This window comes from Melospiza melodia, chromosome 2 (assembly GCF_035770615.1).
Source record: "Melospiza melodia melodia isolate bMelMel2 chromosome 2, bMelMel2.pri, whole genome shotgun sequence".
NCBI lineage: Eukaryota > Metazoa > Chordata > Aves > Passeriformes > Passerellidae > Melospiza > Melospiza melodia.
This window is the reverse complement of record NC_086195.1, coordinates 117,979,229-118,051,317: the sequence shown is the minus strand read 5'-3', so window position 1 is coordinate 118,051,317 and position 72,089 is coordinate 117,979,229. Positions and strand designations below refer to the sequence as shown.

Below are 72,089 nucleotides of genomic sequence, written 5' to 3'. Positions count from 1 at the left end.
ACCATAATTGCACCACATAGGTTTCTTGTATGGGGGCCCTTATTATTTGAGAACAAAGTATTTTTGTTTGTCTATGTCTCAAGTATGTGCCTCCCTGTTCTACAATAGACTCTATGAAAGGCATTTGCAACTTGCAACTCCTAACCAATGCTTTGAGAAATCAGCATAACAAGGATTGAGTTATAGATGCATTTTCTAAAGTAAAATAGAAATCCAAAAAAGAATACCGATGTTAAAAGAGGCTTTTTAGACTCTTTAAAAAATGTGTCTGTTTCATCGTTAGGAATGCTATCTTCCTTGGGGGATGAATGATCTTTCGGGTAACAGAAAGAAGAAATATCCACATTTTCTTTAGTAAACAAAAATATTTAATTTATTAGAATAAGAAATCAACTTCTTCACTCCTTTAGGCCAAAAACTGAACAGCACTAAAACCATATGTTATTACTCTGTCCTCTTCATCATACAAAGGCACAATTATTTGTCTTTTAGGATTCTGCAGATTTGTAAAAATCTGACAGTGCAAGCTATAGTACAACTAGGAGCTCTAGTACAACTATTCTGATATCAATAATCAAGATTTACCTTCATGAATTTTTGTTACCTGCAAGGGTATTAATGTTTTAAAATGAAAAAAATGAAGAATATATATCACATATTTTCATTCCCCAGAGAGATTTCAGGCAATCAGAAGAAGTATTAGAGTTGCCTGGATATTTTGGAAAGCTGTACTTACACAGCCAAACCCTGGCTGACACTTTTCATGATTATAATTAGAATGTAATAAAAAAATCCCATACTACATAGTTGAAAATAATCTTAACAGCTCTTACATATTTCTTGAAATTTAAAAACTTTCAAATTTTGTTTTAATTTATTTGAGAATGCAGACAAATATGGAAACCCAACAAACATACAATTCTACTTTCCTCAGAGTACCTTCATCTTTCTCTGTTTCTCCACATGTTCCCTGAGAGAATAATGAGCCCCAGTGATTTGCTGAGGCACCACTTCTGTCTATTCATGTTAGGTCATCCAGTTGGGGAAAAGAAACAATATCTTCCTAATTATCATTGTGGCATATGAGTGCCTAAGTAGGTGAGTGATTATAAACATCAAAACATGATTTGTGAATAATGAATTCCCTAAATGAGCATTTGCATCAAACTACTTGAAAAAAAAAAGACCTGCTATTTGTTTGCACAACTGTGTAAAACAACTCTGATCTGCAAACATATTCATAAGAATATTTTGGCTTTAGGACAATTTTTAAGGGAAAAAAGTAGACTAGATTAGAACATATCTGTTGGGGGGACCTGCAAAGAACACCTCATCTAACTGCCTGACTATTGCAGGGCTGACACAAAGTTATTAAGGGCATTGTCCAAATGCCTGTTAAACACTGATGGGCTTAGGGCACCAATAACTTCTCTAGGAGGCCTGTTCTAGTGTTTGACCACTGTCTCAGTAATGAAATACTTCCTAATATCTAAGGGAGTCTAAGCTCCCCTGGTACAGTTTTGAACCATTCCCACATGTCCTGCTATTGCATTCTTAGGAGTAGAGGTCAGCTACTCACCTTCTACTTCTATTCTCAGGAAGCTGTAGACAAACTGAGGTCTTCCCTCAGCCTCCATTTCTCTAAATTGGACAAAGCCAGAGTCAGCTGGTGCCTGGTCACCAGTCAGCTGTAACCCTACACACTGCAGCCCTCTGGGCCCTGCCGTTCAGCCAGGGGTTCACCCAGTGCACCGTGAACCTGCTCATCCCACAGCTGGACAGCTTGTCCATGCTGTGAGGAACAAAAGCCTTCCTAGTATCCAGAAAAACTACATCCACTACCTTCCCTTCATCCATGAGGAGGGTGACTTTATCATAGAAGGATATCAAATTAGTTAAACTGGACTTTCCCACTGTGAGTCCCCATTGGCTGTGCCTGATGATTGTATTGCTCTTTAAATGCCTTTCAACAGTATCCAGGATGACCTTTTCTATATTTTTTCCATAATCTGAGATTAGACTAACAGGTCTGTATTTCTCTGGGTCTTTCCTCATGCTCTTTCCCTAAACTGGAATAACATTGACAAGCTGCCAGCCAGCAGGGAACTTCCCAGGTTCCCAAGACCTTGACGTTGATCAAGAAGGGTTCTGCCATAACCTCTACTGGCTTCTTCAGTACTCTAGGATGATTCTCATTAAGCCACATGGACTCCTGAACATTCAGCTGATATAATTTGCAATTTCAGTGTCCAAAAAGGGAAAATCACTCTTAGACTCATGGACTTCTGACTCAGGGGATCGAGCAGCCCAGTGTCTATCAGTGCTATTGAAGACTGAGGCAAAAAATGCATGCCTGTTGAACGCCTCTGCTTTTTCTTCATGGTTATTAGCCAGATGGCCATCTTCAACAAGTACTTGTCTGCTGTTTTATTTAGACCTCAGATTTCACAGCTCTTGTCCACCCCCAACCTTCTTCTGGGAGAAGCAGTGTATGAGGAAAACTCCTGTACTAAGCAAGCACACTCCTTAATAGTATATTATAAACAATGCTCTAGTCACAAATCTAAAACATAGCACCTACAGGCTGCTATGAATAAGAATAAATCCATCACAGCTAGATCCAGCACATTTATTTAGAAGCATCATACTAAGTAGTCTTTTTTGTTTTTCCTTTTTCAGACTATTATGTGACAGTGACTGTTACACTGGGTCTGTCTCCTCTTCTTTTACCAAGAAAATCCAACATAGGATTTGGGTTTAAGGGTTTTTTTAATTATTATTTTTAATGGGGGTGCTTGGACTTCCAGACTTGATGAAATAGCTTACCATTGGAATTCAAAGGGATGTGGGTGTGGCAATTCTCTTCTCTTGGCAGTGATAGCTAATAGAATTAGATTGGCAGCATCCATGAAACTCCATGAAAATGTTTAATATTGCACTATGAGGTGGGTCTTGACACTAAGGGAGAGAGCCCCAGAGACATTGGGCAGGTGTCCTAAGTCTGCATCTCTACAGCCTTCCTTTAGACACTTCCCAAAGAAAGTCTGAAAATGAGGTGATTGCCTGGCACAATGTCAGCATAAAGGAAAAGCTAAGCAAGGAGGTAATGTCCTTCCCTCCTCCTGCTCCTGCACAGAGTCTGGCATCTTTGCCCTCCCTTAGGGAGCCATTGGCAATCAGTTCCAATAATGAAGAAAGCATTGGCAATCAGTTCCAATAATGGCTCCATTATTAATGAGAATGTTTTCTTCCTACGATATGTTTCTTCCTTGATTCTGTCTGTAGGAGTCTTATTCTCCTTACCCCTTCGGCTAGCATTAATTTGTTCAGCTTTTTTTCTTTTTTCCCTGCCCTTTCTTTTCCCTTCAAACCTTAATTAATTCTGTATATTCTAGTTTAATAATACTTACCTACCTCAGAGGGACATTTTGAAGCTTAATTAATTATTGTGCAGGTATTTTTTTTAGTGGCATCTTTGAGCAATCCCTCTTTGCAACTATTCTGGCAACTTCTTACTTTTTCCCTTCTTCTTTTGTAGGCCTTGTAAACTCTTGTGTACAGTGAAGATTATTAAAGTTTCTTTTATATTATTCCACATTGAGTAATCCTTGCTTGCAGTAAGGTCTACTTGCTCTGGGGTTCATTTGAAAGGGAACCTACATTAATCCTGCTTGCTTGCTTTTCCACATACTGAGTCTCAGAGCCATGGTCCCTGTCCTAAGCTGCTGAAGAAGTGCCACCTTCAGCTGGGATAAGGCTCCTCAAGGCTCAGCTGCCCTGGTGGATAGTACCTGAGTTGTGAAGAAACACACAAACCAGAGGAGGCACCATTTTAGATTTCTTCATCCCTTGTGACATGGTGATTTTAACCAGATGAAACAGACCTAACAGACCTGTCCATTCTCATGGACAGCAAAGAGCTGTGCATCATCCTCAGTCTTCACGTCCACACCTCTCTTTACCCCTCAGCAGCCACTGAAACCACTTCATTCATGGTCCTGTAAGCTTTTCAGATATATATTCATGTGGCATTTTTGCCTTCAAAGATATTATTTTGTCACATCTGCATATGCCACCACCTCACCACCCTCAAGATGAACCTTTAGGCAGTTTGATAGCAGAATAACTTTTTTCCTGTCACTATAGAGAAAAAGGACGGCTGAAACATTTCACAATATCCCCAAAAACATCCTCCAATCATCCAATTGCCTTAGCAGGAGCTTAACAGTGAGATTGTTTGAGCCTTGAAATTAATAGACATGGGGGGGGGGACTGTGACACAGAAAGGAAAAGATCACTAGTCTAAGACTTTATAATAAATTCTAAGTGAAACAACTTCTTATAATAATTAAAAAGTTCTACTGATATTTATTTTTAAAATATTAGCTAATTCTACACCTCCAGTTTCCTTTGATCTAAGACATCAAACTTCCACAGAACCACCCCAGCAGAAGAGGACATAATTCCACTAGCTGATTATATTCAAGAAAAAGAGAAAGAAGGAGGGAATCTTGTCTAGATGCTTTGAGTGACTTCACTAAAATCAGAGGGGATTTTTTGTACAGAGCTTTGCTTTCCCATTTTTTTTTCCTGTGATGCCTTGAGTTTGTCACTTGATTCATGTCAGGTGGTTTAAGGACAGTGACTCAGACAAGAGTTAGAAACAAACTACATTATGACTTGAAAAAAAATTCCTGGTGCTTGCATTGGCCTAGTGATTATACCAAGTCTGGAACATGTAGCACAAGCCACATTTCTGAAGTCATGACAGATTGTAAAAGCAATAAATTCGACCCAACGTTTTAAATTATTTTTTGGCCTAGAGTGTGTTCTGTATATTCTGTACAATTTCCATCACAAGAAATCAAAAAGAGAACTACTATGTGAATCCAAAGACTGAATGTTGCATCTAGAGTTTTGATACCAAAATAACTAGTTTTTTTCTTAGAAAGTGTGGGTTTCAGATTCGCAAAAGAGTCTTTATAACACGGAGATGAGACACCTTAAATCTCATTTTGGTTTCCTGTGGGTATCTACTCCCCTTTCCCAAGCCCAGAACTAGAGGCAAGAGGGGGAGGTACAAAAGCACCTTTGTGGTTTCATTGAAACCTGTGGCCAAACACTGTCTGATTTGAGTTCCCACATCAGTTGGTATGTAAATTCCCTGTCACAAGAGAGTCAATTTTATTTGCAACAGCTCTTCAGTGAAGTTACTAAATGTTTATAGCTACAAATAATTTTAATAAGAAAGAATGAACACTTATTTGTATGTGTTAAATTTACTAATATCCCCTTTCCCATTCCTCCCAGTGTTGTGAGAAGCATGTTTTGTCAGGTCTACTGCTACTTGAAAGATGTCTACTAAAACAACAATTAAATAATAACACTAGTTGACTTGCTTAAAATTTCCTAAGAGTTGTTGCAGAGTGCTCCAAAATCTGAAGTGGCCATGAAGAAAAATTTTTATTGTGCTCCACACAGCATGAGCACCTGTATAGGGTTTGCATGGCCTGGTTTTTGGTAGTGGGGCACCCTGAGGGAGGAAGGCTACAGGGGTGGCTTCTGTGAGAAGCTGCCAGAAGCTTCCTCCATGTCCTGCAGACCCAATCCCTCACGGCTCTAAAGATGGACATGCCACTGGCCAAGGCTGGCCAATAAGAAATGATGGTAACATATTTAAGAAGAAAGAAAAACAAAAATATGGTACTCAGTATTAATTGTGTCCAGAGAGCAGCAGGGTGAGAACATGTGAGGAGAACAACTCTGCAGACACCCAGGTCAGTGAAGGACGAGGAGGAGGTGCTCCAGGCACTGGAGCCAGGATTCCTCTGCAGGCTGTGGTGAAGACCACGGTGCAGCCCATGGTGCAGCAGCTGAGCCCCTGCAGCCCATGGAGGTCCATGGGGATGCAGAGATCCATCTGCAGCTCATGGAGGAGCCCCACAGCGGAGCAGGAGGATGCCTGAGAGGAGGCTGTAAACCCGTGGGAGACCCAAGGAGAGGGGCCCTGCTGCCGTGCTGGAGCAGCCTGTCCTTGCAGGACGGCACCCTGTGGAAGCGGGACCCACGTGCAGCAGTTTTGGGGGCACTGTTTGCCCGTGGGATGGACTCACACTGCAGCAGTTCACCGGGAGCTGCTGCTCCTGAGGCTGGAGCCGCGTTGGAGAGGTCACAGAGAGCTGTGTCCTGTGGGAGGGACCCCACGGTGCAGCAGGGGAACAGCTCCTGTCCCTGAGCAGAGGGAGAAGCCGCAGGTGATGAACTGACCATAACCCCCTTCCCTCCCTCCTTGCACTGCTGGTGTAGAGCTGGAAGGAAGGAGGGATAGGGGGAATGTCTTTTTAAGGGCTTATTTTAATTCTCATTATCCTGCTCTGATTTTGTTAGTAATAAATTCACTTTGTATCTCGAAGTTGAGCCTGTTTTGCCTTTGATGGTATTTGATGAGTGATCTCTCCTGGTCCTATCTTAGCTCATGAACCCTTTGTTTTATTTTCTCTCCCCTCTCTGAATATGGGGGTTAGTGAGAGAGCACCTTGGGTGGGTGCATGGCATCTGGCCAGAGTCAACCTACTACAGCTTCAAGACAGCATTTTTTTCTTCACTTCTGTCCTGCAGCATTCTAGATATGTCCTTCAACTCTTGCCCAGAGCTTGGCTAAGTCATCAATCCAGCAATCACCACCATGGCTCAATAAATGTACTGCTTGGGATAAAGTGATTAAAAAAAAATAAAGATACTGACAGAAAATAATGTCTCCTATAGGCAGCATATTTTAATCACAGATTTACTGTTAATCAGCCTACTTATTTCTCCTCTGTTTGATATTTTTACAATTTTTCATCATAGTTTTTCTTCAGTTCTCCATTCATGCTGCTTTGTTGAGGGGAAAAAAAATCAATGATTGTAATGCAATGTTGCCTACAATATTTCCATTGTGTTACTATTCACCTGCTTTCACATGTAAAGCAATTTTTAAAATGAATAAAAGTAGTGACTTTTGCTTGCTTAATTTAGAATGTAACAAAATTACATAAAAAGATGAAACCATGTGGGGTACTTATTAAACTCCCCCACATTTGTATAATTTAGACATTACATAATGTATGAAGGAGCACATCTCATATATACATATTTCAACAATAAACATTAATAACATGTTAATATATTTATGTCTATGCTTTTCCTTTAATCTACCAAAGGAAGCTGGAAGCAAAGTTCATATCACAGTTATTTTCATTAAAACTACCCTATTTTAAGAAAGGCCTCAGCTTTTTTCAGTGGGTTATGAATATTTTACCTTTCAGCATACACATAAATATACAAATATATATATTTCATATACCTGCTTCTTAACAAATGTTCCCCATCTGGACAAGAAGATATTTCCAGAACATTTGGACTCATTATGATGAATGGAGCCATTGCAGAAGATCAGGTGCAGGGTCATGGAAAACAATGGACAAAGTTGGTAGGAAACTGATTTGAATTCTGTGGAGATGGATATAATAGCTGCTTCCTCAGTTACGCTTATATTTATTGCTTATACATTCTATATTTCCACAGTTATTAGTGCAGCTATAGTCTATATTTTATAATGCAAAACCATGCTGAGACTGCTGATAATAGAATTTGATGTTTATATTGCAATGAAGCCTAGAGACTATTTCACTTTGCCCTTGCAATAAGCACCAGGCAAGTGCAAAAATGTCTGCAGACTAGAATTTGAAGATACCTGTGATGCACCCAGCCTTTTATCTGAACCCCACTCAAATCACATCTGATTTTCCTGAATGCAAAATGTAATTTAAAAAGGAAAAGAGAAAAAAAAGAGTCCAAAACCTGTGAGCCAGGGTAAGGAGAGTAGAGAGTGTATATCCCTGGTGCCACAGAGTAGGACCGGGTTGCCCCAGATTGTCCTCTACATGAGGAGAGTCCCACAGCTGCTGACTGAACTAACACTGCTGGCAGAGGTTTACTCCCAACAGAGATAAAATTATAACTAGGGAGGGTCAGAGCAATGTTTCTTGTGCCATACCTGGAACAACCTGGAGTCCTTTAATACAGAGTGCACAGACAGTGTGAAAGCACAAGCTCTTCCCCAAGACCTCTGGAGCAACCAGGGAGCAGATGGGGAAAGAGGCTGGTGAAAGTTACTGGTTCAGTAGGACACAGGCCAAGGCAACTTCTGCCACTGGATACTTTTGAGAAATAGCAAAGTATCTATTAAGTGTATTTTGTATTTATCAACGTATCATTGATCTTATTTTGGAGTAGAGGAATGGATTATGTTCTTCTAACTCTCTTAATAGAGTATTACTTTGACAGTGTATTTAAAGTGTATTTGACAGTATATTTAAAGGGTGACTCATAGTCCTTGGGCCAACTTGTGCATGGCAAGATCACAATAATCAACATTCAATAGTTTAAATAACAGAAAATACACTTGCAGCACAAACAGGATGTGAGGCATGAGATTCGGCTGTTAGTCTGGGACTGACTGATGGACAAGGTGGCTGTTTGGGTTCATGGCAGGGTAATGCAACACAATTAGTCACTTGGTTAAAGTAATCAGCTCTGGGACAGGATTTGCCTATGGAAGGTGGGAGCTCTCCACTGACTTTGGGGAAGATCCCTTCCAACCTCAGCTATTCTGTGAGATTATGCCTCCTTCACTCTAGGAGAGCAGTGCACTGAGGGGCAGTGACCGTGAGGGCAGTGACCATGAGGGTACCTGTTGGGTGTCAGGTACCAACACTGGGATGAACGACCCCTGAAAAGAACTCTTTCACTGCTGCAATCCTCAGCAGAACAACTGGACGCAGAAGCTGTCTATGACCTCAGTCAGCTGTTCTGAACCAGTCACACCAGCTCACCTCTCCATGGGGGTCAGCCCTGCCCCAGAAGGATGCCTGTCCCCCTGGGGCTGTCATATTTCAGGCCTGGTCCTACTTTCTTGGGTGTGTGGCTGGAAAATACCCATCATTAGAAAGAGTAGGAGCAAGCAAATGATGACACAACACGCAATTAAAATCAGTGTCAAAGTTATCAGAAAACCAGCTTGCTTAGGGAACAGATCATACCAGCTGGAAGACAGCAACAGTTGTTCCCTCATGAAAGAGTTAGAAGAAAATGCTGTATAAATGGGTAATAAATATTTGAAAGAAATCATCAAGATATGCTTCCATGACTGAAAGTATCCCAGATCCACAGAGAGAGGAAAGAACACATTAAAGTTTATTTATCTTAAAAATGGATTAATGAAGACAAGAATCTCTATGAAGATCAATCAATAAATCCAGAAACAGACATTTTTTTTAATCAGTCAATCATCATAGATAGTAGCAGCAGAATCTGACTCATACCACATCTAACTCCTGTGGTGTGATATTCCTCAGCAATTGTACCATAACAAAATCATCAAGGTGAAGTATGAAACCACAACAATTAAGTCAATTCAGTTAGATAAGATCAATCATTCTAGACATCACTACAAGTCAAAGACTAGGAATAAAGGAGAATATTGTTTACAAATTAAAGGTCACATTCACATTTTCTAAGGAAGTTGTTTTCCCACACAGACCTGTATTAATATGGCAACCAGATCAGGGCTTGCTTTAAAGATAAATATAGCTATGCTTATAATTTGGTTAACTAATGCAAAAAAGGGATTTTATTTTATTTTATTTTATTTTGCTAAAGAGTCTCACTGAAATAACTATAGGTTTTTGCAATCAGAAGCTTAACCTTAGCTGTTCTAGATAGTTTCTCTGAATTATTCACTTGTTGAACTGTTTGTATAGAAATTATACTTACACTGAAATAGCAATGTATATTGCTATATATAACAAAATGTTTGCAAATAATTTGAAAACCACCAAATGTTGCAGTAGAGATTTTGAGGTAAAAAATCAGCATGATTCATGAAAGCATCCAAAACAATTAAGGTTTGGGGTAAAGCACTCATAAAGCACCCAACAGAGAAAATAAGAGAAATTTGAAAATTGAGGGTATAAACATATTTTCTAGAATTCACTCAAGTTTATTCACAGCTCTGTCTTAAGCACATAGTTTTTTAGGATAGTCTTTTGTAGCAGGCACTGAGAAACTTTCTGAGAGTCCTTTTGTTCTTTGAGGACCCTCCATCTTCTCCAATAACCATAACACATATAAAAGCAGAAAAACACATGTTCCAAGATGTTAATAGTGCATTTCCTTGTAAATTTTAAATTGATGAGAATCATTCTTTTCAAAGTTGGACCATTATCGTATTTTTTAAAATTTTGAACTGCCAAAGATTTTGCAATCAAAACTCCTTAATAATATTGAACTTAATTGAATTTAACCTCAAATTCTGCAAAAAGCAAGCCCCGCTGTTGCCCTAGTGTCCTGCTTTTGAGGATGGCACAAGGGGATGGAGGGTAACCATCAGTCCAAATGTGGCCAAGCTGTACTGAGGCAGCACAGACCTGCTTGAGGTGCTGTCTCCAACTCCCAATTACTTGGCAGTATCACCCAAAATCTCAAAGTCCTCCTGAGCGTTTGTGTTTGAACAACAAAGAAGTACCAGCTCCCAAGAACACATCTCCCCATCTCCTTCCACAGGGAGCTCTGACCTTTCCTTTCAGACAATGAGTTGGCTGCAGTGTGTGAGCAGGTCATGGCTTGTCGGTGTGCCCATAGCTGTACCACTCACTTGAATGTAAAACTGAAGAAAAAGACTATGACTGATAAAGTGTGTGCCATTTCTCCATGCCTGATGCCTCTGTTCAAATTTTTTACTCACCAGTCACCTTTAGATGCCACTTCTTCATTCTAATCACAGTCTTAATTTTCACAAGAATTTATGGTTTACTAGCTGCAACTGAAATCAAGTGTTAATTCCTGGAATAGTGCACAAAACTGAGGGTAGAGCATTTGATGAACAGGGACAGCATGTTCCCTATTCTAAGCTGTTATAAGAGAGGAAGCCAGATAGATCCACAGCCCTTTTGTCTTAAGACATGTTGTGAAACTTCCATATTTAAGTGAGACTTTTCCACAGAAAGCAGTTGTAGAGCTCCAATATTGATCCCCATCAGCCTTGCCTGATCCATAAACAAATACTCTTTACGCTGACTTGAATCAAGGTCAGAAGTCCATGAGGAAAGAAGCTCAAGGCTACTGTTCTTGATTTTATGTGAAAAACACAGATATTCCAGGAATAAATGACAAGGCAAATTACAAGATGGCAAGATTAGACAAAAACAAAAACAAAACCAAAAAACCAAAAAACCAAAAAACCAAAAACCAAAAAACCAAACCAAACCAAAACAAGACATTTGAAATAACGCTTGATTCGTATTTGTTTGGAATGCACTATAGACAGTGAGTTTTTGACAAAAGTAGTCAAAATTCAGAACTTGATCATAAATGAAAACTCTCTTTACATTTCCATGAAGAAGTCTGGTAGTATTTGAAGTTTTGGAGAACGCTAAAAATTTTCTGCCAGAACGGAAAGCAGTTTAATCTTACCCAGGCCCAAAGCCTGGATGTTATGTAAGCTAATATTAATAGCTTAAACATTACTAGGGCACTAGAATCAAAGCTGCAAGAAATTCAGACCTGTATAGCTGATGTTGAAATTCAATCCATGGATTCCATATTTACCCAGTGTCAACAACAGCTACTCACATGTTTTCAATGCTTTCAGTCTATGCATGAGGGGAGTGCATAAAAGATAGGAACCATGTGGCAAACCATCTACTTGCAATCTGTGCTGTATAATGGACAGAAAAAATGCATTATACACCCTTGATTATCCTGTGAATGCACATAAAGATCTTACATATAAGACAACTATCAAATCTACAGCAAAAGAAAGATAGATATTTAGCCATAACCACCAGGTCTTTTGGAGTGTATTGCTTTTAGTACAAATAACAGTTTCAGTTTTCTGTTGCAGAAAAGCAGTTCAATATTATTGTCTGAGTTCAAACAAACATTTACTGCTGCAATTAGGTAGAAAAACAGGTACTTATTAAGGTAGATCCATGCTATATACAGAGAGATGGCTACACACTTACATATATGCACATTGCTATGTTTGCATTTATAGATATATAGATTACATATAACTTTGTAGAGAAAGTGAGTGAAAATGAAGAAGAAGAATACAAAAATAGGAGAGAATTATCAATGCTTTACAATACAGTCAGTATATTACCTTCTAGAAAGGAGAAGGAAGGATTTTTTCATGGGCACATTCATAGAGAGCACTGAAGACAGTGAAATTTTTGTCTAATTAAAATTTTTAGGATTTAAAAGGAAAGTCTTCGGGAAAGTTTGAACAGAAATTTGCATAAACAACCAACTTTTTTTCTCTCAAGTTTCTATTTCTCTTTTCTGGTTGCACTTATGGATGAAGGGCATTGGGTTTTTTTGCTCAGAAACTGTATTCCATCCTCTTGCTAGAGCCTTTAATGGAGAAATTCTCCAATTTTCTAGCTCCTACTTGCACTTCTGTTTCCCCTGAATTTTACGTAACAGATATTTTGCTCCTTTTCATATAATGATGGATTAATTGTGTAGTGATACCAAAGCTAGATGTCAAAATGTTAGACTGTATTAGTTTTGAAACTTAAGAGAAACTGGACTTTTAGAGTTGTCCTATATGACATATGTATCAGACAGTGGTAGGACTGAAATTAATGACTAAGTAGTTAATATCTTGAATGGCAGAGATATAACAAGATTTGAAATAATACCTTACAGACACACTTCCATTACTACAATGTGAAATGTACCTAGAGGTCAAAAGTTTTAAAAATGAAAACTTCAAAGAACCTGATCTCTGTTTTGGTACCTAAGGACATGGAATAATTTTCAAAGAGCTCATGAAATGACAGCATGCTAAAACATTCTGAAAATCTGAGTGAAAAGTAATTTCTAACATCATTAGGAAGTGAAGACTTGGGCCTATTCTTTTTAAACCTTGGACAAAATAACAAGATCATTATGGGCTGAACAGTGAACAGAAGAAAATAGTATTTTCCCATGGTACTTTTGCCACTTGGCCACAGGAGATTTTTCTGTGTCTCAGAACCACATTGTATAGACAGAAGTAGTTGAACTGTGGAAATAATGATTCACAGATGTGTGAGAATTTGTTTCAGACACTGAGGAAGATACACACATAAAATGTGTATTGTGAGAGTTCTACTATCCTTTTCCCTAATGACATGAGTTAAACTTCTGAGTAGGTAGGATTTTACCTAGCAATGCTCTTAATATAGCTTATACACTATTATTTTTCACCTAGCACATGTGGTAAGAACACAAAGACTCCTTTATTCCTAAGGTTAAACTTCCTCTCTACTACCATAGCACCTACAACCTGGGAGAAACTGCAGATAATTTCAAAAAGTCACATATTTATGGGCTGATTTTTCAGACCAGAGCACATGAGTGGAAAAGTCACCTCAAGATAATGGTTTTTGCTGGTATTCTACACGGTCCACTATACTAGTTGCCAAGCTGGTTATCCATTTTGTAAAGGTGCTGACTTTTTCTTTCCCCAAGCTGCATTTTATTCTGGTGGTCCCCAAGGCTTGACCAACCTGCTTCAGGTTCTTTTAATTGCTGCTAGTTTTCAATTTAGTATTGCCACTGGAAAGTCCACAGTACAGTAATCCTAACAGCCTAGTTACATTTAAACAGGTTTTAAAATTAGTAATGTGAGTGTTGACGTAGCCATTGTTTGTGGCATTGAAAGGTAAATACATTCCTCTTCTCTTGCTTTCAGGTCAGAAAACAAAAGCAGTCTCTTCTTCTGCCCAAATCCCCAGACCAGTACTTCTCCAGCACCTCAATTTTCTGCAGTCACAAAACTCATCAAACACCTCTGAGAGCTGATCATTACCTAGGACATTCTCCTGCTCTCTTCTTGACCTTTCACCGCCCTGCCTCTACGAGTTTATAAAAAACTTTCAGTTTCTCTTTTTTTTTCTCACTGTGGTCAGTGCTTTATCCATGTCCTGTCTTTCCTTTCACTGCTTCCATAGTGCATAATTTCTTTTTTTCTGTAAAAACTAACCATCCCAGTAAATAAGGGTACCTAGCAGGCTCTCCCTCTCTGCTTCTGTGTAGCTGCTGTTTTATTTTCCTGTTAATCACATTCCTCCCCTAGCTATGGATCTCACTGGACTGACCATTGCCCCCACAGTTTGTATAGTGCCTTCTAGGGAAAAAAAAAAAAAAAAAGATCTCTGTACTCTGAAACTAGGTTGTCACTTTGCTATTTAGAGGCACTGTGGTGCAGTGTTTCCTCTAGGTGTTTCCTGCTGCCTCCACCAAGCTTCTTCCTCCTGTAAAGATACAGAATAGTGTGTGTGGGGGGGATGTGTTCAGGTTGCAGTTTATTAAATCCAAATGCGACTTTAAAAATCAGACCAGATGACTGGCAATCTATAAGCAGCTCTTTCTCTCTGCTGAAATGGGGGGGGGTTAGGCAATTAGGTAAGATGAAGATGTCTACCCTGTCTAAATTGAGGCGAGATAAATCCCATCAGTGTGACTTGTGATGGATAGTTTTTACTTCAGAGCCATTAAATAACATCTAAAGATATTTAAAAGAACCATAATAAAAGGTGTTGTGAAGCAAAAAACAACTGCTCTTAACATATTGTAATTGCACACTTCAGCATGTCTGGCAGATAAGGCATCTATTGTTCCTTTAATGCACGTGAGACACATAGCACATTTAATTACCCTGTATGTCAAAATTAATACAGATCCCAAAGCAGGCAGTGTCAATACATTTAGTTATATAGCAATTATAGTGCAGCCAGAGCCACTTAATGTACAGGATTGAAAACAGAAACTAAGCAAACATGAAAAAAGAGGAAAAAAAATCATGGATTAGGGCTTCAAAGAATAACCTTATAACCTTAGGAAAGCAGGAGTTGTTCATTAGTACTAGGCTGCAAGTCCAAATAAATATGTAACCTCTCAAAAGTGTTCAGACCAACCCCAGAGCCTGTTAGGCCTTGTTGTTTTAGAGACCTCAGAAAGGTGAAGGTGAGCTCTTGACACAATGCTTTTCATTTGAATTCGCTTCCTGCTCTCTCGTTTACTGGAGGTAACTTCCCCTGGTACCTCAGCTGGCTTTCCTCACACAGAATGATTCTCTATTTGCATTTTGTTTCTAATACTGAATTCGCCTAACATGATTCAATCTTATTTTCCCAGTGGTACCATTAATATTTTAATTTAATCAGAATTTCAGGAACTTGTTTGCCATCCAGAGCAACTTGGTTACCTGTCAGCCTCCATCAGCTTGTCATATTAGAGGTGATTGTTCCTTGAATCTAATCTACTTTAAATGATTTCATTGGGTAGAGGTCTATAAATCATTTCAGAATGGGTCTGACAGATGAAGGCTTAGGTAAGTAAACAAATCAGGCTTGCTTTACTTTAGGCAGCAATGAACTTGGCTTTATCAACTTCTCATTGATTTCTGCACTGCAAAAGGTCAAAAAAATCTCTTTAACATAAGAACATTATTAATATAAGTACAGTATTACAACCAACCATAATTAAGATAAGTCCCAACATTCAGTGGTAAGGCTGACTTAAGAACATTGCAGACTGCATTTCAATAAAGCCTGTTATGCAGTTTGAATTGATGAATTAATTTCCAAAAGGTTTACTTTTGTCTTTCCAATCAAAACAGAAATTGACTAATTAAGCAATCCAGAGTCCCTCTGGATTTTGAGCCAAGATTGGAAAGGATAATATGACAACGCTGCAGCTAGGAGTCTAGTAGTACAGTATATTATTTGAATCTTACAGTATCTTCACATTTACTTACCTAAATCATAGCTAAAAGAAAAAAAACTGGTCCCTCTGAAATATTCCTAAGGAGTCAGACATCACATTGGGCTTCACTTCAGACATGCTCTAGGGCTGAGTGATTAATCAGTGACTGTCAGCATGAAGTTGGCAATGACAAGGTGATACAGAGAACAAGCTATGTTATGTAAGAGCACATTTTTCTGTAGTCTGGATTTCCAACAATGCTGGCACGTGTGGCCTGGAAGAGCTATGTCTCCTTCAGGATGAGTAAGGAGGAAGGATCTTCTTCCCTGCAGATGATATCCACATGTGATACTTCAGGGAAAGAAGTAAAAAATGGGGGTAAAAATTAAAAAAAACACCCTCATTTATTTAATTAATTGTGTACACAGTTAACTAAAACACTAATAGGAAAGGTATAAGAAGACATCCTGGAACAATTTTAGATGCCTTTAAAAAAAGAGGGTAAGTCAACATCTAGAAACTGTGGCCTGCATAACTCGTCCTCCCCCATATGTGTTCTACAAAAAAGCAAAGAATGTCTATTTCTGTTTCTGTTTAGCTTACAAAACTGCATTCAGACAAAATATACATTTAGTAATAAAGAATGTTTTCCTTGGAAAAACAGATTTGGCTGCATTGATCAATGGAAGTCAGAGAGTTATGCAGGCAAACATGCCGATGGCAGTGTGGCACGTAGTTACAAAGTTTGAACTTGCTAAAAAGGGGCCAACACTCCTCAATTTTGCATGTCCTAATAAGATATGCAGGAGGTAAAGGTAATACCTAATATGATCCTAGAGATACTGAAGTAAAATTCCTTAATGTGGATCTCTAAAACACTTCAGAGAATTTATTTTCATACTGAGCTGACCTTTCTGTTTTGTAGACTTAAATCCACATGCAAAGCTGTTTCAAAATTGTTATTAGGATTACAAAATTCATGGATCATAATAGGCTACGTAAAATGTCAGATTAATGAAAGTTAGTGTCTGTAGCCAAAGAATTGATGAGGCTGGTGTCACATCTACTTGCTTTAGCACCTCAGCACAAGTTATGAAGAAGCTCTTTACAACTGAAATCACTGGGCAAATTTACAGGAGTTCATGACCTGGCTTAAATGCACAGATCTAATTTGTAGAAATTGTCTTCAATGCTCTGCTCCAGAAGTCCTAAAACAACTAATAAGCTAGGGAGTGATGTTGCTTGAGAATGCTTCTTTTTGTCTCAGGCAAAAGTATTGCATTACATTTTCTAGTAACATCAGCGTGTATTTACAGGTCGCTTTCCTGTGCAGTGTCAAACAGTCACTGTGTAGGCAGTGAATTGGGCTGCAGCTGGTGACAACACTTTGTCCTGCACTGGACAATGTTCATGAGTGAGGCTGACATGGAGAATGTGAATATTGGCCTGAAAGGACACAATATGTCTCAGCTGCCTAAAGTCTGGTTTCTGCTGGAAAAGGCATCTGTATGTAGTGATTTATCCCAGTTCTCTTTGATGGCATGTGTCCTAGAAATGCCCAGTTTTCCTTCCAGTTATAAAGAGAGTCTGAACCATGTCTAGTCACAGTAGAATTATTCTTAGCCTGGATGGACAAAATTGTTGAGAAAGAAGTCCACCCTAAAGACATTGACTGTCTCAAGCCCACAAACTCTACTTAGAATAAGGACCAGGTCATCTGCTGGTGGTGGATGGTCACTATGGTCTGAAGAGAGTCCATGATCTGCCCTTCAGATCATAGGCTAACATCAGATATCACAAGGGTTAATAATTTTTTTTCTTATCCTGGTGGAGTTTTTCTTTTTTGTTGTTTTACTTTGTTTGAAATTATTTCCTCTGCAGAACTGCAAGACAAAGAGTTTATTGAATTTCTTAGGGAATAAACTCTCTTATCTTGGGTGGCTTCCCAGGAACACTAGAAAAAAAAGGAAAGTCTTGCATGTGGAGAATACTGCAACATTCAGGCTACATTGCACATACATAAAAACATGATTTTGTTTTGGAGCAGCTTTTCAATTGCCTCCCCAACTTATCCTCAGGATTAACGTTGTCAGCTATACATCTATTTAATTATAGATGCATAATGCGAATATACATCTATTTATTTATGGTTTTGATTATGTTAATATTTAGGAATTATACATTTTAGCTACTTAAGTGCTTGCACCCCAGTTAGATATGCTTTAAGTGTTGTTACAATTTTAAGGGTTATCACTAGAAAAACACATTTAATTTAAAGTCATAACTGTACTAACATAAGAAACTATTTTATTTAAATGAGATTTATAGATGGTAGTGACTTCCAATACTTCTTTCCACCTTTAGTTCCTATTTTATTTGAAAATAGCCATGATTTGAGAAGAGTTCAAGTCTTACATAAGAATGTTAAGCATTGAGAGTTACCATGGGACCTCAGGTAACATATATGGCAAGGAAGAAAATATGGTCCTCTGAGATTTATGTTGCTGCTGGACTCAGCTTTAGCTGGTGGTGAGTCCGTTTCGCAGCTGAATAAAAATGGTTTTGTTCAACATGGGGGTCAGCTTCTGGTGTTTTCTCACAGAAGCCTCCTCCACAGACTCCACACAGCCAAAACCCTGCAGGACCCCATTAGTGATAAATCACCCCATTCACTATTTGTGCCCAACCCATGAGCCAGCTGCTCACCCATCCCATGATGTGTTTATCCAGCTGTGTGCTGGACATTTTGTCCAGAAGGATACAGAGAGAAACAGTATTGAAAGCTTTACTGAAATCCAAACCCTTGATCACCTGGGCGGGTTACCTTGTCATAAAAGGTTTGGTAAGCAGGACTTTCCTCTCATGGTCTCATGCTGGAGCAATGACTGCATTGCATCTCAGGTGTTTTTTTTTAATATCTCCTGGAATAAACTTCTCATAACATTCTCATCTACTGAAGTGAGACTGACAGGCCTGTAGTTTTTGGGCTCCTCCTTGTTGCTCTTGCAAATCAGGACAATGTTTGCCAGCTTCCAGTCAGTTGGGACCTCTGTACTCCCAAGAGTGTTCAAAAATCATTGAGAGTGGTCTTATGATGGCATCAGCTAGCTTTTTGAGGATTCTTGCAATTAGGCCTTATAGATTTGTAGGGATCCACCTGGAGCAATTTCAGGGTTGGCTGAGATTTGATCATTCTTGTAATTGATATTGCCAATGGAACTGCATAGTCAGACATCAGTGTTAAATATAATATGGGAGTGACATTTATCAAACTTTGTCACACACTGTTCCTGTTTACAGAAGTACAGATTTGTACAGATTTTCTGTACAGATTATTTTTTAGTTTAGCAAAAGTAGCCTTTACCAACACTAATTAAAATGTTTACAATAAAACCCTTTGGTAGTAACTCCAGAATTTCCTAATCAGACATATCTCATCTGAAAAGAGAAACATTCTGACTTGCTTTAGTTTTGTTTGTTATTGCCATTCGGAAACATTTAGTGGGAAAGAAGCCTATGTGAACTGAAACTCTAACATCTGGTTGTCTTAAGCAAAAGTTAAACTGAAGGTGTAAATTTGTATTTTGGTGTTTTGCATTTTTTTTAGTATGAGATCAGTGAGAGTGTCTAGTAAGGGGCATTTATCACTGTTTTCTATTAAAGCCTGTCTGGAAACTTCAGGAAAGTATTATCAGTGAATGCACATGAATATACTAAAATAAATGGGTACATGCTTTATATTATAACTTCTGCTTTCATATATTTCCAATACTTTAATCAAAGTTATGCCTTGGAATTATATTAAACATATCTAATACATGTACAATGAATACTTTGAATTCTGTCTCTACCAGGCTTAAAATACAAATCAGGAGGCATACTGTCAGTTGCTCAGGGCTGGATTCTCCTCAGCCTCTTCATTCCAGAGGGAATTTTTCTATTACATTCACAAGGATTTGGATGCAGGTCCTTGCTGCCTTTTTAGCTTTAGCCAGCAAGGAGTGAGTTTCTCATTCAATGGTAAGCAAAAATTATATGGGCTGAGGGAGGTGCTCTTCAGGTGTGACACCTGCCTCTTGATGGTCCAGAAGCCACATGATTTTGATGAAATGCAGAAGTAATTATTGGATTTCATATGGAGTTTTTATCACATTGCAAGACCCTGTCAGTTCCAGAGTTTACCAGTGGGAAAACTTGCAATTCATGAGTTTGTTTTGTTCAGCTGAAATATCTGAGTGTGTGTTGCACAGAATATACAAGGATAATTTTTGTGATACTATTAGAAGATTGAAGTTTTTGTACAATACAGACATTTTTAAACTAAACCAATATTCAAAATTTAAAGAATTTATCTGCCCAAGAACTTTATTTCACCCCCATTGGTGTTAATATGAGTCTCCTTTACAAATAAAAGGTCTGCATATTTCTTGGCATGTGAGACCAAACATTTTGAGGAGTCTAAACCACAGTTATGGTTAGCTGGAGCTACAATGAAGTGGGGCTATGATCGCTTAAAAACTTGAGACAGTCATTAAAATCAGTATTCTGTATGGCAAATATAAATACTCAAGTTTTAAAAATGTAAATTTGCTGTGGTTTGGATCTCTTTTGGTTTTTTCGCTTTATAAAATTTGATATTTCATGATTGATATGTATGTGGAAATAAATTGTTTTCAGCAGTCCCAGTCTCAATTTGAATAACAAAGCAGAAATACTAGTGTTCTTGATTTGAAGCAATTTTCTTTTCTCAATTTGCCAAGGAAAGGGAAGGAGTGGGACAAAAACAATTCCACAACTCTGTGATCTTGTTACTATTTTCCTGATGGCACAGATATGAATTAAACTGAACCTAGGGAAACATTAGAATATTTTGATTCTTATGCTCTCTAAACCTAATGTTGCTATTTTATGATATGAAAGTTTAATGCTTCTTTCTTTTTGGTACCAAAAATAGGACTGTTCTTCCCTGACTGACATCATTGCAAATTCAGTAAGATCAGATTTTGTGCTAGAAATGAATAGTGAAAGGGTGAAAAAATCATACACAGCTCCTGCAGATCTTTTTTAGGTCAGCTGGTTGTAGTTCTCTTTTTGTTTAGTTTCAGCTCAGAGGGATTTTTGTTTGTTTATTTTGGTGACTTGTAGTAAGAAAACAAAAACTTTGGGCCGTATTCTGCCAATATTATATATAGAGAACACCCAGAGGCTGTCTACAGTACTTTCCCAAGATGAGATGATAGATACAGAGATTGGCAGGACGAACTAGATGATCTAATGAGTTTTTCTTTTTTTCTGTCTAAGGTCTATTAAATAAATTTAAAGAAGAAAGACACTGACACATTTTTCCCCTTGGCCAAAGGATTGAAAATGCTGGAGTGATTGCACATAGCCTCTGTTTAACAGAGATAATTTCAATGCGGATTTCAGCTTGGATTTTACAGAAATTTATCTGCAATGAAAAGGAAAATCATTGGTACCACAAAATGTAGATTTCACTCCTTGATATAAAAATTTAAATCTTCCCTACTCACAAGCTCTGGGAAATTGTATATAAGACATCAGAAAAAATGTGTTTTGCAGTATAGTGGTATTTTGCAGGATAATGGTAAGGCCAGGCTATGAATATATTTCAGTTCTTGCTGACTAATAACATTCTGTTATTTATGATTGAAAAGGATGTGAAAGATTAATATTTAAACATTAAAATATCAAAAATAGCAATAACAAGAATAATGTTTGTAAAATGTTTATGTTGAATGTGGAGTACTGGTATTATAAAATTCTTAAAAGATTTTGTATACATATTTAACTCCTAAGAGAAATTAAATAAGTGACAATCAGAACAGGGATTCTTTGCTGGCTTGTGCAGTCAGTTGTTACCTTTGAAAAAATTACTTGATTACTCATGATATGATATGTTGGAAAAAATACCTTTTTTTTCAGTGTATGAGCTTGTAGATTTTGCTTGGTAGATTAGTCCCAGACATTTCAAATGCTCTAAAATAACACATTCTTCTTTTCTGGTTACTGTGTCAAGAACAAGATTGCTACAACATTCATCCATGAGTAGGTGGTCAGCACAGCAGGCAAATGCTAGGACTATAAGACAAATGATAGGTATAAATTATTTGCAAGCTCAAGTAACAGCAATTTGACTTTTTTGAGCCTGTAACAATGCCCCCAGAGACGAAAGTGTGAATTTCTGTAGATCATTGCATTTTCATGGCCTTGGCATTAAGTAAAGGTTGCAGCTCTAGGTTTTGAATTTCCCTACTCATAAATAAGAGCCATTTTGGGTTTTATGTCTGATTTTTGCATGAAATATGTCTATTCTAATCCTTGCTGAGAAGTCTTCAAGGAATAATAGTGGAGGCTTTTTGGTATAAAATTTCATCTCACATGCTTGCAGAAACATACATCTTTGGTGTTGAAGTTGCAGCACCTATATCAAGGGCCTGAGTATCAAAGCCATCCTCTTCTGTATTATAATGTTTAACAATTTGCTGATCATGACTGACAGGTTTATACAGCTAACATGTTCTGGAGCTGTGGGTGATTTATTCCAGAATAACTTGTGTGATTTAGAGAATTTAACTGCTACAGTCTTCCTTCTCATAACAGAAATGAAACATCTATTAGGGTTGATTCCATTCCACTTAAGTATCTTCATTAGGGAAGGCACTTCGCCCTAGAGTGTCTTCAAGTAATAGCAATGGAGGCACCCTAATTCTCATTGAAGGAACACAGACAAAGGTCTATTTGTTAATCTTCATCATTAGCCTTTGCAGTTGGAGGTATGTGGCCAAGCTTTTTTTCTTTTTTTTTTTTCTTGAAAGGATCATTCTTTTCTTATGTTCTCATAAAGAGAACAAAGTTTGTATACAGAACTCAAGAGACAAACAAATCTCTAGCATGATGAAAGTGGAAACAATTCTTACAAGAAGATGAGGTATTTGACTTGTATGCCACAACCATAGTAAATGTGAGATCACAGACCTGATGTGAATGTAAGTTGTATATTTTTTTCAGTAATTTTCCTTATATGGGCACTGAACCTGCCCTTCCTTAACTCCACTACAGAATGCAATGATATAATTTTATATGAGCAAAATATATAGCAGGAGAGCTAACTACAGACACTCAGCTGAAATTGCATCTGATCATGTTTTTGTTGGGATTCTTCAGTAGAAATTAACATCTTTCTCATTGTGGTTTATGACTAGGGTAAAGTTAATTTTCTTCATGGTGGCTGGTGGGGCAGTGTTTTGCATTTGTGCTTGAAATAGTGTAGATAGAATCACAGAGTCAATCATAGCATCATGGAATCATAGAATGGCATGGTTTGGAAGAGACCTTAAGGATTATCTAATTCCAACCCCCCTGCCATGGGCAGGGATGCTTTTCACTAGATCAGATTGCTCAGAATTCCATCTAACTGGACCTTATATATTTACAGGGATGGTGATAACACAGGGAGCTGAGCAGCTCTTGCACAGAGTGAAGTCCATTTCTGCTTCTCACTCCAGCAGTGAACAGGCTGGGGGTGAACAAGGAGTTGGGAGGGGACACAGCCAGGACAGCTGACCCCAACTGGCCATGGGAATATGCCAGACAACGTGGCCTCATGCTTGGCATGTAAAACTGGGGAAGAGATGAAGGGGGGGATGTTTGGGGTGATGGTGTTTGCCTCCCCAAGTCACTATTGTGTGAGATGGGCCCTGCCCTCCTGGAGATGGCTGAACACCTGCCTGCCCGTGGGAAGCAGTGAGTGAATTCCTTCTTTTGCTTTGATTGTGTGCACAGCTTTTGCTTTATTACTAAATTGTCTTTATCTCAACTCACTTAAGAGTTGAAAACTTGGAGTTTTTAAGTGAAAACTTAGAGTTTTCTAGCTCTCCCCATCTCACTGTGGATGGAGTGAGCGAGCAGCTGGGTGGGGTTTAGCTGCTGGCTGAGGTTAAACCACAACATATATTATTTACATCAATGCTTGACTAGAGGTCATAGGAAATGTAAAATTTTGAAGTGCTAGATCCTGTATGGAATATAATAGTAGGCCAAGAGCTGAAGACATGATGAAACAGGTGGGTAAAATAACTGATGAGCAGATGTGGCACGGATTGGGTGTCAATCCAACAAATAGAAATGCACATGCATTTCCTACTCAATTTGATAGAATAAACTGGTCTCAGAAGCCTATAGCTGACAGATTTGGATGTGGATACCCTTTCTTCACAATCTTGTTTAGCCCACTCAGAAACACATCAATTTCTATAAAATTGTCCCACTAGTTATATGCCTGATTTTGAGCTCGTGAGTAACCCACAGAGGGATGAGAGAATGGCTGTGGATATTGTCTACCTATTGTTTCTACAGCTTTAAAATATGAAATGACTTCTCCATCTCTCACGAGTTAGTTGTCAGAAGCTGGGTACAAGGAAGCACAGAATTTCAGTACTTTCTCCTGGAAATCATACCTGAATGCAAGGTACTACTGACATGTGCATTAAATGTGGATTCCCTTCATGACCATCCTTTTTTTGTATGCTGCCAAGGAGGTAGCAACTTGGGTCTGTGACCTAGGAACTTCTAACAAGCGTCTATTTAGAGGCTCTTAAGAAAAGCTTCTCACTTCTTCTAAGTCAGAAGAGCAAATTAGCATCTTAGTGAATACCTAGCTTCAGTTCTAGGCTAACTGAAGAAAAGTGTTATTTTCTTCTCTCATGTTAAAAGGTAGATTTGCTTTGAGGGAATAAACCCTAAACTTGAACAACTGAGGAACAGTTGAAAAGAGAATTGGGTGAATAGCTATCCCCAACAGGGACTGGGAGTAAGTGGAGAGCTTAAGAAGATTCCCAAAGTATTATTTCTGAAGGAAGCTCTGACTAGAAGGCCAGGATGCTATTGGGTTGGATGTTTCTAGCCAAATACAAATGCCTACAATGTGTGTTTATTCTGGCCTTAGTCAAACTATACTCTTTTTACAGTAAGAGAGAAACAAACACATTTTTTCAGTTATACTTCTCATTTACTCATATAAAAGTGTGGGAGAAGTCAGAAGAACCACATCATTAAAAACCAGTTTAGGACACCTAGTTCAGATGTATTAAATGACACTTTAGACATCTCAATTAAATGTAGATCAATTGTGGTAAAAGAGATTAAATAAAAATGATCAGAATTATTAGAACTAGGAAAAGGAGGTATAAAGAGAAAAGAAAAATACTTTTAGTTGTCATAGAATGATAGAATGCTTGGCTTGGAAGATGATCTAGTTTCAATCTCCCTGCCACAGGAAGGGAGACCTTCCACTGGACCAGATTGCTCAAAACAGCATCCAGTGTGGCTTTGAAAACTTACAGCAACGGGACAAACACCACTTCTACAGGGAACCTGCTCCAGGACCTCACCATCCTCACAGTAAAGAATTTCTTCCTAATATCTAACCTAAACCTACTCTCAGTTTGAAGCCATTCCCCTTTGTCCTCTCCCTACATTCCCTTCTGAAAAGTATCTCTCCATCTTTCTTGTAGGTTCCCTTCAGGAACTAAAGGGCCACAATTAGGTCACCCAGTAGCCTCCACTCCTAAGCTGAACAATTCCAATTCCCTCAGCCTTTCCTCATAGGAGGGATGCTGCATCCTGCTAATCATCTTTGTGGCCTCCTCTGGGCTTGCTCCAACAGGTCCATGCCTTTTCTTTGCTGAGGTTGCCAGAGCTGGAAGCAACATTCCAGGTGTGTTCTCAAGAGAGAAGAAGGGCAGAATCCCTCTCCTTGCCCTGCTGGCCATGCTGCTTTTGATGCAGTCCAAGCCACATTTGGCTTTTTGGGCTGCAAGTGCACATTTCTGGGTCATGCCCAGCCTCTCACCACCTATGTATGTGTAGACAGTTATTTGTACATTTATGAAATTATATTAGGACATATACAGGAGGACAGAGATGATGTAGGTTAGGTAATTTGAATATATTTTTCCAGCCAAAGAAGGAGAAACAGACTAACTAAATTTGGCAAAAGCAAAACTGTGAGAAAATAGGACAGCTATCCTAAAGTATATCCAAACAGTAATGACAAGAGAGTTATTTATGCTGAAGGACAAAGTAGGAAACAGAACATTTGTTTAGAAAGTGTCCACAGAGAAATTAAAGAAAGGTTTCTAATTATTACAAGAATTTAACTAAGAAAGACTCTTTGCAATTACAAACCTATCTAGTTTAAAGTTTAAAATACCTGACAGATTTCTTACGAACTTTGAATGATGTGGGTTTGCCTATTATTTTAATGCTTTCTAGCTGATCCAGTCTTAAGCCTTGGTTTGTTTTAAGTTTTATCTTAGAAGCTTTCTGGCTGAAGGCTGTAAAAAAATTTTGGCCACTGTCAAATTCTCCACAAACTCCATTATTTTTATAGCACTTCTACTGTTTTGTTTTTGTTTTGTTAAGTCTTTGAGAGCAAGTTACCCAAGAGAAGGAAGCCATTTCTCCCTTGCCTATTCCACTTATCCCTGTGTGCTAATACAAAGGCCAGCTGTAGTACAGACCTTAGGAGATTTACAACCACTTTGACCACAATGGTTGAAGAGCTTTTTGAAAATTCGTGGTTTCATCTCTAATTACATCTTCTGCAAAATACCCTCTCTTTCTTTTGAGGGAAACCTTAGATTTTGTTGGTAAAAAAAATGTTTTGGTTAGATCTGTTTATGTTAGAAGATCCCCTCTAAATAGAATTTGGATTTGCAAAAGTATTGAGGATTTCTAATAGAGCTTTTAAGAATATGTGCAGTAACTGAACATAATCCAGACTTAGAAGAAAAATATGAAAACATGTGAATACAATGAAAGTGTACCTATTGTACCTTCCATACTTGTGGGTTGGTATCTTTTCTAACATTTGAAATTGCAGATAAACCTTAGATTTTCCCATTGGTTTCTCCTTAGGAATATGAAGCACTTTCCAAATTTTAAAACAGGTCTCTGGCCAGTTCAGAGAGGCCTTCAGGTAGGAGAAGATAGAATGTTTGAGCATGGTATCAATTCCCAGTTTATCTCCAATTCCATTGCCAGGGCACATTCCAAATCTTTCTCATGACTTACAGAAGGATCACTTTGAAGAGAGTTCAAACCTCTTTTCTTCGATGTCCAAGCACTCATATTTCTTGATCTAAAAGTTGTTTGGGTATCCATTTAATTATAAAGACAATAATTTAAGTTTTTCTTTATAGCTTATTAATTAACATCTTGAATTTTTGTGAAATTCAATGAGCTTTAAATTACAGTGTCTCCCCTAACCATTCCAAGCAACAGTCAGCAGCTGAGGTCATTCATGCAGATGATGTGCCAAGAATTATGATGTTCCTCAACTCCTTGTCACATTCCACCTCTGCCCCCAGTGGCACCCGAGGATGGCTGAACTGGAAAGATGGATTTTTCCCTTGCTTTTGTATCTTTTCCCACTGTAGAAAAAGACTGAGGGCTCAGCCCTCCATTTTTGCCACCCCTGAGACTTTTCCAATATCCTTGTTCTATTTCTGATGGGGCTTCCTCATGGGGAAAAGAGAAGAGCTTTTCAATGATGCATTGCTGGGGACATCAGTAGTTGAAAAACGCCCTGTTCTTGTGAAATATCTTCTGCCTGGGTGCAGGTGAAACATCACCTCAGATCCAGAATTCACTGTGAGTTTTGTAGAGGATCAACTGATCTTCCTGGATTTTCTATCAGCACCACGAATTTTTAAAGCTGTTAAGGGTGTTAGCACTAACAAATCTGCTAGCTTCTTCCTCAGGCACCTCTATCTGAGTCCTTGGTCCTAATCCAGCAAACTATTTAAGCACATGACTACATGTGAGTGGAAGAGTAGCATTTTGGGAGCTTTGCAGTGGTTCAACATTGAGTATAAGTTTAAATTCTTTCCTGAACTGTATGTTTCTGGTGAGGCCACTCCTTAGCTCGTTCATATTATCACCACAGCCTGAATTAGGGTGATAAAGAAGCTGTACTGTGTATGTCCATGTGCACAGACTCGAGCCTCAGAGCACAGAGATCATATAGCACAGCTGGAGGGAAGTGATGATTCTTCCTCATTTTCCCCCAGATTGCTGGAATGAGAACATGCTAAAAAGTGAGGAGATTCTGTTCTTTTTGACACAGTGTATTTGAAATAGCCAGATTTAAGGTGTTAGTGAATAATAATGATAAACATTGGCAAATTCACGTAGCAAGTACATGGTAACTTTAATTCATTAAAGAGAAAATTATTCTTTTCCTTTAATTTGCTGCTATAGTGCTATAGCCTTTGCAGGCACATCATTCCTCTGCTATCTGTCTTTTAGTGCTGTTTAACATTCTGCAACTTTTCCTTTATGCTGCTCTTAGCTGAGGCATAAAAGGTTAATACCTCTAATTGTACCTCATGTATATATATACATATATTTATATCTATATATGCCATGTTTCACTTTGCTACTGGTGCCAAGGAAAATGTTGGATTCTATTCAGTTTTCTTCATATTCATTTTCCTGCCCACTTAACAAAATTACATTCAATGAGCTGTGGGAGAAATTCACATCAACGGGCATGTAATGCAATTTCTGGTATATATGCAGGAAGAAAAAATCCTACATTTTCTTTCATTTCTGTCAAAATCAATCAAATTGTACTGAACTGAACATAATCTCTTAAAAAAAAAAATCACCCAGGCATTTCCAGTGAAATAAGCTTCTCTTACATGGTAACATGCACATATTTAAGTGGTCTCTGTTTTATTTTTTTTTAATCATGCCTAATTAGTTTTTTTTAATCACCCACACAACTAAGGCTCTTGCCTGCATAATTTATGACATAGAGGGGCCGGTGTCAGAAATCAAATGTTGTAAATTAAAAATAACAAGTTTGAGACTAGTGATTCAATTAAAACCCTAGAAAACATTGGATTATGCATAATTGAGAGCTTGTATGCAGAGATGCATGTCATGCTTGTCAGCTTGGATGGGAGGATTGGATTGGAGCTGTCAAGAGCATTTAAATCAACTCAGTAAAAAAATTAGAAAACAAAGATGATATTTATTATTAACTTCCAGTGTTCAAAAATAAACTGAGAGGTATTTAAATTGAATGCTTAGATGACAAGGCTTTATTTATAGCAGAAGTTATAAAACTCAGTAATAACCCTAGCTGGCACAGATGTAAAGATACTACTGTGCAGCTGAGCTGCAGCCTGCAGTGTGAGGATTCAGCAGTTGGCCCTGAATCAGATCCAACTAATTGAAAGTTATGTTGTAAAAGAAGAAATCCATATTCTTGAAGGGATCTGTGAGACAAATCCTTATTTTCCTTTCCTTCACTTTCTTTTCTTCCTCCTCGAGACTGATGACACCCCATGAAACACTTTATGACCCCCAAGAATACGCAAGAACATCCTAGGGAAAGACTGACTTGTCCTGGTGAACCAGTTCTGCAGGACTATATTTTACCAGCTAGTAATGTCATTTGTTAGGAATAGCTGAGGACTGAAGATCATCTTTCCACTTCAGCCACATCTCAGAGTAAGTTTCAAACTTTATTTAAAATTGTTGAATCAGCAATAAATTACTGTTGAGAGTAAACTTTAAAGCTAGCCAGGATAGTTTCCACATTTGATAATAAAGAGCATTTTCATTTCTAGCTTGAGAAGAAAGACTCCAACAAAACAAAATTGCGATTCTCAGGACTACAATATATTTCTCTCTAAACTGGGCTCACAAGGCCTCATCCTAGCCCTCAAAAATACACCAAAGTACAGAATGCCCAGGAAGCTCATTTAGTCCTTAGCCCATATCAGAGACATAAAATTAGGTTGTATTTATTTAAAACAATTTGGTCCCTAATGACATGGCTTTTGGATGACTTGAAATCTCATGACAAGATACCTCAAAATGCTGAATTTTTTGTTTTGTTTTGTTTTTTTCTTTTATACAGATCCTTTTCCCTGTTTTTTTAAGCAGCTCCTAAGACAAGATATTTTTCCCATGAAGCTTTTGCAAATCTAAGTTTGCCAGCATACCCTGTTTCCTAGCAGGGTATCTTACCAATCAAAACAGCAATGCAAAGGGGTCACCATCAGTTTTAGAAAGTTTTTTATCAGCTCAGTGGGGTGGTACAAAACAGTGGCAATGTCAGCCTTTTTAATGATTTATGACCTTTAAATGTAAATCTAAGGGAAAATTATTGCCTCAGGAAAGGCAAAAAGGATCTCCAGAAAATGGAGAAAATTATATGAAGAGTTAAATTCTTCTCCTTTGGTAAACCGCTAACCACTGACGTCAACGGGATTTGCGAATGCACATCTGAGAATGGAATTTGGCCATAAGTGAGGTGGAAAAATGATTGATGACTGCCTAACAGTGGAGGACTTGGATCAGCAGTCACAGAGCAGAGCTGGAAATTGCCCAGCTTACCCTCAGCAGATTTCTGATGATCTTCCCCAAGAGCTCAGGGGCAGGTGGAGAATCTCCAGAAACATGGCAGCTCCTCGTACCCAGCTACCCTGGCTGAACACGAGCTCCAGACAGTGCCACTGGAGACATCAGCTTTTTGGGGACATGACAGTGGAAGGAACACACCACAGGGGTGAGTTGGGCCACCTTTGGTGTACAGGGAGTATGTACACCTTTGTATGCAGGGAGTGCAGAACAGCCCTAAAGTTGGAGAGCAAAGCAGAGGTGTACTTAGGCAACCTCCAAGGGTTCTGGAGGGAAATAGATAGTTAAAGCTCCTTGGTGAATCTAGAGGTAAGATTTTAGTGGTTCATTTTTTTAAATCTCAATTGGCAATTCCAAATCTTTGCTATACTAAATTCCTCTTATAAGCTATAAGATCACTTGGTAGCATTTACATATACTATCTTTGTATCTCTTTCATCATCTTTCTTTGATGTTTTATTAGTTACAAGGTTTAGCCTAGAAAAGTCTGTGCATTCCTCTTTACTTAAAAAAATTAAAATGTGAAAGATTTTAATTTAAGCCATTCTGAGAATTCTCCAAATTATAACAAGACTATAAATATGAGAAGGAGTCTTATGTAAGCAGAAGAGATGAAGCAGTGGTGCATGATTTTTACTGCATTGGAAACTGGAGCTTTATTTCTGAAAGTTTAAAATAATAAAATAATTTTCCATTTTTATAAGCAAAATGAACTAAATGAGAAAATTGTGTAAGTAATAGGAGAGCTGCAAGAGCCTTCCACACACAGGCCTAGCCTTGCTCTTATTAACCTCTAACAGTTTTCTTACAAACTTCAGTGGGACTAGAGTTCAGCCAAAATCCCTCCATTTATTAACTCTGGCACTTGGGAAAAGGATCAAACTTTTGCTATTTTTTGGAGGAAATGCTGGTGTCAGTAAGTTAATGTGTAATATGGAAAAAAAGTTAAATTCCATTTCTGTTAGAGCACAACCCACAATCAGAATTCCCCACTAAAAGATAAGCAAGCCATTTTCTCCTACACCATTTTCTCCTACACCAAAAATAAAATGAAAGTATTTCATTCAAATTGACTTTCTAGACTTAAAGGAGTAGAAATTAGAGACAATTTTTTGCAGGCAAAAACATTAATCATTAATACTGTTCATTGTCATGGGACTCTTTACTGTGTTTTACACTTCCACTTCCCACAGAAACTAAAAGTTCTTGTGTTTTCCTCATGGACTAAATAAAATGGAGGGATACTTTAAAGACTTTTCTGGTAATTTAAGATTAAGTAGATGCACCCCACAAACATTCCTGAAAAAAAAAAAAAAAAAAGCTAAGCACAGATTTCTAGTATGAAAAGGCAGAAAGCAGGCTGGCAGGATGAAGGCTGGATGTGGAAGAAGAAGGCTTATGGCAATGGGGAATGAGATTGTGGGTCTTTCTGGGCAGTTCCTACATTTTATTCTCTAAAATTAAGACTTAACCCATTGCATGTGGCTCCTCTACCTTTCACCGCTTTCATTGCTTCTGCAAATGAAGCATGGTGTTAATAATGCCAAGGTCATGGCATTTATCCCCATATGGAAAACTCACTTAAGAATTGGACTCTATGATCCTTGTGGGGCTATCCTAACACAGAATATTCTGTAATTCTGTGATCTGCAGGTCTGTGCAAAGGAAGTGAAAGTCAAACCTACCTGCAGTCTACATTAGAGACTGTCTGGGGTTTTTCAGATTATCCTTGACTTGAATTTTGCTCCTGGTAGAAACTGCACTGAGTTTCAAGGGATGAGATGTGTGAGAGAGTAGAACATTTTCATTTGGTCAAATGGCAAACCTAATGCAGTTGGATGGACTTCCATCTAACACTCTGTGCCTCTTCTCTTTCATGGGATCCCCAGGACTGAATTAGCCGCCCAACTCTGCATGCAGTGTGAGATGAGATAGGACTTGGAAATGTTTCCCATGAAATTCAGTGTGTTGCATGGGCAGGCCCATATGATGCCAGTGTAAGCATTTTGTCTCAGCTTTCCCCTCTCTCCTTGGCCTGGTGAAGTGCTGCCTGCAGTGCTGTTTGAGCATGCACTGCACTGCTGGCTGATCCCAGAGCCATGTGCAGGTGTGGGCTAATGGAAAGGCACTAGGAGTGGTCCAAAGCAGAGCCAAGGATCCTGCTAACAGTAAAGCAGTGTGGGCTGTGCCCAAAGTTGTTATTTCTACCTCTTAGCTAGCAGTGCAAACATATCCTCAGAAAACTTAACTAGAGAAAAACAAGTTTCTGGATGCTGGCTGTGCATAACCAAGTGGCAAGACAAAGATCAAAACTGAGTGACATCAGGACATTTGTAGAGACAGAAATTTTGTTTCCTGCAGCAGAAATTTTGTTTCCTGCAGAAACTTTCAGGGCAAGAGTGTGACCAGTGCCCGGCAGGTCAGGCTGCATCTTAATGGAGCTTTTTGGGGTTACAGTCAGGTGTAGAGACATAAACATTTTTTCCTAATTCCTGTTAGAGACACCTACCTGTCTTTCTAGATGTGGTATAACATATCTAGAGAACATTATTAGCAGAAACTTAGGTGCCATGGGAAGACAACCATCTTCCCTCGGGGTGAGGCAGCAGCTCAGCTGGGGCTTTGAAGATCTACATTTTGGACTTAGATGTTTACAATAGCTGTTAGGCTCCTAATTCTTTTAGTGGATCTAGGCCATAGCATACAGGCAAAGCTTGGTGGAGTCAGCTGAATTTTTTCTTAGAAGTTTTGGGTTTCTTTGAAGCTGAAACTCACAATGGAACTAATTATAACTTAACTGTAGTTGTCTGCCTAATTCTTTATAATATTCTTGTTTGAGACATTATGTACAATTATTTTTTGTACTTTTAAAAGTGTAGCATCACATTTTCTCTATCTGCAAAAATTAAGAGTGTTTGTGGTGCATACGAATTCTAGTATTGGATGTTAGGTGTAGAATTTTATAATAAAAACAGATGTGAGACTACTTTTCTGTTAAAAAGCTTAAATTTCTGCTGATCATTAAAGAAAAAAGGAAAGAAATAAAACAAACATTTCATTTAGTTCACGTTGGTCATAGTTAATTAATAAAACACATTACTTAATGGGTGTAAATAGTCATGCAAAGATATGTGTAATAACTATATATTTTAGTAACTTAGTAATATGCTAAACACAAAGATTTCTATTCAAGGCATTCAAAACCTGTGATTTTTGATTGAATCATTCACAGACTTGAAGATCTATAGCAACTGATTCAACCACGCAGTCTGACCTTACGTACTCAAATGCTCATCTGGCAGACTGTGAGAGAGAAATTCCCATGATGTGGCTTTACTCATTCTGAAACAGTGTGTCCAAGAGATGGTGGGAGAAATACTTCATCAGAGGAATGAACTTAAATGTTAGCAGACTGCTAGCTTGCCCTTTTTGATTAGCCTGAAATCACTGCATTGCATTAACTGCATTCCTCTTAACAAGCTACACTATAAGGCTAATGTCATATAGGTAACTAAATATTAACCTTTGTACTAGTAAATTTTTTTTAAGAAGACAAAGAAAAATGAATCTACTTGTGTAGTGTTGAGGAATTAATTGGGGCTGCCCCATTTCATAAGACTTGATTAAAAAGAAAAAGGAATTGCATGATGAGAAGCAAAGAAGTTAGAATAGAGAAGACCTCAGTAATAAGAAAATGAAACAAGGGCTTGAAAATGCAGGTTCCAAAATCCCAAATCATCCAAAAAAAAGTAGTAAGTGAAATCCCCAAAATACAGGATCAAAAAAACATCAAAGCAAGCACGTATACACTGCTAACAATTAGAACAGTATTAATTAGCAACAATGTTCTTTAATCTATAAATAATAAAGTGATCAAACGGTCCCACAGAGAGGTGTATAACAATACATAGAATTTTACAGTCGTAGGTCAAAAAGTCTATTTAAAATCCCTGTGGCTAATTCAAACATTCAGATTTAAAGCCCTGTTTATAGTTTAGTTGAGAGATCACTCCAAAGTGGAAGAGATGTTAAAATCAGACCCAGTGCCTCAGACAATATACACAGCACACAATAAAGAAACTGCAGTCTCTAACTCTTTGAAATGAAGGAAAAAGGTGCATCAAGTAAAAAACTGCAATAAGACAGAGTCTATGTTTTAGAAGAAACCTAAAACATCCACTAAGACAAGAAGTGTACTCAGCATATCAGGAGTGAGCTGTGCTGTCTCACTGAGGGTTATGACAGGTGATCACAGAGCTGCAGCAACACTAACATAGATATACAGACATCTGTGTATCACATTATACTGTAGGTGAGAATACTTAGACATATTCTTGATCAAGTTGTTAAAAGATTTATATAATTAAGCTATTTGATATTCTGATGAGCTAAATTAATATTGCTATCTCCATTTGAATATTGAGTCAACTGAAACAGGTTACATGAGTAACACAAGGTTATTTTTTATCTCATATTCCATCTATAAGACTGCTTTAGAATCTTAATACTGAAGTAATAAGGAGCTTTCTTAATACTCACATAAATACTCACACACAAAAATTTTTTAAGAGTTTGTTTCTAAAATTTGACTTTTTGCCATTTTGTAATATAATAAAATCACAGATCATTCTCCATCTACTACTTGATTATTTCCATACAGGGTAGAAATCCGCAGTTTTCTTTACTGAATCATGCATTGATTTTTTTCTCCTGAACACTTCTTCACTTTATCAATCTTAAAATTTAACTGTGACCTCCAACATGTTGTGTTCCTTTCCAGATGGCTTAATCTGAAGACTCAATGAATGCATTTGCAATTCTTTTATTGAAGTCGTTAATAAAAATATGGATCAGTTGGCAGTTTAGAATTACTCTTGCAATAAACTTCCACACCCAATAACTGTTTCACCACTGATATTTCCCTAGTTTGTTCACAAAATCACCTGTTAGTAACAGAGCCAAAGCACCACTGAATTCAAGATAGTTTTACATCATAGAATAGTTTGAAGGCAAAGGGGAAACAAACTGACAGAATTATATCTCATTGAAGCCTTCTTGGCATAAATATGTCTCTCTGCTTCCCTCATATTTGAAACTGATTAGTCCTCAGAAGAAATTCTTGCTCTTACTCCCCATGTATGTGAACTTATGCCACAAATATAATATACTTTGACAGAAAACATATATTTCATACCTAACGTGGTGTAATTAAATGCATATATATGTACTATATATGTTATCTGCATTTATGTATAAATGTTGAGTGAAGTTGCTGCCATTTGTAATTTTCAAAATTTTCATTAATTTCATAAGATTTGTAGTCTTTGCTAGATTTTAGAAGTAAACCTTTATCCTATACCTGGATGACCATCACCTTTCATCTCAGTGTTTATTTCACCTTAAGCCACCACAATGAAACTTAACATGCAGTGACTTTATGTTGTTGCAATGTTTATGACAAAACATTCTCATCAATATATTTTGCTAATTTAAACACTGCTTTACTACTGAGTACTTGTATTCTTCAGCATCTCCCTCCAAAACTCAAAAGCCTTTTAATAACCCAGTTTTTCTTTTCACATAATGCAAAGTAATTAGTTCTTTTTAGATGGGTCATCAGGAGGCCTGGCCCATACAGGCTTCTTAGAGCTCTGAGCTCAGGGCTTGTAAGGCCCTCCGTGCTCTAGTTTGCAGTCATTTCTCCTCAGCAAACAGAACATCAGGCTCCTCTGCTTGTGAACAAGTGCTGCCCTATACTAGCTTTCTGCTCTCAGCATTTTTTAACAGCTTTCTTTTTGATGATGTGTGGCTCCTTTTAAATTTTTTTTTTAGTTGAGCAAGATTTTAGCTGATTTGAGCCTAGAATTCTCTTAGCTGTCTTGAGTCAGAAAAAACATTTCTCTTGTTATCCACTTCACAAAAATCTTCACCACTGCAGTAAGAGCACAACAAATGAATCTCCTTTTAGACACAGATTTCATTTGCTCAGCTGTTTGGCAGTTTTGGGGCTTCTAGTTCTATGTTCTTCATTTTCTCCATGGTAGATTGTATCTAAGCTCTAAATCTTGCTACTTAACACAAATTACATGTGCTCAGCTGTTCAACGCTTTTGGGGCTTGTGGTTCTATGCTCTTCGTTTTCTCCACAGTAAATTGTATCCAAGCTCTAAATCTTGCTACTTAACACTAGTCATTAATGCTACTCAGTCATGTGCTCAAAACCAGGAATGTTGCATCTCAGCAGTGGTTTCAGAGAAAGGCAGGTGCATGAGAACAATTAAGGTACGAGTGGTTTAAGTTTGCCAACAGCATACACTGAAAAGAATGCCAAGGAATGTTTAGCCATGGCCTTTTCTACTGACCTTACCTACAACTCATCCCTGAAGGTGAGGATGGCTCCCTTTCATTGTGTCCTAGGCTCTTGTGGGCTAGGAACACAGAGCAGGTACATTTAAAAAATATTTTTCCTCTAGAAAAGTGGGACTTAAGAGACTAGTACAGCTGGGCTATATGATACATGCACTAGCTTAGCATTAGTAGTTTTCTGTAGAATTGCAGGTGGTTCACTGCTTGCAAACAATGCAATCCTAAGTGCTGATAGCCGTAATGTCCATGGGGTCTGCTAGCTTTCCATGAAATAGCAGGAGTTCTCTAGCATGATGCGGTCTGCAGTTTTTAGCTTATGCAAGTGATCCCTTTTTGCATTTCTGAGTTCTCCACCCAGGGACTAACTAATGATTATTTGGATCATTTCCTACTCATCTTGCTGTCTGCCCCTTCCCTGAACTGTAACTCTGTATAGCAAATACAATATGATTCATGGTACATAAATGAGCCAAGAAGAAGAATTATCTGTTCTCTCTTTATGTGAGCAAAAAGTAGGTTTGTGTATTTTACAGATAACATCAAAAAGCTGCTCAACACAAAAGCATGTATTTTTCTAATGACATAGAATTTCGTTTACTGAAAAGAGGACAGTATCATGTCATCTTCATTTCAGTAAGATTTCCCCAGGTAACATCTTACATTGTGAGTCTTGAAGTTAATTTCAATTTCAATTTCAGAAAAGCTCATTGGTGCATTCTTCAATATTTGTATGTAAGTAAAAGAATATCCTTTAAAATTTTAATATTATGCATAGCTTGAAAACCCTTATCCTAAGAAAACCTTGGACAAGCACATTTAGAGTCTTATTTAGAAACTTGGATTTTGGATGGTTATATGAACCTTGTAGAATGTCATGTTGGAAAAATATTTCCTTCATACTTTTGTAAGAGACTAGGGCCAATGTTTTAAAGCTGTATATCAAATCATATAAGGGTGAAGTGGGGTTATAATTCATTTTGCTAGAGCTGGAAGTAAATCTTGACAAGACCACAAAATGTGCAGGTGAAAATAAAAAAAAAAAAAAAAGCTTTCTGTTTCTTTTTCCTCTCTGTAGTGAAATTCATAATCAGCTGAAGACAGCATTTTCTGTTCACTCTCCTACTTATGTTAACTAGATGCTATCCTTTCTTTAAAAATCTTAATGTAATGATCCTTAGTCCAGTTCTGCAGTAAACAAAAAAAAAATTGCAGTCATCTGTGTTGGGAAGGGTTCAAGTAAGTTCATGCCTTTTTGTACTTGTTTTTGGTGGTTCCATAGCAAATATATAGACAGATGGATGACAGAATATTTACAGAAGGAGAGAGAAACTGGCAATTGCAAACATTTGCTTAAATAAGCTGATTCTCATCTAGCCAGGACACAGGAATGTATATCACATAATTTCACACCTCAAAATATATTGAGACTTTGGTAGGGATGAACAGTGCATAATCTACGTGCTGTTTAAGAACTTGCAGAATAATGAATGCTTTTTTAAATAATGAATATATTTGACAAAATCAGTTTATGCAGAAAAAGTCTATGAATGGACAGTTATATTCAACAAATATGATTTTTACATGAATTATTAAACTATGAGTAGTAAATACTTCCCAAACATGGAACTCTAACATGAGGCTTTTACAAGGAGACTCTTCCTCCCAAATATTGGAAATATCTGTTTGCAAAGCAGTCATTTCCTGGTTCAGAAGAGAGTTAACATAGGAAAATTCATCATTTAATTGTTCATGGGATTTTATGAAATATTTTGCACAAAGCACTTTTTGCTCAGACTACTTTCCTTTCACCCACTATGAGATCAAGAATAACAGAAGTTGGACAACCTGATGATCAAAGTTTAAATGTCGCTTGTAGCATCCCAGAGACCTCAGTTTGAATTCTGCCCAATGTGATCTGTGGCATTTCCATTGTCTTAAAGAAGCTTTGAAAGAAAAGAGAAGAAAACTCACTGTCAGGAAAAAAAGGAAAAAAAAACCAGCAAAACCCTAGCTTGAATTAAAATGTAGATTAAGAATAAAGAGGAACTACTCACTATCTTGTGCTTTGCTGCTGATGGCAACACAGCTAAGGAAAGATAAGTACTCACTTATCTGTATTCCTGATTTTAAGGTGCTCCTGTAGTCTCTAATACTACTGTCCCTAAGCATGTTACCATCCTTCTTGCAGGTATACACATAACTCCCCTTCAAGGTGGCAAAGTTTTATTCACGATATTTTAAATTTTAGCAACAAACAGTAAGTGAGGGAGATCTGTTATGCTCACTAAGGCCTAAATTGATTTCACCTGTTTTAGGTACTTCACTGGGACACAACCTAGTACAGCAACTGCCCTTTTGTAGAAATGTACAGTCTCAGGTAGCCTCTCCCCAGGTACATTTAGGAAAGAGAAACAGATTGTTAGTCACAGACGGTTTTTATGTGCAGCGGACTAACTCCTAAAAGTATCAAACACTATATGGACATCAAATGCTTGTCCAGGCTGCAATGGATGCCACTCCTTTAAATAACATAGGTTTTTTACCTTGCTGTCTTGGGCACCACAACACTGAAATCATGCTGAGAACGTTGCTCCACTGCTCCATGCTAAGGCAAAGTCACTCAGATAAATGGTAATGAAGTAGAGGGCTTCTCCAGCTCTCTAATTTCTGGAGCCTCTTTCCTCACTTGTCAAGTCTTTGCTTTTTATTAGCCTAAAAAGGAGACTGTGTGATGGTGATAGGAGACTGTGTGAGCTCGTGCCAACTGATACTCACTGATACTGAAATCTGAAATTGCCATAACACTTCAGTTGTTGCTGGCAGCTGTGACTGGGAGTCTGACAACCAAGGGGACAGGAAATAAATTTCTTCCTCCACAGTAGCTGCACTGCAGCTGAGAATGATGTAGTGGAAGGATACTGGTGCCTCTATGTCACACTGCCTTTGGGAGGGGGAAGGCAGCATTCCCACTGCAAGGCTTCTCAATGCACATTTTCTGGAGAGCTTGGGTAGCTCAAACATACTTGCAGGCACACAGTTTTACAAAGGAGCCATTTTGCCTACTAGCAACCCTTGGAGTTTTACTAACTGTAAGATTTTGTATCTGGGGAACAAAGCTTTTTCCCAGGCTCAAATGAATAGTTCTTCCAACTTTAAGAAGGGTATTGGCTGCAATAAAGCAAGCAGTTTTTGGTCCTTTCTCCTAACAGTGATAAAATATTACCAAAAAAACCCTTAAATTTACAGTTTTACTGTTAGCACATAATCAGCCCTGAAAAATTTTGATGTTAGCTTTTGCTGCACAATAAGGGTTGTTTTCCTTAAAAAAAAAAAAAGAAAAAAAAAAGAAGCTCAAGTTTTCATGCTGTAAATATTGAATTATCATTAATATATTAGCACAGAGAACTTAAGCCCTAAGACCTTCAGTGTCTTTGCTGAAGTCAGCATCTTCAACCAAAGCCTATCATTGGCGTCTCTTGTGTAAATCCTTTGAAGTTATTACTGCTCTGAAGTGAGGAGAGAAACCAGGATTTAAAGGGGAAAACCCCTATGTATTCGACTGGCAGATGAGTTCTGTTCTGGCAGGTGGCAGGAGCAGGTGACAACCCATGTGGTGGACAGCACAGAATGACAGAGTATTGTTGAGGATGCATTGCCAGCTTGTGTTAATGTCTGCTGCCCTACTGAAGCTGGTGGAGCTCACAGGCTTCCACCACCTGTGCCACTGTACCCTTCTACTCTGATCTCACATGAGATACTCTCACTTCACCTCCACTAAGGACTCCCCAGAGACAGAGGAAGATGTAAAGATCTCATTCCTCTCACTCAGGACAGAGGTTTGGAGCCTGATAGATGTCAAGACTTGGGAGAGTCCAGTGAATGAAAGAGGGATGAATGGAGGACACCTGTAAGGAATATATGTATATTGTCAGGGTGGTAAAAACTACTGTAGCTCCTAACACTGTCCACGGAAATGTCCTTTGCACTCTGGGTTCAAGATGAGAATATTTGTTGCAAGACTTGGCTGCATCTTTCATCTTCACTAAGTTCCTAATTTTCCAAAGTAACATTGATGCAGTTTGTTGTTTTTATGAGAAAAATAAACCAAGACAACAGGAGTATCTGAATAAGAGTCCAGTGAGAAACCATCTCCTTTTAAATAGAGCAACAGTTCTTCACTTTATTGGGAGGATCCAAAGAGGTCTTGGGCAGATGAGATATGATAAGTGTTTCTAGTGCTTGTTTCTAGAGCAAATGAACTTCACATGCAAGTAGAGGCAAACAGCTTTTTTTTGTGGACTGATTTTGCTTCTTAATCCATTATTTGCTGTAGTTACACAGCACAGTACTAACCTGACATTTGAAGAGGATACCAGGGGAAATACATATATAATGTACATTATATAAACACACAAGATACACTAACTTATTGAAGATTCTGCACAACTTGCTGGGAAAATTTGTACACAACATCCTTTCTTGTTGTTTTAAAAGAGAAAGTTTCAGCTTCTGTTTCTTAGAAATTGGAGCAATTGGAATAAATGTTTTATGTGCTGGCCATGAAGTTACTAATTTATCTGAAGAGCTGAAAAGCATTTTCCCTTTGTGTAAGAGCTAATTAGGCAAATAGAGCTGCTCATTTTCCTTGAAGAAATTTAGGTAGGCGTTTAAGACAAGGAAGGTATTTCGTTTCTTGACCACTAATCATCAAACATCCTGACCTATAAATCACTGAAACTTTCTGCATGTTTAGTTGCCAAGATCTTCCCAGAGTGGCATGAAAATTAAGATATCTATGCATTTGAAATCTTCCTGATTTTTAAATGTGATGGACTTTGGAACTGACATTATTGTAAGGCTAAACCATGTTCCTGCAGGTTTTGCTCAGGTAAAACTCTCAACTGAGTTACTCTAAGTTGGTTTACATACACAAAAATGGATGAATCTCTTGCAGTCAGAGGTTCCATTGAACAAACTGGAAATAAAAGCAAAGGAATACAGCAGACCAGACAAAACTCTTCGGTACCATTGTAGAAGTGTTATGATCAACCAGGGATTCATTTTCATTGCTAGTTCAATTCCTTAAGCCTTGTCTAAACTCCGGAAACATACCATTCTGAGAAGTGGCTGGCCCTTCTAACTTGGTTGTAAAATACCTCATGTCCATGCTATACTCCTGATTTGATTTGCGGAAGTGTGCAAACAAGAAAAAAAATTCCCACTGGTGGGAACCACAGGGTAGACAAGATGTCTATGAATGTAGCTATTTTTACCACCATTTTGCTTAGGTTTTCAATAGGTTTAATGAAAACTGTGGTTGTGGCTCTCACCATTTTTAACACATTCATCAACATTGGAGGCAAACCGGTGGAATTTTGACCAGCTGTAAATTTCCTTACTACTAACTTAGATGGAAATTCTTTCTTTCTTTCTTTCTTTCTTTCTTTCTTTCTTTCTTTCTTTCTTTCTTTCTTTCTTTCTTTCTTTCTTTCTTTCTTTCTTTCTTTCTTTCTTTCTTTCTTTCTTTCTTTCTTTCTTTCTTTCTTTCTTTCTTTCTTTCTTTCTTTCTTTCTTTCTTTCTTTCTTTCTTTCTTTCTTTCTTTCTTTCTTTTCTTTCTCTCTCTCTCTCCCTTTCTCCTTTTCTTTTCTTTTCTTTTCTTTTCTTTTCTTTTCTTTTCTTTTCTTTTCTTTTCTTTTCTTTTCTTTTTCTTTTCTCTTCCTTTCCTTTTCCTTTCCTTTCCTTTCCTTTCCTTTCCTTTCCTTTCCTTTCCTTTCCTTTCCTTTCCTTTCCTTTCCTTTCCTTTCCTTTCCTTTCCTTTCCTTTCCTTTCCTTTCCTTTCCTTTCCTTTCCTTTCCTTTCCTTTCCTTTCCTTTCCTTTCCTTTCCTTTCCTTTCCTTTCCTTTCCTTTCCTTTCCTTTCCTTTCCTTTCCTTTCCTTTCCTTTCCTTTCCTTTCCTTTCCTTTCCTCTTTCTTTCTCTTTCTTCCTTTCTCTTTCTCCCATTCTCTCTTTCTTCCTTGCTTTCCTTTCTTCCTTTATTTCCTTTCTTCATTTCTTCCTTTTCTTTCTTTCCTTCCTTTCTTTCCTTTCTTCCTTTTCTCCTTTCTCTCTCCTTCTCCCTCTCCTCCCCACCCTTTCTCCACTACCCCCTCCACAACCCACATGTTACATTTACTACAAATTATTCAAATCATTACTGGAGTGTTTCACATTAAACGTGCATTGGTCTTCATGCCTGTGCAAACAGAAGCCACCACCTTGCATGAACACTTGCCTAAGATCACTTTTGCCCTTCCTTAAAGGCTCCCTGAAATGACACAGCTGCCAAGTCCACCTGCAGAGTTGCTCTCCCAGCTGTGCCTGGGCACTGTGTCAGATCCATGAGCCGGGGGTGGCAGCCTACCTCCCTCCAAAGGGGATATGACCACGCAGACCAGAGGGGTCAGATGAAGGACCCTGGGAGGTTGTAAGTGCAGGAGCTGGGAAGTCCTTGGCATGTGGTCAGAGAACTGGGTGGCTGGGCAAAAACCATTGGGTAAAGCAGTTCTGAAGCAGGAATGATCCCCAGACAAGAACAGCCCGCATAGCCACATGTGGGGCTCTGCCTGTGTCACTCAGTATGCCTTGTTCAGCCAGAAACAGCCCTGTTTTCTGCTGCTGGCACATATCCAGGGTGTTGAAAAGCTTTGTGTGGGTAAGTACCGGAGAACAGGTTATGGTCTAGCTCTACACTTTCCTCACATTACACAAATACTAGACATGGTACCGAGGGGGACACATTTTAACCTTAACACCTCAGTGATGGATAGTAGGATGGATAGCTATGTTTCTTTCTAAAAGTAGTTCCTTAGGGGTCTCGGGTGACAGACTACTATTCCACTTCTCTTTCCACTCTTTTTCAATGAATATGCACAATTGCAGCTTAGTTCCAAAAACAATTTTTAAGCTGAATATAAATGTTTTCTTTTCTCTAAGAGGGAGAGAGAAAGCCACATAACTAACAACCACAGACTGTGTCTGTCTCTTTAAGTTTTAAAATCTTTATAACCAATTTACAAATGGGTACATTTCTACAACCCCTGTGAATAGCCATGTTTTTTAATGCAAGTATTGTTTTATTTGGACTATCTCTTTTTCTTTCTTTTCTTTTCTCAAGAAAACATGCCATATAAGGAAGAATGTGTGGGTGTTGTGAGAATGAATGATTTTCAAGCTAAGAGGACATTATGGCCTCACGTACTCTACGAAAAGTACTGGCTGCTGACGACTGGTGTCAACAGTGACCATGCCTGAACAGTGCTGAAAACAATTTAAGTCCTTCTGTCCCCCAGCTCACACAGTATTCAGCAACATTTCAGGTAGTTTGATTAAAATCAGAAGAGGCACTGATTCCACTAGCAGGGTATTAACAGGAGAGTGAGCCCTAGTGTAGACAGCTGCCTGGCTCCAGAAGCCATCGACAGTGCTCTCTGTGCTTGACATGTCCTGGAATTGGCTTCTGAGCCAGAAAGCTGTCTGCACTGAAGTATTCACTATTTATGCCACCCCTTTCCTTATGTCAGCATCAGAATAGGGTGAAAATTAAATAAGTGCTGTTGAAAGATACAAATATCCTTTTTGTTTGAATTTTCTCACCAAACAGGGATTTAAGATACTTTGTCATAACCTGAATTACTTTTCTTCATATCCTTTTCACAGTAGTAAAAGGAAAAGAAAGATTAAAAAGGGAACAAACCAAATAATTTTCCAGATTAATATTTTAAATTAAAAGTATCATCATAGCAGGAGTCTCTTTAATTTTTCTCAAAATAAGAAAAAAACCAAACTCTTTCACATTAGCTTTTTATGCATTTAAGAAAAGATAAAGTGCAGTGCTGTTTCTCCAGAATGCAGCATGGAAAATCTTGTCCTATACTTCCAGATGAACAATCCAATGGATCAATCCATATACTTGCAAATGAAATTGAAATCCAAAGCTAGTATCTATAGTCTCCAATAAAAAGTGTAGCAATCAGTATCAGGACTCTATTAGTACAACTACTTTTTAATGGCACCCTGCCCACCTACTGTGTCTTGGACTACAGAACGAGAATAAGACCAATAAAAAAAAAGTCCTATGTGAGAAAACACAAGCTAAAGCAACTTCTTTTTGAATATAAGCATTGTAAAATTATTTTTTAAAATTCTTATGAAAAAAGAATCACACTAAAATATTTGGCATAGTAAGTGGATTCAAGCACATTGTTGACAAGATCTAACTAATTCATATTTACAGAATTTAAGATTTTACTCTAGGTGTTGCAAAACAGAAAGGGGGCCTGAAACATCCTAAGTCCCAAAGCAGGGTCTTACATTAGTTTATGCCACTAGGAACACCTGCAAGGGCAAGACCAACATATTTTACACACAGAGCAAGGGAGAAACAGGTACTCACAGGGAGCTCCTTGGCTCACAGGAGAGTGCACATATTCAAAGCTGTTATCCCAGCCATGAACGTCATCCAGTGCCAAACCACGTCCACTCAGAGCAGCAGGTCTGAGCTACCTTCTCAAAGAGCCAACTTTTGTTTCCTGACTATGCATGGAGATGAGGAAGGTCGTTTGGTTAACTGCAGCCACTGACAGGAGAGCTACTTCTTTTTGGAATTCCTCCCCAAGTTACTTAACTTTACTTCCAACTTTGTTGGAAGCTAAAATAAATAAATAAAATCATGGAGGATCACATCTACTTTGTTTAAAGCAAATGATGTAGCTGTTCATTTGTATGTTTTTGCATTCAGTTTCTGCCATGAGACAACATTGAAGATCTTAACATTGGGCCACAGCACTGGAAAAATTCTCTCACTTTTAGAGCCTCCCATGAGATATAGAGGATCATGCCTCATTCTTTGTACAAAACATTGTTAGGAAACTACTGGAGGTTCTGCTGTACAGACTGAAGTCTCCAAACAGCATATCAAACACTGCATCTCCCCATCTTTCTTAACACCTCTGTGTGAACTAAGTGCATTTGAAAAGGGCGTGGATTGCATTTTCTAAAATGATTCTTACCTCCTCCTGTACGTTTGCTGGTCAGACCCATTTGTACCATGAACATACTTGGGGCCCTATGCTTCTGCTTTCACGTTCAATAAAGGGGACAGGTCATTTGTGCTGCCAGTCACCAGTGCATCTTGTTATCCAGAACTGTAAAGCACATGGGGCTTGCTGTCTGTTTCCCAGAATTCAGAAATGCAGGAAGGATAGGCTTTGGAACATAATGGAAAATTTCCTTGTATTAACTACCAGTAAAAAGAGACACCCTGAAGGCCTTGTCTTTCTTCATTAAATTCATAAAAAGCTGTATAATTACAAAGCTTGTGACATGCTAATTTTCCACATAACTTTCACACTTTATCAGCCCTTAAATATATCTGAAGTGGCAGCACTGATACACAGATCAGGTGCCAGCCCACATATCCTGCTCTAGATAATGTGACCCACAGAAGCATGGTGCAGTCTGGAAAGAACTAAGAAATACCTCTACTAAGGAGAAATGCTCTGTCTGGGTTACTCAATGAGTGCTGACAGGAGAAGCATTAAACCAGAGCATTAAAAGACAGCAAGAATTGCAGATTTGACCCTGCTAGGCAGAAATGTGCCTTAATAATTTAATTAACAATAAATACAACTCCCTAAAAATCCCATGAACTTATTAGTAAACAATCTTGCAAAGTTACATTTCATTAATAGCTATTAAAAAAAAATCTATAAATGGTGCCCATTGGAAGGATAATGTTTTTCCCTCTCTCTCTGAGAACATATGTTTGTAAACTGTGTAACTGGGCCCCGAGTAATTTTGGAGTGAGTAATTTCCGAACGTGCAATTACAAATGGCTAAAGTGCAATAGCTCCCCGAAGCATCATCACAATTTCTGCAGTGAGTGTTTAATTGTAGCCAGACTTTGTAACCTTACCATGGCCTGTGTCCCTGCCATAACCCTAGGCCTAAGCTCCACTCTTCAACATATGGGAAAATTTTTCAAGCTGATTGCTCCAATCTGATTAGGGGAAGTTATGTAGCTGCCATTTATTCAGAGTCTTGTTACCACACTCTAACAGCTGCTTTGTAAAAGATTCCCATTAAGGCCATTTTCTGCCTACTCCAATTCCAGCACGCCTGTCAAAGTAATTGTGATTGCACTGATTGTTCTGAGGGTGTCAGGAATTAAAAAAAAAAATTAAAAATCTTTTTGATACTGGGCTGGAAAAAGCAACTTTAACACAATGGTAAATTGGTTAGGAGAAGTGCTTTCTGCCTCAGCCATTTTCCTGCCCTGAATCCTTTGTAAATTCCCCAGTGCAGGAAAGCACAGGTGTCTCCAGCACAGTTTGAGAGAAGGAACTTGTTCTGTATCAGGTGACTACTAAAACCCTAGCACAATTCCATTTTATGACAACAGTCTTTGTCTCCAGTTGTCACTTTGGCAACCTAAAAAATTTGATGGGTTTTTCACTCCCAATTTTATTAATCGTGGTGTTGATAAGCTGCACGTAGCTGAAACATTGTGGCAGAACTGCAAAGCAAGCAGAGAATAAATGGTTTTCCATCATGGTGATCATTTCCAAATAAAATAAAATAAAATAAAATAAAATAAAATAAAATAAAATAAAATAAAATAAAATAAAATAAAATAAAATAAAATAAAATAAAATAAAAATGTCCAGTGTTCAGAAGTGGGTGTGCCTAAAAGATAATAGGATCCCCTCAAACTACTGGCAATGGTTTCAGACTGACCAGTAGAAAGCCATCAGCCACATAGGATAAAGAATGAGGTTTTGCTCATTTTTTCAGATTTTTTATTAGATTCAGAATTTTAAATTAAACACATAGTTAAAGGGACTTGACCTCAGTTATTTTCTGATACAAATATGTAAATGACTGAGTGATTAATAGTTAAAAATGGTCCAGACTTTTGATCTGAAACAGCATCCACATAATTTTTTATTGATCTCCTTGGATTCAATTGTGCTTATTTCAACACAGATGCCTTTGCCACATTAATGCCCTTTAGCTCTTTAACCACTGAAGGGTTTACCATTTCTTGGTTTCGAGAGGTACAAGATTACCAAATTTTTGACATTCTTTCTTCTAGTTACATGAGAATCAACATTAACATGATTAATATACATATGTTTGTATGTTTTAGTGGTTACTCCTCTATGCAGCATCTACAGACTCAAATGAAAATGAAACAAACAACTTTTATTTAGAATCATATCCACTTTAAGAAGCTTCAGGCTAATAACTGGCAATTATTAATATCATTTTCTATTCCAAGTAATCCATAGATTTTGAATTTTGGAATTGTGGGTTATATTCCGCTTCTAATTGCAGTGGTTTGGCAGAGATTATTTTAATGCATTTTGCTGCAAGTGAGAAGGTATTTTGTTCTTGCTTCATGTTGGGTCAAAAGTAAAATACACAAATCTAATGAAAATTATCCAAACTGACTTTTAATACAGCAAAGATTGTTTATGGGTGACAAAGGTTTGCTGACTAGCTCTGCCTGGACTGCATGAAACGTTTAAACTTTTGCACTCAAAGTCCAGTTACAGTGTAACCAAATGTAAGCAGTTTAATTGCATTAAATCTATGGTTTTTTAAACCTGAGATCCTCAGATTTTTCTAAGAATTAAAAATACCTTTCAATGGCAACATTTCTCCTTTACTGAGAAAGAAAGATTTGACTTTTGTTATTACTTGAAATGACAACTTTAGAGAAGCTGACAACTGAAAAAGTTCTGTGAAAAAGTTCTAAGCCGGGAAATCAGTGAAATTAAGTTAACTTTTGCTTCTTTAGCAGGTGAATCCAAATTCTGGGTTGAGATTCAGATAAAGGCTGAGATATCTGCATGTGAGGTCCTGTGCTAAGCATCACACCTAAACAAAATACCTAAAAAGGCCCCTAACCAAAGTTCCTAAATCTTTGAATAGGTCATAATCTACAGTAAAAGGTATGCTTGAAAAGGAGATTTTGCTCTTTGATTAGTTATGAAAATTGTCTTTGGTATCCATGAGGAGCGATCACATGTGTTCTCTATTATGTCTGGCTTTCCAGGGGTCAGCAGCACAAAAGTTTATTTGGTGAGTTGTCCATGTTCCATGTTCCATGACAACTTGTCTGAAGGGGTCATGTTCTTGGACAGAGAATATTTCACTTTCAGGCTATTTTTTATTAGTTCCTGGTGGCTAATAAGGCTTCTCAGATGTGTCTGAGCCTCACTGTGTAAAATAAAGAGGTTAGTTATTCCAGCAAAGGATGCTGGCAAGCTGAATATAGGATTTTTCTGCCATCACTGCAGACAAGTCATGCTCTCCAGAATCCCTTGTGTCTCATCACCTTATCACAGCAGGACTTTCACAAGTTTATTTCTAGCTGTTTTTCTGATGATATGCATTAGAGGAAAGGACAGTTTGGCATTGCAGAGGCAAAAGGAGAAGACAGGCAAATAATTTAATGTCATTAATTTTACCTCATGATCTCTTGGCAGAAGATAGTTTTATGAAGTAATTTTTTGGAGTTAAGGCAGAGTCTGAACATTTTTAGCTTGAAAATGGTGGTGAATAGATTTTTATTTCCGTCCAAAATTAGAAATGGTTTAACCAAGGCAATATGTTCACTGATAGCCTAAGAACTCAGTCCAAGGACAGCATATACAAACATTACCTGTGAGAAACTAAAAAAACAAAATTCCACTACAAAGCTTTAAATCTTTGTATGGGAAACTTTCCTTCTAAAGAAATTGGTATATTCCATGGCTGCAACTGTTTTGAATTTTATAAGAATGTCTCCCTCAGTTTCCATTAAAATGTTAATTTTATGATGTCTTCTTGTAGGTCTCTGAGTCCATGAGAGTTAGCTGTTGGTTAGACTTCCCTGGGCAACCTTGTTTTTCCTAGAATTCTGTTGATGGGATTTTTTTTTCAGATATTTGGTTTTTCTGGGACAAGAGACTGGGTGGCTAGGCTTCTTAATGGCAGTGAAGTAGAGGTGTAACACCTTCTGAGAGAGTGGCAAATTTGTCCAAATCCCCACTGCTTTATAGGAATTAATTTAATGAGAGCTGTCAGTGAACATTGGAGGTGTGAGAGAAGTCCAAGGTGTTACAAGTGCTCTTGAAACCATGCTCTGGCTTCATACCTGCCAACATTTCAAATGTTAAAAGTGGTAGACTTGGCAGATAGGCTGAGTCTGGTTCTAATGGCTGCCTGCTCTTGCAGAGCCTCCTGCTCCCTGCCTCCATGCCACTTGGAGAGGCCAGTAGCATCTTGCTCTTGCAGGCTGGCTTTCCCTCCTGAAAAGTTGGGCACTCCCTGCTTGAATCCTCCTGGAGCTGTTGTTTGAAAAGACAAGACCTCACTGATCCTCTGAGCAGGATATTCTGCCCTTGTCATTTTAGCAGCACCAGAAATTTTGCTAAATGAGCATGATGGACCAGAATTCTAGTGTTGCCAGGTGTATTTCTAGGGCCCAAAGAGGAAAACTGGACAAAGCAGTGGAAAGATAGATTATGAAGGGCACTATTCAACAGACCCACTATTAAGTTATTTAGCAAAGGGGAGTGGTGAATATGCTAGACATTGCAGGCAAAGATCTTTTAGGCATGAAGAAATGTAGGACAAAAGGTGAAATAAATTGATTTCAGATTTGAAATCCTTTAATGAGATTAGAAAAGCAAATAATTTTCTCTTTGGTGGATAGATATTCTTGTGAATCTACAGGTGCTGTGTGAAAAAGAAAATGGGTAAACTTGTGCCCTAGGTCCATTAAACAACTCAGGATTTATACAGAGTTTTATAGGCAAAGAATCCAAGTATACCCAGGATGCATCTGATTTCCTGTGTTGTCACTGTGAAATATATCTCAGCAAGCTCAGTGCAACCAGCACTGAATGTAAGATGTTAAGAAGGTTTATACAGCAGATGACCGCTTGTCTGGGATTTTCAAGTGCTTGGAAACTCAATAGATTCAGAAACTGTGAGCAAATGACCAAATTCCTTTTGACTCCGCAGGAAGTCAGCAGCAAAATGTGTAAAGGGGAGGTAAATGACTCACAGAAGTGAAAATCTATGGCAGGAGTGTCAGAGTTGGCAGTTATGGGTTTTACTCAAAAAACCCAAACCCACAAAAGTAAAGTTCATGAAGGCTGCATCTGGCCTGTGTCTATTGTGGCTGTGGCAATGGAAGTAAATAAGAAAGCAAACTCCTAACCTCCAAGTATCTGAATCTCTCTCAGCAACACTATTATTTTGACCTCAAAAATTAATCTAATGATGAACCACACAAACAAATATTGGCCAGACCATTCAGTCATTGCTCTCTTCAGGGACAGTAATGTTAAGAACTGCTTCTCTGGTTACTCAAAGTTGAGCTTCTCTTCCTTCAGGCAGGTCATATTTTTTCCTCACTTCACTGCTGATCTGGTTAGCCCTTAGTGCTCTGTGTGTGCTGCCCACACTCAATGCATTTACCTCCAGAGAAGAGAGTGTGTGTGATGAGAAAGTACAGGATCCTTCTGAGATGGAGGAATTATCCAATTGCTTTGTCCCTTGAAGAGCTGTAGACAGTGGAAAGAGAAAGAGGATAGCTGGTACTGGACTTTTAAAAAAGAACTAAAACCCTGACAACTCATTCTGAGCTTGAAAATCTTAGTACTTCTCTCCTGATGGGAGACACCCAGAAAGAGAACCCAGAGAAGTCTGTGACTCCATGAGTAGGGGTAATTGCAGGTGTCTAGAACATGTCTGGACAAGGCATCAGAGGGAGGCAGGAAGGCCAAAAGCAGAGTGGTCCTCTGCAAAACACCCTTTGACAAAATGTGAAGAGCATACCTGGCTGTACGGACGAATGTGAATGCCCCTGGTTGAGACTTCAGCTTGAGTCAACAGGCTCCTCACAAATGCTCTAATCAACAGGTCATAAAAAGGGCTGTAAATGCTCACATAATTAAGAAAAAATTCAAGGCTGTCTTCTCCAGAAAAAGCCTAAACATCCTGCTCTAAGAGGCGGTTCCAAGTTCTGCATCTTCAATTCAGACCTGCATCTCCAACACTGAGAAGTGACAGTGGTTAGCCAGGTCATGCTGCTTCCTCCCTGGCTAAATCTGAGTTCTGGCATGATGAATGGAACTGACTTCATGGGTCCATGCTTAAACCTGAGGATGTCTTGTGCCTCATTCTGCCAAACTCTCCTCTTCTGTGTAAGAGCAGGGCATGAACCCAGCAAGGAAACCACTCTGACAGTCGTACACAAAGTATTCCTAGTGTTAAATTATTATGGTGGTTGTCTCATTGTGCCTTTGGTATTTTTATGCTGGATACATCATCCAGGCAGGAGATTATGTCCTATCCACCTATTCCCCACTCAGTCAAATGGTGTATTTTGTTGCAGCATGCCTGTCTAGTCTATGGCCTGAGGTTTCCTTTAATACTAAAGGGGGAACTGGAGAACAGGATGGGGAAGAGCACAGCTTGCTCCTATCCCTGTTTGGAATTGGGGCCTGGCAGAGGCATGCACATGGGCACAGGAGCCAGGGAGCACCTCTGAGCTCAGTGGGACAGTCATTTTGTGTCAGGAGGGGCTGCAGTGAGCAAGGCAGCTCCTGCCACGTAACTTCACTTCTTCCTTAATGGTGAGTGTTTGGCTTTGAAGCTCTAGTCTCCCCTGATCAGTTTACTCTATAAATTAATGTGTTAATTGTACACACAGTGTTGTCTATTAGGGAGGTGTGTGTTTGATAGCCTCCAGCTGTGAGTTTGCAGAGATCCTGTTGTAGAAATCATTACAAGGAGCAGTTTTCACAACCTTTTTAATGTACTCTTAAAAGTAACAGTTACAGGGGCTTTAACGTATGCAGCTGAAACATGTTTGGAGAATAGCTCATTCAGCAGCTCCAGCATTAACTTTATGTTAGATCGGATTGCATGATGCCAAATTAGCCATGCACCACATATCATCCCACTAACATCTTGAGAGCTTCTCTTTTTCATAAAAAAAAAATAAAATCAAGAAACCAACCATTTTTAAAGCTTGTACTTCAGAAATTCTTTTGTAACAGGTTCCATCTGTTCTTAATTTCTTTCCCAAACAGGCAGGCTAGAAAGCAAACCCTTTACTCACATTGCCTCCTTGTACAAGTCACGGCTCACAAAAGTGTGCAGGCACTCTGATCCTGAGATAGAGGCAAGTGCATGTTATATATTTACAACAAATCTCTTTGACCTCTCAAATGCAGTAGGCACCACTGTTAATATACCAAACTGTGTATCACACAGACAGAGCCACAACATTAATTTTTTTGCTATTTTTTGTATTTTAATGCTTTGGATTTTTAATTTGTCATCGTTCTCTCTTTGGACATTCATTCTTAAACCCATAAAAATAAGTAAATATAAGTTTGTTTCATTTAATGATAGGAACTGAAGTCCAGGAGATACTTGGAATAGAGGTCTACTGTCAAAAACTACAGTCTCACAGTCTGTCAAATGAGTATTACTGAGGTGCTCCAAAGTGTTCAGACATCAGTAGGTTTGAGAGTGTCTACACAGACATTCCCACCCACCAAAGTATGCAACCTGAACAACAGATAATGAATTGTCCCCACTAAAAGCAGATGTAGGGGACAACAAGCAGCATTCAATGCATGGTTAAAAAACACCTGCATATTCAGCTGGACCTATGTTCCAGTGGTTGTGGCTAGAAGAAATTTGTCAGGAAAGAAGAAAAAAACTATCTATTTTTCTTTCCCTTTTTACATTAATTTTCTCTCTCCAAATCTGGAAGGGCTGGGGACCAGGGAGGAAACAAAGCATTGGAAGGTGAGAAAATAATGCAGTGGAAGTTAAAGCAGCTTGACCCAAGGAGGCACTGACCTATGTAATGTAAATGGGAAAACTTGAAGAAAGAAATGGTTTGCAGACAAATAATTGGAGAAGGTTGACCTCGATACTGAAAGGGGAGGGGAGGAGAGGGGGAGAGAGAGAAAAAGCAGAAGAGAGAAACGAAGACCTGTATAAAGTAAATCAAAAATACTTCAGTATGAGCATTTACAGACCAGTTGGAGCCCAGAGACCCTACTTCTGTTGTCTAGCCCCAGAAAGTTTCAACATGCAATTTTCCCAAGTAATCTAAAGCGCTGCTTGTTTCAAGAAAAGAGCCCCCACCTCTGCAAGGCTCTGCAATTTGCTATTTAAATTGTAGAGAGAAGTTTCATGTGGTAGGTCACAAGTAGGCTGCCCTACTTCACCAATCCTTTCCAACAGGCAGCCTGCTTAATGCATGCTGCTATCTGGCTTTTCCTGAATTTACTGGGGCCTTCACTGATGTAGTAACACAGTAGGTTCTAAAATGCTTGAAAAATAAGACGAAGATTAAGATTAAACAAAACATTTTTCTTGGTGATAAATTTAAGCAAATTGAATCTAATTGCTCAATTTTATTCCAAGACAGAGTCTGTGCTGACCTTAGACTCAAGTATTCTTCCTGCCTTTTGCAAGCCTGAATACATGACATCATTTGGACAATTTGCACATATTTATACAATTTGTCATCATTCTGTCTTTACAGTCTGGAGAGTTACAGGATTTGCCTCTAGGCTTACTTTTCTCCCTGCACAAAATGCTTTATGAGAATCATATGCTTGCAATACTATTTTTAAAAACTGAAAAATTTAAGTAAACATTGGGAACCTACTTCATATTTAAAGCTGATATGAAGAAAATAAATTGTGAACAGAGTAACAGGGGCTGGAAAATTCTAAACCCAAGCACGTACTGGAGGCACAAGTGTTTTTTTTTCCTTAGGCTACCTTTGACATGGGTATGTATGAACAGCGTGGGCCAGGATAGTATTTCAGAGATGGGGGTGGCATTAAATGATTTTTAGTTTTTTTTTGCTTTTACCAAATGTAATTAACTTCTGTACCTAATTATCATATCATTCAGTTGCATGGATTATCAGGAAGATTAGGAAAGTGGTTGCTTGGCACACAGTCCAAACTTAGATTCTTTCGAGATGAAGGAAGGGGAAAAGCACAGTGGAGAAGAGGATCAGGAGTTTGCAAATTAAATGTTTATAGTTAAATACTAAGTAGCTGGAGCATGAGAAAAATTGACTGAATTTTTCAAGTGGGTACATAAATCAAGGAATAATTAAAATTAAATTTGCATTTATTTCTGGGAATTTAAGCCCTTAAATTGTGAGTTTTCACTGAATCATAGTATATCCTGAGTTGGAAGGGATTCAAAAGGATCACCAAGTCCCACTCCAAGCCCTGTACAGGACCATCCCCAAGAATCACACCATATGTCCAAACACATGCAGGTTTGAACTCTGCCAGGCTGGTGCTGTGACCACTGCCCTCCCACAGGGCAGCTGTTCCAGTGCCCAACCACTCTAAATGTGAAGAACATTTTCCTAATACCCAACCTACACCTTCCCTGACACAGCTTCAGGCCATTCCCTTGGGTCCTGTCACTGGTCCCCAGAGAGAAGAGATCAGTGCCTGCCCCTCTCCTTCCTCTCACAAGAAACTTGTAGATGCCATAAAGTCTTCCCTTATTCTTTTCTACTTAGGTCTGCCACATTCAGCTCCTAGATTTAAAATTGGAAAACTTTTTCTTGTTTGTGGTAGTTGCTATTCCCAAAGCAGTTTTCACAAGAGAATGACAGAATGTGTTCTTGAAAGGGCTGAGATGCTCTTTTCCTAAAACAGTGATATGTGTGAACTTTAATTTTTGTGTAGACTACATATATGTTTGGCTTCTTATCTGGGGAAGATTTGAAAAGGTACCAAAATTCCCTTATTTCTGCTTATTTACTCCGGCATCCCAAAATACAGATCAGAGGTGATCTATGCAGCAGATTGGCTGAGTCACTACTTGAGAGTGATAGCAAATATGAGGTTGACAGAACTAATTTGCATTACTGTACTTCTTTTAGTTCCTCAATCCTATAAAAGGATCTGGTACAATTTTTTTCCCCCGAAAGGTAAGGGAAAAAAAAGTGAATTTAAAAGAAGACAAAACTTTTTCTAATTTCCCTAAAGTCATATTTTTTACAGTTTGAATCAGCATTTTCTTTTGAATTTTGCTTCATCATTTTCAAATAGTTATAGTTAATGCACAACTAAAAAAGAAATTTCATCTCAGCTTGAATGAAATTTTTTGTTCAAATAACATTCTTTTGGCATTATGGCTTGACTGACCATCAAATCAAGAAAATCTGTAGTGTGTGCAGCTAGTAAGACCTTTGTTCCACAGTAAGAAACTGACTTGGTCATTGATTTCAGCTAGCATAAAATGAAGTCCTAATCGATTCACACCAACAGCTTTTAACTTTCAGAGGGGGCTCACATTTGAACAATAGGCTGAAAGTGAGCGATCCATAAACCTGGTAAACAGCACTTTATTGCTCTTGTAACTCAGTAGATGTGCACTGAGCTGTATAGATGAAAGCAAACCTTCTAAGTTATTATGGACAAATAGAGAGGAGAAAAACAGCAGACTCAGAAAGGTGAGGATGGATGAAGATGGTAACCATCATTTGAAGTATATTTCCAGTGGATAATTGGAAGCAGGGGTCAGACATTCTGGCTTCTTGAAACAATCACTTTTTTAGGGGAGTTAGAGGAATAAAGATGGAAGGCCTTAGTTAAAACAGAAAGGGATGGAATCAGAAAGATAAACACAGAACCTTGCTTTGGGAGAATGCATTTTGGGCCTAGTGATAGATGAAGGGAAAGAGGTATGGTAGCTGTATAAAGCATGAGGACATAGCAGTTTAGGCTGAATAACTTTTTTCGGACCTTGTACGTGAAAACCTGAAGAGATACCTTAAAAGCTCCCTGGGGCTGAAGCCACACCACAATTTTGCAGAAAGACTCAGTTAATTAAAACCAGCAAAACAAAACACAGCTATTAATTAATTAAATGGTCCTGTGGGGTAACAAGCTGCTACTGCAGCTTGTGCAGACCCTGTGCCACTTGCTATTTGTGACAGCAGATCCTGCAGGCAGCGATGAGGCAAGGCTTTTGCCTGTGCTTACCTTTATTCACCGCCACTAAATCTTTGCACAATCAGGGTCTAAGCATCTGTCAATAAGTCCTGACCACCCAGGCACATTGACTTATAATCTGATTTCTATTCAGCATGCACACAGGTTATCAATGCACATATTTGGTGCCCTTCATTAGTTTAGTGCGCTATCTTTAGAGAAAAGTCAATGGCCTGCCCATCTCAATGGATACCCTAGAATAAATTTGTGAACTAACTACAAAAGAGTACATAAAACCAGATGAGGCATGACAGAATTAAAGTCTTTGAGTCAGAGCCTCAGCTGTGGCAAGCAGCCAGCTGTGCCACTGCCAGTTAGGCCATGCGTATTACCATTACAATTATATCGAAGGGAAATGACTTCATGCACAGGGTATGGCTTGAATATTAAAAATTCCTTGAGCGAAATGAAAGGCGCATTACGGTATGATAGAAAAAGAGTGCAAACATGTTTCATTTTATTTCAACACTACGCTCCAGCAGATGCACTGGTAAGCAAAGGAAATTGCTAGGTCTCAGTTTCATGTTCCAGGGCTTTACTGATTGGAGGACAGATTTACAGCACATGTAAGAAACAATTAGAACAGGGACTCCACCAACAACAAAGCGAGGGAATAAATTCCGATAATGAGACGGGAAAAGTACAAGGTAGAAATGATCTATGTGCTTGCATTCGAGGTATAAAATGTCAAAAAGCCCTGTGTCAGCATGGATTGCACTAGGCAACAGATGGTGTACAGATTATGCTCTCTCTCCTCCTCTTTCTCCCTGCGTCTCTTTCTTTTATAGGTTTCTTTCCAAAAAAACTACAGATTTTCCCCAAACACTTTGCTATTTATTGGCTGTCAACTGAATAACCATAAATGTTTGGTTGGGAGATTGTTGGGGAAAGAAAGAAGGGAGGGAACAGACAGGACAAACTTCAAAGTTTTCCCAGTTACATGACGCAGACAGGAGATACACTCCTTTCATTCTGAATAGTTGCATTTGGTAAAATTGTTTAGGCTGAAAATTTTATTTTTTTCTTCCCCATTCTGGAGACAGTAACTAAGTCTCATGCAAAAAAGAAAGAGAGGTGCCTGCACACTAAAGACTGCAGTGCTGAAGCCATATCTGATTATCACAGCAATGAAATGGAGCTCAAAGAAACTTGTTGCTTCATTTTAGCATCTATTTACATTGCATAGGCAGAGTTCCAGAATCACAAAAAGGTTTCATTTTGTGAGAAAAACTCCTGAGCCATGGAGGGATCTGATCTTTGTTGCATACTTTCACCTTGGTAAATCAGAAACTACAACAGTTGATGGCTATAAACCAAGAAACACTGCAGAAGCCTTATAAGTAGGGACTATTTTATCTGTTTCCCCAATGCAGCCACTTTGTGTGTGAAACTGTGATACAGCAGTTTAGGGAAAATAAAAACAATAATATAGGAATGTCAGTCACATTAGGCATTTTATACTCAGAAGCATGAGAAACTTCAGATTCTACAGTTGTTGCTGCATTTCTACTGTGGTTCCCATTCTTCTGTTTTTAACTGTTTTGTTTTCACAGGGATTGAATACTCTGGAAGAACAAGATGAAAATAGTCATCTAGATGACATTTTTCTAATTTTCCACTTCAAAATTTAAAATTTTTTAGATGCCACTTATTCAGAATACAACTAAACCAACTGCTACTTTTTATAATGTGCCTTGCACTTCCCCACCCAAGATCAATGCAATCCATTTAAAGCAGACTTCTAAATTGCTTGATCACAAAAATACTAGAGATGCAGATTCATCAAAGAAGTAACAGAGGGCTTTAATCAGAAGTTATGATCATTTCATAGCCCATTAACACCTGATGAGGTGGCCCACACTCCTCTGTTTTGTGGCACTGCTGCAGCTGTGTGTTAGCCTTGCCCATCACATCCTGCCCCTGGGTCCTGCCCATGCTCCTGCTGCCAAGTCCCACTGGCCCCATCGGGCAGTAAAAGGTTATGATGAGAGGTATTATGTGACAAGGGATGCTGTAAGGGGCAGTGGTTTCTGAGATACTGTTTGTGATAGGTGCTTTACTATCAAGCAAGGAAATGTGCCCAGAGGCAAAAAAACCCACATCTGAGCTCTGAGGTTAGGGCAGTTACAGAAATATCTTCAATCAGAAAGGATAGTTTCAGTGTCAGGCTCAGGGTGGAAGCAGAGCAAGTAACAAAATCCACTAGAAAGGAAAATATGAGTTGTCTAGCCTTGTGTATTACTCACAGTGGACCAGATTACCTAGAAGCTTTCCAAACCTATCTAACCTGGATGGCTGTTTCTCATGTAGGTATATGCTCCCAGTGTGCAGACACAACCCACCTCATTTAATGTACCTGTAGAGCAGGGTGACAACTGTCACGTGTTGACTCTGACTGAAAACCTGCGGACTGAGTGCTTTGGCTCACGTATGGATAATCACTCTCCCTCACATCTGCAGCAGCTCAGAGAACCCCTCCACTCCTCATTGTGGGGTTTCCTGAATGCCCACTTCAGAAGAAACCTGCCTTCTTAATCCAAGAGAGGAAGATGCAGCAGTTTTAACCTACCCTTACCTTGTGGGGATCACATGGAGGTCATGTTCTCACAGAAGCAGGAGGATATGTGCCATCTCCAGCGTGTCTCAGAAGGATCAAAGGAGGAGTAGCAGCTCTTCTCTCACACTCTCCAATCACACAAGGCTTTTACACTCAAGAGATTTTAAAGAGGCTGCCATTTCATGCTGGGAAATGGAAACATTTGAGTAATTTTTCTTCTAGAAATATGTGTATTAGAATGCACACAAATACTCAGATTTACACAGATGTCAATCGTGACCATACTCAGACAGAAACAGTATTTCCTAAGGCATCAGGAAATGATGAAAAAAAAACCCTATCATAAAAATGCCTGTGCTGTTATTGAAATGAGGAATTCTGATGAGATGGAAAGAAGACTGAGCAGTCAGAACATCTACAAGTGGCTGACAAAAAGAATCCTATTGAGGAATAACATTAAAGACTGAAGACTGAGACTAATGAACATCTCATTACAAAACATGAGCAAAGGGTTTTCTAAATACACAAAGATTTTCCACATTTCACAATTTAGAAAGAGAGACGTTTAGCTCCACATCATACTGTTGGGAGTTAGAAGTTCCATATTTTCAAGTGGTAAAAGTGGCTACAGCTTCATAGTCTGCAGCCAGAGGCTCCAGAGCACATGAGGATGTTATTTCTTTCCTCTTCTCCCATCTCAGGATCCTGAATTAATTTCTAGAACTTAATTAAAACTTCAGAATACCTCTGTAGTATAGATATTCTAATCACTTCCCCATTATACAGATTGTGAACAGAAAGAGAATGAGATTTTTAAAAATCCTTAGCATTAAGCTAATTGATTCCTTTGAAGTCTCTAGGAATATTACAAAGAACATGAAAGCCAACTGAGTTAAGCCAGCTCTAAGTGCCAGATTTTCAGAGTTCTCATTAGAACTGCTTTAAAAAAATTAAAATTCCCTTTGCTTAGGAAACTCTGAAGTTCATTTTTTATATCAAATCAAAACACAGATTCAAAATTTCTCCTAGAAATTTCCCCTAAAAAAATTCTCTTAAAATTTCAGTTTGCAAGCATCAACATATTAATGCTTCAGATTGTTTGTTAATATTGTAACATAATTATGCTTGTTGTCTAGCTTTTTATATTATTGAATACGTAATAAATTTTCAAAATGATATATAAGAAAACAGTAAAGTTATACTTTTCCCTTTATTTGTATGAAATAACATCTACTTTAATGAGATAAGTTCAATCCAATTTAGTTTGACTTTCAATTGTAGGAAATGTCATACACTTTGCCACTTCTCTGTGAAATGCTTTGAATCTGAGAAAAAATGCCTTTGCAGATGGAAAACCATTTCACCCAAAGTGTTTAACCCTTTCTAGCACTTAGTTCCCAGAACATGAAAATTAGTTACCTTGGAGAATCTTGATTAAGTACCTGAACTGGTAAGATATGTATCATTTAATGAACTGTATGCTTTTTTATATCTTCAGGTTTCTGAAGAACTTTATAAAATATGGCCCTCATGTCCTTTAAAATCCCACCCAGGCCCACCTTGCTTCAGGCCACTGAATGGAGTTGGTGCCAATGAAATATGATGCAAAAATCTTAGCAGGTGTAGCTGTCCTTCCTTTTCCAATTGGTAAAAGGAAATAATATGAGATTTGTGTAGAAGGCAGGGAAAAACTAGACTAAAAAGAGAGCCAGACACATTACTTCCATCCTGGTTTAAAGCTCTTTCAGCTGACAGTGGAAAGAGAGGTATTTTTTCCTATGGAGCCAGCAGTCTGTACAGGTAGTTCTCCTGGCTGCTTTTGTGTTATGACAGGACTGTTCCATTTCATTTGTACTGACCTAGACACTGTGATGGTCATGCCAGGAGCTCTTGAACTAGAATCTGTGACTGATATTGCTTTCTTCTTTTTTTTCAGGGTTAAGTCTTGTGAACTCTCCTTTCACTGCCTCCATTTCTCTAAAAATGAAATATACTCCTATAGAGAAATTAATGAATACCAATTAACATACAGTGCAGATGAAAATCTTAGTATTTAGTCGCAGATTGCCCAGTTTTACTTTTTGGATCAATTTCTAACTTTAATATCAGTTTACTTTAGAATCCCCAAGAGAATCCCTTTTTTTTCAGTTCCCAATACACATATTCATGATCAATTATATGGTATTTTCAAGCCTATGGTATGTTCAAGGCTTCTTTAAAGACAAATAGATAGATGTTATTCTTTTACCCATTGATCTTTGGAACAACAGAAACAAAATGATGAAGGTAGTCCAGTTAGATACAAAAAATACAGGTGCATGAGCATGTATATAGATATTCATATAAATGCACATGCATTTATTATGAAAGGTTGTATTAGAATTGCTGTTTACATAGATACAATTATATGTTCAAAGGAAAACTCACACCAAGGTGAATATTCTTGCTCTAAGACAGAGCTGTTTCAGAGTGCTTTGTATCAATAAGTACAGGATGACCATCAACTCCCAGAATTAAAGCCGTTTATCTGAAAAAGATCTCAACATATAATGTTTCTATTCCAATAGGAAAAATTCAAAGCAAGTTTTCAATTCAAAATGACAAACAACCCAGCTAAAACTGTGTCAATCTGTGAAAAAGTTAATGAAAAAAACTGTCATCTGCATCATTAGTTTATGTGAGGAACTCTGCTTTTTAATAGTTTGCACACTTAAAAACTGATCAAATGTAAATGCAGCAGTGGGTTGGGAGCTGCTTTGAGGAAACTGCAAATGTAACTGACAATTTTGATTCTAGCATGGACTTGCCATGCACTATGGACTCAAATTATATTTTTGTGCCATTACACTGCTTCATTGGGGTTTTTTTCTCTGTGTTTCATTTTTTCTTAGATGTAGAAAATCAACAAAAAACATATAAATAATGGGATATGTTGAAAAGAAGCCACTGACATTAGTTTAGTTAGGAAAAAAATGTGGTAAAAATAATCCACACCACTCTTAGCTTATTTGGGTTAACTTATTTTGATTGTGAAGGAAGTTAGCATGACTGTTGTCCTTGGTCATTAAAAACAGAGGTTAGTTTAGGAAGAAAAAATTGGGAATTGTATGAAACAGACATAGATGAATGAATAACACGAACACATAACCCATATCATTAGCAGCAACCCAAAATGAGGACTTTGAAAAATTACTTCAAGAAGGTCTATGCAAAAATATGTAGCAACAGGGTGAAAGACTGGTTCTAGGCTTTGAGGAATGCTGAGGACATGGCCTAAATCAACATGAGTAGAGATGATGTAGGTGTGTGATTAGATGATAGGGCTCAACAATTTGGTAGGTTAAGTTCCTCTGTCTTCTCCCCCAAAATTCTGTAAAAATTCTATTTTGTTCTGATTTGAGTAATGCCTGTTCTGCAACAACATCCTGGCTTTTATTTGCTTCCCACTTTCTCACCAAACTCTTTGGCCTCCAACTCTGCAAAATCTGCAGCTGTGGATGAATTTTATCTCTGGGCTGCAGGTAACTCCTCACAGGGAGTAGGAGCAGAGGCAGTACAGGTTGTACCACCCTGAAAAATGGTGCATGGCTGCACCAGAGTGCACAGAAATGCTTGTCATGCCATGTGGTGCTAACAGGATTCCATGGAAGCCTTTCACAGTCTCTGTTTTCCTGACAGAAGACCTGCATCTGTGAAAATGATTTCTTCCATTGCTAACACTCCTGCAAAATGTGTTTTCCCACATGACTACCAAAAAAATCATACAAACAAATAAAATAAAAAAACCCAAAATAATAAAAACCCCTACAAAACAAATACCATGCCCCCCAAAAAAACCAACCTACAAACCCAAAAAAACCCCACCAAAACCAAACCCAAAACTTGAAAGGAAGAAGGAACTATTTTTAAAAGACATTTTTTTCACAATTGTCACCAAGACAATTGATACACTTATCTGAACAGCATGTCTCTGGAAAGGGAGTTTTCTTCTGTAAATTCCATTCTACTGTTCACAGCACCAGTGCTTCAACGAGTTTATTACAATATCAATAACGCATTAATAATTTCAGGATTCAGTCAAAAAATGCTATAAAAGGTGATCTATTATGGAACTTGTTTCTAAAATTTCTTCCTTTTTTCATAAAAGAATTTATCCAACAGTGCTAGTTAACAATGCCACTTTTTAAATCTAAGTCTCTGCAGTTTGTTTCTTCTGAAACACAGATAAAACAAATAGTGCTGTTTTTTTTTTCTTGAAGTAGTAAATAATACCTCTATTACAAAGGCACATGTCAGCCAATGTATGATTGTCAGGCTGTCTCTCTTGCTGAATCTATGGTGCTGCTGACAGTGTTGCAGCCTCTCCTTCAACTTAAAAAGCCTGACTTTAAAAATATTTTACTGCAGGCACAAAAGCCCAGTGTTGCTGTCCTAGTTTGTACAACTCATGAGGTAAGCCTGAATTTAAACCATTAACAACGTACATTTTTTAACAGCGGACATTATCTAATGCTGATACCAGCATTACTTCCTTTGAGTTTCTCACAGGGGATTCACTCAACCTGATGCAGCCAGGTATGGGAGAGCTGTGTGCTCCCCTGACACCTCTACTGCTGAGCCCACTGCACACCAGGTCCACATAAGCTGAGAACAGGGCACCCAAAGAGGTGGAATCCTGACCATTGATCAGAACATGAAGCTTCAGCAAGGGATGCTTGCTCCCCTGTGTTGACTTCCCACTACTGCTCTGAAGACTTACTAAAAGTTCTCTGTGATGCTCCATGGGAACCAGTAAAAATGCCTATGTAAATATGAATGTACATGACTTTTTTTCTCTTTTGGCATCCCCCTTTACCTGCTCTTACCAAGAGCTGTGTTTCTGAGCACATTAAGCCAACTAGACACCCCATTGCCAATGGCTGCTGTGCTAGTACATCCACAAAGGGATACCACAAGAGCTAAACTTTCTCAAAACACTTACATGACAATGATTATATGAAGCCTTGAACATTGTTTTTTGTGATTCAGTGAGAAGTTCCATGTCCCCTTTCAAGGATGCCTTGTTTTTTAAATGGTAGAGTCCTTTAAAATAGAATAGAACAGGTATTTCAACACTACAAAGAGAAAAAAATATCTGGAATAATCTAATTCAGCTCTACAGACATTAATGCTATTTGTAGACTCACACTCTTCGAAGTTTTGTTTGTTTGAAGGACTAGATGATAAAAGACATTAGAATGCAGGTGAGATTCCACTAAGGGAAAATTATTTCTGGAAAAAAACCTCCTACATTTGTTTGCACACGCACACATACAGGTGGGGTATAGCATTATGCCATATGGAAGATAACCTAAAATATTAAAATACATTAATTCTCTTGCCCTGAAGGCCTGCTGGCTGATTACAGACAACTCACTGGGGGTTTACACTCCAGTAAATTCACTTAGTTTCATAACATAGGTATTTGCTGGTGCTGTGATACACTGTAGGACAATGAGCCTATTGATCTGCTTTTATTAGATGTGTTAAGGCTCTGAAACATATTTAAGAAATAAAGTAATTGAATTCTAAAATTTTTCAAAAAGTTAAATGTTATAAAGCTGCAAGCGCGCAGTAGAAAGCTTGGCAAAATGTTGTCTTATTTCTCCAGCAGTTTCAGAAGGTTCTTTTTGTTCTGAACTTCCTTGCAGACCAGAGTGCTTCCTTCTACATCCATTTTTGCTGCACCCATATGCTTGTGTACTGCAGCATTATAGTATCCATGACAGCAAAAGGGGATGTTCAGCCTTTTCCAACCCTTATATCTGCCTCCTGCCTGTAACTGTAACTTAGATTTGTTGAACTGGTACTTAACAGCGGCCAGAGGAACTGTAAATCCCACTCTGGTGGTGTTCCTTTACTGGAACTGAAGCAGATGCATGAATTTTGAGTCCCTTGAGATATATCAGCTTCAATGAGGATAAGATAGCTGAGTCCTTTCTGCTGTAAGGAGATACCACTCACAGGAGAACAATAAATCAGCAAAAATCATCAGCATTTTTAGTGAGCAAATATGAAAAAAAAATTAAACCAGAATGTTATGAACAGAAACACTATGTTGGATGAAGTTACTGGTGTTGGATTGCCTAGCTAGCTGTTTCTGAACATAAACACACTAGTGAATGAAACTTCAGCTGCCCTGGTGCCTGTATACACTGGTAAAACAGGCCACAGGGGAACTGTAGTCACATAAAGCAACCTCCCCACAGATACAGTTGGCGAGATCTCCAGAACTTCTGTAAATCACTTTAATCTGACCAAGTTATCATGGTTCTTGTAGTTATCATGGCTCAGCCTAAGGACACCTCTGAGTGAAGCACAGAAGTCTCATTTCAGGTCTGTGTTTTATGTTCTTATAAAATACAAATTTGTATTTGTAAAACAGTGAGAGAATTTGTATTTGTAAACAGTGAGAGAATCTATTCTTCATACACCACCTTTCGGAAGGCAGCCAAGCAGCCTTCTCTTGTTGTTAGCCTTTGCTATTTCAGCAAATTGATTTTTTTCCATGCACTTTTTCATTTCTTGACTACCTGAGCTCAACCCAATTTCTTTTGAAGTCAGTGGAAGGATCTAATATCAGTGGGAGCTACCTGAAGTCACAGGCTAATTTCCCCCTTGGGAAATAGAAACCCCAAAAACAAACCAAGAAAATATAAACACCAAAGAGAAATTCTTTTTTCAATATCACAGTGCTTATCAACTCTTGATAGATTTATCCTGAAGAAGACTTAAAATGTAATTAGATGTTGATCACTGATCATTTCTAATATCTTCCTTAGCTTTGCCAAATATTCACCAGAGGTAGCCTGGCTTTGAAGTTTGTTTTCATGTGGAACAGGGTCATCCATGCTTGCCAGAAATTCAGAAGATGATATCATTTCACCTTACTGCTTTTTTTCCACTATCAACTAATCCAGCACATGAATCACTGCTGTTTAAGATGGTATTCAGCCTGGTGTAATATGTACCCTGGTACAATTATTTTTGATCAGATTATTCCTTGTATTCAAGCTTTTTTTTTCCTTGTGAGTGACTGTCAACTACTTGCATTAGCTAATCCACAGAAGATTGCCAAGAAATGTCATGGCATTTGTCATCTCTGCAGTTACGTGAGACGCTTCTTCCTGGATCTCAATTTTTTTATTTGCAAAAGCAGGAATAGGTGATCAGTGCTGTAGGGTTTCTTGGGTAGCAGCCTAAAAATCTTCAGATATAACATCTCTTAACTACGCATATATCATCATTAGCTACTACTTTATTAATTCCCACCTTTACCACATGACCTTGTCTTGGTAACCATCTCATTTCTAATGACTGAACTTTGTACAGCTGCTCTTACTAAAAAGTACCCCTGGCTGCCTATAGCGCTCACTGCCACGGCATTAAAACACACAACCAACCCAAAGAGTATGCAAGTCCCTATTTCACAAATCAGATATCCACTGTAAGGTAGGATATCCTACTCAAATTTTAAAGCACTGGAGTTTCTTTAAAAAAAGATCACTTCACACACTTTCATGAAAACTGCTCTCTTTTAGATAACAAGGCACACTGCTAGCATTCAGCTGAAGCAGTATATTAAAAAAGAATCCCCAAAACATCTAAACAGACTAAGATGTAAGAGCAAGAGTGTCTTAATTTTTTGTTTTGTGTAAAAACTTTTCTAGCTTCTCAAGTATGGCATTTTTGATTTCATGAGAAATATTTTCCTGATTGTAATGTCAATTATACTATAGTTATAAATCTGCAGCAGTTACTCTTTAAGTTAGACTGGTGAACTCATTCCTGTTGTAGAGAAAAAGCAGGCAGAAAAAAAAGGAAAAAAAGAAAGTTTTGCATTTTGTCCTGAAAACAGTTAATCTTCCTCTGTAAAACTGTAGAATTTCTCCTATAAATCAAATACATTGATTTCTTTTTAAAGAAAATCCCTTGAAGTAAAGGCTTTTTTTTGAAAAAGGCAAAAGTAGTTGTCCACTAAAATGTGTGGGAAAATACTTCAGCCAACTGTTGTTTTACAGATCTTAACCTTAAGGCCACATCAGCCTTGAAGTTCTGCTGCAGAGCTCAAATGTGTTTTGAAAAAATTGGATGAAAATCAATGCGCCTCTGATGTAAAATGTTAGAAATCCTTTAAAAGAAAAAGACTTCTAAATCCTAAGGCATGAGAACATCTTAAATACATATATCCATCATCCTGTCCATTTCAGATAATTTAAGACTTTAAAATTAAATGTGATTCCTTTGTGAGTGCCATGATTTTTGCACTTTGGTGGAGAAAGAAAACTTCAGAGTCTGTTGAGCAGTTGTGGTAACCCTTCTTACACTGAGAACTACCTATTCCTGAGCGTTGTCCTACAGCTTCTTCTAGGTATAGCTGTAACATATGTTGGAGAGCAGAATCCTAAATGATTAATATTAATCTTGAGTCAGAAAGCAGACTCATTTTAAGTGGTCCTAAGCTTTCTCATTGCATTCTGTAGCTGGGACAGGACATGGCTATTGCATCTTTCAGATGTTCGATTCTACTCACGCTTCTTCATTCCAGCTTTCTAGATATGTTTTAAGTCCACAGTTTGAAGATGTAATTCAGCCTCTTCCTAGTGAAAACAACCAGACAAAAATCCTTTTGAAAGCTTCTACCCCTTCCCTTAATCACACGAGGCGTGGCTGGTAAGTGATGTAAGGCTTGCCTGTCCCTAGGGACCGAGCACTCAAAGCTCCTCCTGATTGCTTGGGGAACAAGAGAGCCAGAAGGGATCCTAAATCAAACCCTGCCTCTCTCTCACCAATGCACCGATTCCTGCATCAACTCCCTTTCATTAGGAACGTTTTCCTCAATTGAGGCAGGTGTTGTCAATTGTTCTTCCAGATTTCTTAATTTGTTGTTTTTTACTGGTAGAATTGGTAAAGCCATCTGAGAGTCCACGGCATCTTCTAGGACAATATATTGTCTGCGCCTGCGCTATGACACACCACCATAAAATGCAGGGCTATAAGAGCCTACAGTAATTTATGAGAGTACATTAGGTACCCATGTATAATTTATCAAATGGGCACTATGGAGGCAGGGCTATGCCTGACTGACAAAGGTTACCCTGCACGAGTGTCTCGTGTAACCACACAGGGAAGAATCCAGTTGCTGATGTTAACTGAATTATAAAAAAGGTTTTACTCCACCAACTGGGCACTCCAAGAAGGGAAGTTGAGAAGCATGAAAGCAATCCCTGATCTTAGTGTTTTGACTCCAAATTGATACCCTCTACAAGATTCAGGTAGAGGTTTCAATACACATGAAACCCAGAAGAAGCTAAGTCTTTAAAGAAAGAGTGATATGAAGGCTGCTTGAACTTGAGCCTGGATCAAGAGCAGACTTAGCAAAAAATCTGTATGAAACATTCAAAATTTCTTCAAAACTGAATAAGGAACTTGTTGAAACTTTGAGATTCCCATTTCCTAGGGCTTGCTACACCTACAGTAACAGCTTAAACATGACTTCACACAGCTTTTGGGGCTGAGCACTCTTCTACTCAATTATGCTCTGCTGAAATGAATATGAATTTACTCATCTTGGAGAAATTCTCAAATGCCATTGGGCTTGATCCAAAATAAAGGTTTGAATGCTATTCATACTGTATTTTTATTTTCTAGACAGAGAAGTCTGAATATAGCACTGAGCAAAGCCTCTGCAGCATGGTGCAGTACACTTGGTCATATATATGATTATCTATTTTTCAGAACAAACAGGCTACACTCTGGGTTGAGCCAGCAATTTATTCACTGGCTGTGCTGCCATTGCCTTTCTTCTGGTTCTCCTGACCTGACCAGCAGCCAGTAAAATCAATTGATCACACAGCAATATATGTCTAACTTTTTATCTAGTCCTCAGAGAAAGAGAATTATTTACAGCCTGGAGTTACCAAACATGGCTTCTAGCTCAAAGTTCAGTGGCTGCAGCTTTCAGATTACTTTACTAAAATCTCTGATTTTGGTATTTTTTATAATAGCAGATGGAAGCGGATAAATTCCTTTTGAATTGGATATCACACAGTAAAAAATTGCTTGCTGCAACTCTGAACTAAATTTGTTCATTAATTCGGGACTGAAAGGATGTTAATATCCTTAGGAATCTGAATTTTGTGAATTAATATTATTTTCACGGCATCAAAATTATCTGTTTCCTCTTGGGAGGCAAATAACTCAGTGGGTGGGCTCTGGTCTGGGAGTTAGGGCATTGAGTTTACTTGCACTGTGAAACCAGTTGAGATATACTTTTAATGAGTCACAATTCTCAGAGTACAGTTTTGTTTCCTTTAAAACACTGGAATATTTTGCTCATAAAAATATAATTTCATTGTAAGGAAAAGCAAAACAAAAAGGGTTTGAAAGGTTGTATTTTACTTACAAATTTCCTTTTATTACATGTAGAGAAATCATCTTCCTTTCCTTGCTCCTCTTACACTCCAAATTTTAGATGATGTCACCTTATTACTTCTCTTGGATAAATTCCACCAAATATTCTTCTGTCTACCTAGAAGTATACAGACATGCCATTATCTGAGCCTTTGTGATAATATCAGACTCATCTTCCAGTTCTCTCCCTGAGACAAGTCATCTCATCTCCACTGTCTTAACAGATGACAAGACACACAAGTCTAAGATTGCAAACTCAGACGCCCCAACTCATAATAAGAAAATCCAGATTTAAAAGCGGCTTAGATGCGAAGAATGGGGGGAAAAATATGAAAATATTGGTTATGTTTTTTCTGCTGTTATTTTAGGTAGATTTTTGTGCCCAACCTGAAAGAAAAGCCAGAAGGTCTGTAAACAAAACATGCCTCCAGAACTGAAATCCCGCTTCTTGCACATTTTTACCAGTGACACATCTGTTAAGATATTATCACAAAGAGTCCAGTCTCAGTTGAATACAAATAATTAATATGAATAATACATAGAAATTTCTCTATTTCTTTCATGTTACCTCGGCTGTGTGGTCTACAAATAGAAAAAATGATCCTGGCCTAGTTCCAGCTGGCTTATGCAGTAACATAGGTAGTCATTCGAGTTCAGATTTATAATGTTCATTGGTGGCATATTCTCCAGAAGTCAAAATACACTTTTGAAAGGAGTCTTGAGGCCCTTGTTGGGAACCTTTTAAGAAGAAGTGAGTTTCTTAAAATAATTTAAATCAGTATACTGAAGATTAATAGCCTGGCATGAGGAGATAATAGTACCTTGGGATCTGTCTGTAGTACACTTTCATATTTTGTGTGAGATCTAGCTAAGAGATTATAAATTACATGCAAAAAACATCTGGCATTTTTTTACCATTTAGAGGAGAAGAAAAAATAAAAGAAACCAAGGTCTGGATGCTGTTGCCTAGAAGTGTGTACACTTGTTTATTTTCAAAAGTTGGTTGAGGGCTTACAGGGAACAGCAGGGTAATGGAATATTCATGAAGCAAATGCCCTTCACTTAGCAGAGGGCAAAGAAAAGCAGATTGCTAAGCCCCTCCAAACTTCCTGTGCAAGAAGATCACACTTCAGAATAATGAAACCTTGTTTGCCACCCTGCAGCACAGCAGGGCTAACCTGGTACCACTCAGCTCGGTCACCTCTCTATTCCTTTTTGACTCCTCCTCCTATTTTCAGGCATGGATCCCTGGTGCTGCTGCACAGTGCCCCTTGGACCACGGCTGCTGAACTGATCACAGCCTCGCAGGAGCCCTCCAGCTTTTGGGAATAGACTGGGAAGGTGAAAAGCACCACGGAGGTACTGACAGGTGAGGAAGCATGGTCCTCACCTGTCAGTACCTGAGCAGGGGGTGGTGAGGGCCCATCGCTTGCGGGCCCAGAGATGGAAGCTGGTTTTTATGTTGTTTCGTGGATTTACTTTAGGAGCGCTGCAACAACCTGAGGAAAGGCTGATCTCCGTTATCACTGGACACAGCAGACTTCAGGACTCAACCTGTTTGTTCCCCACCGTACACAGGCACCAGCCATTTTCAGCCCCACAACCGCGGAGCATTCTGAAGGCCAGAGAACTGCCCCAGCACGGCAGCGCCCCAACAACTCCCGCACGGGTCACGGCAGTGCCAACACCTCCCGCGCCGGGACGCCCGCGGCCGGCAGGGCTGGCTGTGGGGCTCACGAAGCCGCGGTGGGGCAGCGCCCTGCCCCGGCCCGGCCCCTCGGCGCGGCCCGGCCCCGTGTCCCGGCGGGCTCGTGGGGCGCCACTGTCGCGGCCCGCCCGGCAGCTCGGTGTCAGCTGCCCCGCTCCCCGGGGGCGCGCAGGACCGGCAGGCACGAAGCAGCAGGTGGCCCCCGCGGAGGCAATCAGGATCACATTCAACGCGAGAGCCGGCTCAATTTTCAGCCCCGTGTATGCCGAGGGGCCTGGAGCTGCCTTGTTAATGCTGCAGGGAACACGTGGGACACATTGACTGCATTAATTGTCCCCACTCATTCAGCGGTGGATGAATTATAATGTTACCACTCCAGGGTAAAGCAAACACCTATCATAACAATCATGTCATTAGTGTGCAGATGCCGGCTGCTCTGCTTAACCTTTTGTATCTTTTTTTTTTTTTTTTTAATGGCATGCAATAAGAATATTTTTTATTGTTTTTCATATAATTGATTTTTAGGTTGCAAGTGTAAACCCTTGAAACAAGCTCGGCACATTACTAAACAGCCAGAAATAAGTGCACAGACTGGCAAAGAACAGATTAAAGGTGCTTTAGAGAAACAGCAAGGCTTTAAAAGTTTATGTTTGCAGT

The 72,089-nt window shown here is 38.5% G+C and overlaps 1 long non-coding RNA gene across 1 annotated transcript; it reads left to right on the top strand.

The window, feature by feature from the left end:
• Window positions 1–30,183: 30,183 nt before the first annotated feature.
• On the top strand, window positions 30,184–71,417 carry LOC134415223 (uncharacterized). The gene is made up of 3 exons (XR_010026969.1): window positions 30,184–30,403; window positions 70,963–71,093; window positions 71,209–71,417. It is a non-coding gene; the product is annotated as an uncharacterized LOC134415223 (long non-coding RNA).
• Window positions 71,418–72,089: the final 672 nt, after the last annotated feature.